General features: G+C 37.1%; 2 protein-coding genes across 2 annotated transcripts; both read left to right on the top strand.

Moving 5' to 3' along the window:
• The first annotated feature begins 44019 nt into the window (after positions 1–44019).
• Positions 44020–46537, top strand: LOC141589737 (protein FAR1-RELATED SEQUENCE 7-like). The gene is made up of 3 exons (XM_074410363.1): positions 44020–44029; positions 45551–45982; positions 46335–46537. The coding sequence occupies exons 1-3, from the start codon at positions 44020–44022 to the stop codon at positions 46535–46537; spliced, it is 645 nt and encodes a 214-aa protein (XP_074266464.1).
• Positions 46538–47008: 471 nt separating this feature from the next.
• On the top strand, positions 47009–48481 carry LOC141589738 (protein FAR1-RELATED SEQUENCE 9-like). The gene is made up of 2 exons (XM_074410364.1): positions 47009–47267; positions 48240–48481. Exons 1-2 carry the CDS (start codon positions 47009–47011, stop codon positions 48479–48481), a joined length of 501 nt encoding a protein of 166 aa, XP_074266465.1.
• The last annotated feature ends 23608 nt before the right edge of the window (positions 48482–72089 follow it).

Raw genomic sequence — 72089 nt, forward strand, 5'->3', positions numbered from 1 at the left:
GAAAAATGATGTGGGTTCAAATTTCCATGTCTGGACCCTAAAGGCTAGGTATAACAACACAAGCGGAATGATTCTCAAAATTCCCGACTATCCCCTTGTAACTGTCTCAGGAAGGACTTAGGGGTAAAGAGGTTACTAATTAAACTTTTGGGCTTCGCCCATTGAACTTCAACTACGGGTACTTGACTTGAATTAAGCCCGTAACTTCGACATTCAACCAAAAAAGCATTCAATAACTTCAACATCTTTTTTTCTTTCATTTTTTTTCATTTTCTTTCATCACTTTTCTTTTTCATTTTTTTCATTTTTCCAATTTTCTCTTTTTCTCATTTTTTTCATTCTTTTTCTCTCTTTGAAAATGACTATTCATTCTCTTAGTCATAAATGGATACACCTTGAAAACTGGGCTTCGCCAACTAATTTGGGTAAGAGCTAACAATTCCTTGTTAGAACGGGTTGATATCTTCTCTCTTCGAGATGGGATGATTTTGTTGGGGAAAAGGCTTGCCTTCCGTCATCGATAAGGGAAACAAGGAGCTAGTCCGGGTTCGTCATAGAATCATCTAAAAGCTTGTCATAAACATTGGTTCTGATGGAGGTTTTCTACCGCTTGGACATGGAATAGGTAAAGGAATCAAACACGAGATCCTAGTATACCTTACATTTTGAAACGGGACATATTTCTACCCTGTGGATTCCTTTGAGTGTGTTGTGCATTTTATCATGTTTCGGAATGATTGAGGATTGGAAACAAGACATATTTGGAAACGAAACTGCAACTTTTTATTGGAAAGACAGATGCTTAACAGACTCGAAGGAACGATTCCTAGGACACACCCTAGGTCATCGCGGAACAAACGACTCAACTTCAGGAAAAGAAAGTCCTAGACTCGACTCGACTAAGATAAGAAAATAGATCCCGACTCATAATTTTTCAAATCTGGTCTTGAGCTTTCTCTTGTTCAGCTGTCAGCTTAGATGCTCGGCTCTTGTCCTTGATCCCTTTGATGGTCGGCCTCCATCCCGAGGTAGTCCTCTGAGGATCTACGCCAGTGATGAAGGTTGGTGAATCGAATTGTCTTTTATTAACTTCGTTAACGAGAGGAGTACATTCTAGAGCAAGACTCCCGACTTGAATTTCATTCTTCGGGTTTGGCAAGAATTCAGAGAAATCCACAAATGTTTTCCCGATAAACACCCCTTTCAAGTGACATGGGCGGATAAGATGGGAATAATCGACATTGTCTTCGACAGAAACAAAGTTGGCGTGATCGCCAAATGGATTGGTGATGTTATTGGGTTTTATGGCTGGGATTGGGAGCGTTCCGTTCTCAATCATGTCTTAATTTCGTGCTTGATCGATAGCACCTTTCAAGTATCATGGCCTTTCCCTTGATGAAAGGCACGATGAGGCATTTGGTTTATACCATTTACCTTGTTGCTCAGCGGGTGGGTCCGGAGTTGGACCAATAGGCTTCAGCTTTCCTTGGGCTATGAGCCTTTGGAGAGCATATGTATAAGTGCATCCGATATCGGTGAATGCCCTTGGTGTCTGGCGCTGCGACTTCTTCGATTGCCCTTCTAAGAGATTGATGGCTTCATCAATATGGGCCGTTGCTGGGGCCTTGCCCTTAGACGATGAGGCCCCTTGGTACCCTTTCGGCCTTTCAGCCTCTGCCCTTATGACATCATCTTCTACCTTTATCCCGATTCTTATCAATTCTTTGAAAGAGCCAAAATTCTGGTATTTCAGAGCATTACGGTAAACAGGTCGTGAATTCTTCACGAACTTATCTACCATTTCAACTTCATCAGGCTTCTTGGCTAATTTCACGCTTTCAGCGCGCCATCTTGCGAGGAATTCAGTAAAGCCCTCTTTTTCCTTCTGTGTCATTGCTTCCAAAGTCCTTATGTTGGTTTGAATCTCAACATTGTCAGCATAGTGCTTACAGAACTCCACCGTAATATCTTCGAAAGTGGGGAAGTTCTTAAGGTCAAGATTATAGAACCACGCCTTCGGGTGTTCATCCAGAGATTGGGCAAAAATTTCAGAGAGCATGTCAGCAGGTACTCCCTTCAGTGCTAAGTACCCTTTATAGGCCTTAACATGGTGGATGGATCTTGGTGCCCTTGAACTTTGGGATGTCGTGAGTACCATGTTCGTGGGCAACTTGTCTGAATCGGGGCATAGGCCCTAGCATTCTCATAGTGAATGTTCTTCCCCGGGGAGAGTTTCAAACGGTCTTCGATGAACTTGAACCGTTTCTCCGGATCGTCGAGGTGGGGTAGATGGAGGGGAATCTTCACCCGGACTTAGATTCGATTGCATCCATTCGGGTCATCATGAGGTTCACGGCCTCGGTGAGCTTGTTGATAGCATCTTCCATTGCTTGGCGTCGGGTTTTTGGCGGCCTTTCTACAAGAAAACCCGTCGAGTCAATATTTAAAGTAAGAGCCCCCGCACACTTAAGGACACGACCCCAACTTGACTCAAACAAAGACTCGACTTGAGATTGACTAACCAGAGGTTCGACTCACGGTTGGATCTAGACCTTGGTTCATTTTAGACTCGACAAAACGACATGACTCAAACTGTCATAAATCGGTTATAAACCGGACTCGGTGTGGCCAAACCCGTGATTGGACTAACATAGCCCATAGGTTCGGGTGAAACGCTCTAAATGGCCTAGCTTGGGCGTTTTTGTGGACTATCCTAGACCAAAAGGTCGACCAACATGACTTAAGGCCCAAGAGGTGAGCTTGGGTGACCCAACAAGGTCGTGTTCTAGACTCTTAGAACGAAACACACCCGGCCTAACACGGCCATGACCTGGACACGACTTGACGCATTTCATGCTTGGTTCGAGAGGCATTTTGGATTGGTTTTGAAAAAAAACGAAAGATTGATTCGAAAATGAGATTTGAAATGGGCAGCATGCCGGCTATAAAAGCTCATTTTGGGCCGAAAATTCTAGTCCTATTTGGGCAAAGCATTCGCGTTTTTAAAACCATGCTATTTTGAAAGTAAGTTGTTCAAAAGTTCGGTTTTGAAAAGGACATGGGAAATTTCGAAAAGACTCGGGAAAACAAATTGCACATTGTCATTCTCATGTTATAAGGATGTATGCTCCTAGACATCTCTAAGTCTCGGCAAGTCTTCTATAAGAAGGTCTATGCCCTCCATCCTTTTGCGGTCTTATAGAGCAAGGTGTCTTAAGGTAAAGTACCTAGAAGATCGTCCCCACCATCAAGAACCACGCGAGGCGAAGTGGAAGCGAGCAATGTGCAGCTTCCTGGCATAGTGGGACGTCGCCCCCCACGCATCACGAAGAAACGCTGGGACGGCCCGGGCAAGTCCTTAAGGGTTTATGCATGAATCGTAGCACTATGAGTAATGTTTTACTTTCCAACACTTTCTTTTCAAGTTTCACCTCGGAGGAAAAGACCCTAGAAACAAAGTGTAACTAGTCCTCTTTTCCCAGTAGTCGGAGTCGCCAAATCGTGGACAAGGCCCTCGGGAAGGCTGCGTCCGCGGGATCCACACAGGCATAATCGACTCGAGGTTCTTTCGAATCGAATTAAGACATATTAGAGTCGCCACCAAGTTTTTTGGGAACTTGGAACCGTTCAAGTCAACTTTACACCTTTCATCGAAAAGCATAAAGCCAATCGACTACGAGTGATTAAAGATAAAGACTTGTACCCTATATCACTCGATTTGAATGACTCTCGTAATCCAATGGTATTTAGACGGATCCACAAACCATAGATCTTGAGTAAGGGGTGAGGGTACGTGTTGGGAAGCCCATAAGGACACCCAACCCCGCCCGTCAATAACGGCCTCTACTAAGTCAAGTGTCGGAGTTCAAACAAGGTCATAGCTACTACGATGTATGATATGCAAACGTTGTTTTAACCCTAACATGTGACAACAATTTCTATGTCGTTTAATGCATGAATACTAACTTTGTCAAAGTTGTTTTAGCATGTTGGTTGATTTGAAATAAAAGATGCGCAAACACGGCTTAGGAGGAATGGGGGAGCCATTGGGATCTATCCTATTACAACCCAGGCATTTCATGCCGACACAACGAGAAATAAATTACAACTCAATCTAATTACAACAACTATCGTAATTACTTTGACTCAGATTACAATACAAACTAACAAAATACAACTTAAACTATTAAGTCTTAATAAACGAAACAAATGTAAACAAATGTAAACAAAAAAAATCTAAAGCTAAGTTAGACTAATTAAAGATGTTAGCCGAATTATTAGTTAATAAACAAATTAGATTAGAATTAAACTAATTAAATTAAAATAAATAAGTACAAAGGCTTGAAATAAATTAGGTACAACTTATTAATTAAATTGAACCCAACTTATTAAAATTATTCACCAATCCATATTTATTAAAATAGGATTAGTAAACAATTAAAGAAACAAAAGAAGAAAAGAAACTAAAACTGGCAGACCCGTGCAGTACACGGATCAGAAGTCAGACAGACCCGTGCAAGGCACGGTTTTTGTAGAAAAGCAAAGTTAATTATGTTTTAATTACGAAATGAGTAAAATAAATTACGAAAAAATTCATTAAATTAAATTTACAGATTTTGAACCATAAAAGATAATTAAAACGACTTTTAAAAAATTAGAAATAAATAAAACAAATTAAAGGTTAATTAATTACAAATTGAATTAAATAAATACGAACTAGGTTAGGTACAATTCTAAATCGTCAACGAGTGCAAATGGAAAGGTGTTAAGCACGCACTTCCATGCTAGCGAGAAAATTAGTGAAAGGGAAGATGAATTCAATTAAGTTACAGAATTGTCGATTGATTTTAAAAGCTATGTCGAAGCATCCTAACATGTCTAATTAGATTATTAAATTAATTTAATGTCATCTAAATACGTCATAGGTTAACAATCAGAGGTTAAACTAACATACAACGGGTCCTAGGGTATGTTGAATTGGCCGAAATAACAAAGGGGTCAAAAGCGAAGAGCGAAGTTAGAAACTCGTTTTATTTATGCCCTACCTTGAACACGAGGATATGTAAATGAGACGGGGGTGTACGACCGACTGAAGTAGCGGTTTATTTTCCCATCTCAAGTCAACGCGGGTGTTCATGGTGGTACTTTAACTCATACTCGGACTAAACTAGTTTCATAATTAATTAGAACAATCGATAAACAAAACGAAAAACAAACAAAAACAAGACAATAAAAGAAAGCATAAAACAAACGAAATAAAAGGGAAAAGAAGAGGATTTTATGCACCCTCAACCTACATGTATCGTTGACACCGTCTTGGGTCGTAATCGATGGTAGATTTTATCTCGAGAGGCCGTCGTCGACGAAGAGCAAAGCAAACACGCGTTTTTGAAACTTTCTGGACAGCGATTTTCAAACGATGATATCTCCCTCGTTTCACGACGAAAATTCGATTTAAAAGATGTTTTGAAAACTAGAAAGAGAGGAGAACAGGGATCTTAAAGCAACCCCTGCTCGTTTTGGGTTATTGGGCACGAAAAACGAGCACAAACAGAACTGGACAGACAAGAATAAACCGCGAAAACACAGTGTATAACACTCTGTTTTTCGAGGGATTTCGTGTACTCTCAAGGGCAATTTGGTTCATAAATCTTTATCTAATGTGTAGATGGATGTTATGTGGTTAATTAGGAACAAGAAAATCGAGTTTTGATGGAGGTTTGATGGAGGAACGAGTTGCTTTTCGAGGAGGACACACAAACAGTTCAGTTTGTGTGTCGGTTTTGTTTAGGGTTTTTGGGAGGCAATTAGGGTTTGTTTCTGAGGTTTTGAGCTTGTGGGTGATGGTTGGATGTATGTAGAACTTAGAGTAATGAATGTATGGTGAAGGGTGGGTATTTATAAGGAGCTAAAGTAGGGTAAAAGGGGAGGAGACGCAGTCGGGCCTGTTTGCACATAGCTGCTGTCCAGCAGCTTTTGGGGGGTTTTCTAGGGTTCGTTTGGGGGTTTTTCTTGGTGATTAAGGTAAGGTAATATGGGTAGGATATTAGGGTATGGGTTAGGGTTAATGGGCACGGGTTTTGGTGGTATTTGGAGCGGGTTTTGGGCTCGGGATTGAGCTGCAAAACAGGGGGGGCTGTTTCGTGTTTTGCGGGCTGGTTGAGGGTGATTTGGGGCATGGTTTGGGCCGTGGTTATGGGGTTCGAACTGGGGTTGGATGGGTAGTGGTCTAGGTTGGTTAGTGTACTCGAGATTCGTGCCAACTCGTAAAGAAAACGGGCTCAAAAACCGAGCTAAAATCGAGCTCAAAAACACATGGTTGAAACGAGTTCTTTTCGATTTTTAAATCGATTTTTCAAATCAATTAACACATTAAAATAAATGATTTTTCAAACCAAATATACTCATAAAATGATTTTTCAAATCAAATATTTATTTTATTTTCAATAAAATAAACTTGGGAAAATAAATTCAAAATAAATTGAATTCACCTAAAAAAAGCCATAATTTAAATATCATTTAAATTAATAAAATGAACTCACTTAAAAAACATTAATTTAAATATCATTTAAATTAATAAAATACTTCATCGACGACGCCCATTCTACATCGTATAACGAGCTCCAAATAATGACAATGACAACTAAAGAATACATGTGTCCTATCATCATCGGGTGTTTGTCGGGTTCTCTATAAATTCCAATATCGACGGATACGGGTATCTATAGTAATGAACAAAAATGAAATCTTAAGCCCTTCCATAACTCGTATGGAGTCTTATAAATGGTGTAACCAATTGGTAAATTAAATTATCCTATATAGAGTTCAATAGCTCATCATAACTTTATAATTGATCTTACATAAGTAAGTTGTCAACTTTGGTAACAATAGCATAAGGAGAATCAAATTCATTGCTTATAGACTTATAATGATCTAATCATTATAATTGTCAATTTGATCAATTTAAGTCGATAATATTACGTTTCTCTATGCAAGTAGTGTATGAAGATAAATTTTAGAACAAACGATATTATAAAGCAAGTGACTTGGGTTGCAAACCAAGTCACCAATATCCAAAATACAACCCTTGTTTAAAATATACAATCAAATTTCCAAGTCGAACAAGGAAATCAAAATAGTTCTAAAATCTCAAAATACAACATGAAAATAAAGACAAAGCAACATAAAGCCAAGCTTCCATAGATCTAGCACCATGGTCGGCTACATCTAGTTTCCCTCAAGATCTTCTAGGCTTGCTTTTCCTTGCCTTTATCCTTGCTAGGATGCCCTAATTACAATAAAAAGGGTAATCATCACACCTTGTATCAAAATACCAAAGTTGAGATCGAAACATAAAAGATAGGGATAGTTATTTACCTACTGGAATAACCTTTCCAGCTTTAATATCGCCAAGATATTTTGAACAATTTCTCTTCCAATGCCCAACACCACTGCAATAGTGGCACTTGTCCCCGGATGGGGCACTGTACTTGGGTTTGGAGGAACTAGCTTCACAAGTCTTTGCTTTGTTCTTGTAGGGAGTTTTCTTCTTTCCCTTATTGCCACTTTTCTTGAAATTCCCTTTGCTCTTATGATTAACATTGAGCACATCCTTGGTGGTGCTAACATTTAGTGTAACACCCTCATACTCCAAGTGCCTTACCAGGACCACTCAGGTATAAAGCTGTTACCATCCCGGTTTCCTGAGGCAATGATAATCAAAAGACAATAAAGAAACAACGTTTAAATAGTATAAGTTTAAAGTGAATACAATGTGGGTTAATATCCGTATACTACCCTTTAATTGTAGGACTATAACGCAAATTTCATATGTAATTTATAGTCATAAAACAAAATAACAAGGAAACGATAAAGATTAGAAATAACCTCGGGTCCTTTATAGTGCGGCGTAAAGAACAGAAATCAACAGAGATTTCCTCCTAATTGTTGCACCCAAGACTTGTCCGAGATATGCCCTTGTGCTAGATGATGTTCTCCGATTGCCTTGCAATATTGGGAGAACTGATGTGAGTTTTCTTGAGATGTGAGATCTCGGTTTCTACAGAGAAGAATGCTCTACGAAACCCTAATTATTTTTCACTAATGATGATTAGGTTAGAAGGGAGGAGAAGCTCTCCCTTTTGTTCTCCTAATCTCGGCCAAACCGAGTCCATGGGGAGGTAATGGGCTTTTCCATTTCCTCTTCATTTTAACTCGTAGTCCGTACCCAAATGACTAAATGTATATGACGCGGTTTTTATAAATCGTCATCGGTTATCGGCTATTAAAACATCAACTAATAACACGGGTTAGTTGAAGTATTAATACATGTCCGACAAAGACGATATTGTATAATTATATTCAATATACATTAATTAAATATAAATCGTTTATATTTAATTTTACGAATTAATCGGTTAATTCGCTTAGCCCATGATATTTAATCCGTATTAAATATAATATCTCAACATCACATATTTGACTAATTACTAGTCAAATGACTCGGACTAACTGGTTAGTCAAAATTGGCATCTACATGATTTGTATTTTCATCGTCACGTCTCTCAAACGTATCCTATAGGTGTGACTTTTAGGGACCAGTTGATCACCGCCATCCGTATGACAATAACGTCAAACTTATCTAGCAAGCCAACCGTTATTGATAAACGTGGATCAACCGATAATAATACCAAAAGTATGCCCTTTGATCCTTTTAGAGGTTTGTAAGTCCTTACACTAACTGTTAAGGACACCAACCCCAACAAGCTCCCACTTGTCCGTACAAGTGCATGTGCAATGACGTTATCCGCACTAACTGGAGGACACAAGCTCCAACAAACTCCCACTTGTCCGTACAAGTGTATGTGCGATAACCGATCCTCATATTCATTTAAAATTTCTCCCACTCAATGTAAAACAATTTGCAGATCCGGATCCACAAAGGTCGTATTTTACAATCGATCTGTATCAAGAGTGGTTTCCCCGACTAGAGAGTAACTTAACTGATAAAACGAATCCGTATCCGAGCATGGCCATGCATTTCGATTCTGACTCCTCGAGTGGCCCTGAGAAATATCGAGTACCGATAAAGGCTGAATATTTCCTTCAACTCGACTCCTTCCGATCTAAGCACAAAGCATGAAATGACCGAGAAAAAATCTACTTGGCCCCTTATTACGGATGACCGTGAGAAAGAAACCAAAGTCACCCAAAATCTACCGTAGTCTCAAGAGACAGTCGATAGTCAAAAGAATCGACTCTTAGGATCACCATGGAGGTCCTATCCACGACCGGGCATCGAATGTTATAAAACATTTAGGACTCCACGTCGATGTCACAATAGTGTCCTACGAAATATCCGTATAAATCGCCCTCGTGATTGGTGGTCAACCGGTTGACTTATGGCTCGTTGAACCCACCATCAACCAACGTCACAAAATAATTGCCAGAGTTATCAGCTCATGTGGGCAATTAAGGACTAAAAAGATATGATGTTTGTTCAGTTCACTTTGTGGTGTTCAAAATTGTCGTACAATTCCACATGAAAAACAAAATATATATAAATATCAAAACGATGATGTCGTATAGAGTACAAAGGAGAATGAATCTAATCCATAAAAGAGTACTACAACTCAGGAACACGTTTGATTCCCATGGAATTTACGTGCCCTTCATGCTTATCTTGTCGTAATGCTTTAGTGAGAGGATCTGCTATGTTATCATCAGTAGCAATCTTTTCTATCACCACTTCCTTTTGCTCCACGTAATCCCGGATTAGATGAGCTTTCCGTTGTACATGTCTAGACTTGTTGCTAGACTTTGGCTCCTTAGCTTGGAAGATGGCACCACTATTGTCGCAATAGATGGTGATCGGGTCATTCGAACTGGGCACTACAGATAGCCCATGTAAGAATTGACGCATCCATATCGCTTCCTTTGTAGCTTCAGACGCGGCATAGTACTCGGACTCGATCGTAGAATCTCATTGTAATAGATTTGTTTGAACTCTTCGATCTGCAGCGCCATTAAGAGTAAAAACGAATCCAGACTGAGATTTCGAGTTATCTCGATCCGTTTGGAAGCTAGCATCTGCGTAACCGGTTGCGCATAGCCTTTGTTTGCCTCCATAAGTCAATGCCCAATCTTTAGTCCTCCGTAGGTACTTAAGAATGTTCTTGACAGACAACCAATGTGGTTCACCCGGATCTTTGTTGGAATCGACTTGTCATACTCAATGCATATGCCACGTCCGGACGTGTGCATATCATGGCATACATGATTGATCCTATAGCCGAAGCATAAGGAATCCGTGTCATGCGCTCTTTCTCTTCCGGTGTCTCGGTGCCGAGACTTGCTCAAATGCACCCCTGGAGCCATGGGAAGGAACCCCTTCTTGGAGTTAGTCATCTTTGAATCTCTCTAGGACTTTGTCTATGTAAGACTCCTGACTGAGAGATAGCATCCGACGTGATCTATCTCGATAGATACGGATGCCTAGAATTCTTTGTGCCTCTCCCAGATCTTTCATCTGGAAATGGTTCTTCAACCATACTTTCACCAAAGTTAAGAGAGGTATGTCATTCCCAATCAGGAGTATGTCGTCAACATACAATATTAGGAAGACAATCTTGCTCCCACTCGACTTGATATATAAACATGGTTCCTCGACCGATCGAGTAAATCCATTTTCTTTAATCACTTGGTCGAAGCGATGATTCCAACTCCGAGATGCTTGCTTAAGTCCATAAATGGAACGCTTAAGTTTGCATACTTTCTTAGGATGTTGTGGATCGATGAAACCTTCGGGTTGTACCATGTACAACTCTTCCTCCAAAAAGCCGTTTAAGAAGGCGGTTTTCACGTCCATTTGCCAAATTTCATAGTCATGAAAAGCGGCAATCGCTAAGATGATCCGAATGGAACGCAACATGACTACGGGTGCAAAAATTTCATCGTAGTGCAAACCTGGCACTTGGGTGAAACCTTTAGCAACTAGTCGTGCTTTGTAGATATCTTGCTGACCTTCCACAGAATGCTTTATCTTGTAAAGCCATTTGCATTGAAGGGGACGAACCTTAGCAGGTAAGTCAACAAGATCCCACACGTTGTTCTCATACATGGAGTCCATCTCGGATTGCATGGCCTCAAGCCATAGCTTTGAGTCGAATCGGTCATGGCACCTTTATAGGTTGCGGGTTCACTACTCGTTAAGAGTAGAATGTCATCTATGTCATGTTCCTCGACCAGACCAATGTATCTGTCTGGAGGAATAGAGACTCTTCCCGACCTCCTAGGTTCCTCAGGAATATTTACCGCAGCCGGGATTGAAGGAATAGGTTCCTCCAATAGTTGCTCGGTATTTGGTTCTGGAATCTCCGACAGGTCGAAGGTTCTATCACTCTTTGCATTCTCGAGAAATTCCTTCTCTAAGAATGTCGCACTAGCCGCAACAAAAACGCGTTGTTCGGTTGGCGAATAGAAGTAATGACCAAGCGTTCCTTTAGGATAACCTATAAAGTATGTCTTGACCGAACGCGGGCCGAGCTTATCCTCGTGTCTCCACTTGACATAAGCCTCGCAGCCCCAAACCCGTATAAAGGACAAGTTAGGGACCGTTCCCTTCCATAGTTCATATGGAGTCTTGTCAACAGCTTTAGACGGACTTGGTTAAGTATTAGAGCGGTGACAAAGAGCATAACCCCATAATGAATCGAGGTAAAACCGTGTGACTCATCATGGATCGAACCATATCAAGTAGTGTTCGATTTCTCCGTTCGGACACACCATTCAATTGAGGTGTTCCGGTGGAGTTAAGCGTAAGGCAATCCCACGAGTCTTTGAGGTGTTGATCAAACTCGTGAGAAAGATACTCGCCACCACGATCCGAACGCAGTGTTTTAATCTTCCTACCTAATAGGTTCTGTACCCTATTCTGGTATTCTTTGAATTTCTCAAAGGATTCACTTTTGTGCTTCATTAAGTAGACATAGCCATATCTACTTAAATCGTCCGTGAAAGTGATGAAATACCTATAGCCTTCTCGTGCGGTGATTGACATAGGTCCACATACATCCGTGTGTATGAGCCCTGATAGGTCAGCAGCGCGCATTCCAACACCTTTGAAGGAAATCCGAGTCATCTTGCCGATGAGACATGATTCACACGTGCCAAATGATTGAAAATCAAAGGCCGAGATCGCTCCATGTTTAATGAGCTGTTTTACGCGTTTCTCATTTATGTGTCCCATACGGCAGTGTCATAGATACGTTTGATCTTTGTCACCAACCTTTAACTTTTTATTCATTACGTGTAATATTTCATTGGTCTGATCTAAAACATAAATTCCGTTCATGGAGATGCGCTTGCCAGTAAATCATATCGTGTAATGAGAAAATGCAAGCATTATTTTCTATTACAAATGAAAAACCAAGTTTATCAAGTGCGTAAACCGAAATAATGTTTTTCGAAAGACTCGGGTACATAATAGCAATCATATAATGATAACTCAAATCCGCTAGGAAGTGGATCACATATGTTCCCCTCGAGACGGCAGCCACTCGTGCTCCATTCCCGACACGCAGTCCACCTCACCCTTTACGAGAGGCTTGAGATTTCGGAGGCCCCGCACATGATTACACAGATGAGAACCACAACCAGTATCAAGTACCCAAGTTCCGTAACTTGCGTGGTTAATCTCAATCATATGAATAAAAGTAGAAGGAGAAGACATACCAACCGGTTTAACGCGACCTGCTTTTATGTCCTCATGATAAACAGGACATGTGCGTCTCCAATGCCCGGTCTTGTGGCAATGATGGCATTCCATGTTTTCACTCTTGCTCTTTGTCACGCCCCGATGAGGTGCTCGACTCACCAGGCCCACTCTTACCCGAACCCGACTTCTTGAACTTCGCCTTACCTCGCTAGGTTTGCCCGAGCTTTGCCCTTACCTTTCCCTTTATTCGACACAACGAGAACATCCTGTTTCATGCTCCCACTGAACTTCATGTCCTTCTCGGTGCATACGAGGAGGGAGGGATTCGTTCATGCGGAGTTTTCTTCAAATCATTCATATAGTAATTCGCTCTAAATTGCGAATAACCATCGTGGAGTGAGTGAAGAATGCGGTCGATAACAATGTTCTCGCTGATGTTACAGTTAAAGGTCTCCAGTTTCTCGACATTCTCAATCATGCTGAGAATGTGTGGGCTAACCGGTTGGCCCTTCTGGAGTCTCGCATCAAAGAAGCGAGTGGTATGCTCATAGGTCACGATTCTCGGTGCTTTCGAGAATTCCTTAGTGAGCGTGGTGAAAATCTTGTTTGCACCATGGGCTATGAAGCGTTTCTGCAAATTGGGTTCCATTGCAAAAATGAGTACGTTTTTAATCGCACCCGCTTCCATACAGAAATCATTAAACTTGGTGATTTCAGCGACTCAGCCGTGGGACTGGGTTTTGCCGGGATGGGCTCTAATAGATATTTGAGCTTCCCGTCGTCGTGACAGACATTCCATAATGCCGCTTCCCGATCCGCGAAGTTGATCCATCATTCTTGATCGAGTAGACGATTCATCCGATTCATGAAGATCCGAAGCCAGGACTCACGGTCCAATGTGGCACTTGGCATTGGGTTTTCAGTAGAACCAACCATTAGTTGTTTAGCAGTTTAAAATCGTGATCTACACTAAAAAAGAAAGAAAAACAAAACGAAATAAGCAACTCATCGAGGTGATTTAAGTCTATTTTAAAATTCATTTTAACATGTAGACTCTCGCACTTGCATAATTGATCTCCCTCAAGAATGATACAAGTGATCCCAAGACTCAATTTCCGTAAATTGATAAGCCAACTGTTTAGCTAATTCTTTCGTAAGAACTCTCGGTCGATAGATTTCTGTAAATCCTATCTATAGTCCACCATGATCACAGGATCGTACGAGTGACCATAGTGTTGAGATAAAATAGGTCAATCGGTTCCAACTTACCCGACGTAGAAGGGGTCATATTATGCCTACCGACGAAGAAGGGACTCATTGGAGTTTGACCTATAAAGACCGTTCTCAATTTTTGTTTGTACGAGGAAGATCCCATCAACTAAATTATAATTCATATTAAGTGAACGAATAACTAGCGTCTGCGTGAATGAATTAATTTGGGTGATGGCTTAAAAACGTGTGACATACGAATGTCAAAGAAACTAACTCGTGACCTCTATATGTGTCAGTTTTCATGCAATTATTAGGTGGTTTGGTTTTTAGGCGGAAAATGATGCATACTATCGTTACGATAAAATAAATAATTGAATGCAATACGTAAATAAAATTTCCTAGTGTGGCCTATCCTAGTAAAATAAAACATGAAACAACTTTGGAATCCACCGTTGGACCCGAGAAGCTTGTCTTGATGTTCCATCTTGATCCAAGTAGCGGGAGTGAGCATCTGGTCTCCGTCTTTGGTCTTCTCAAAAATTACAATTAAAATTACAAAATATAAACCTAATTACATTCTAATAAAAACTGTAATTACAAGTGAAAAATCCAAAACGGAGATACGAAATCTCAAAATACAACCAAGACCGTGTTCCATCATTACGGTAACACGTTCTACTAAGGCCACACTAAGTTACAACTGATTGCAAAATAAATAAATACGTAATAAAAGGCATTCAAGGCATTCATAATTAACGAAAATAAATGCATCAACTAAAAACAAATTCATTCGTGACATAATTCCGTAATTATGTTAAATTTATCCAAACCACCTTTTAATGATTAAAATTCATGTGATAAAACCGCTTCTATCAATTTAATTTTAATCAAATACAGTCCGTTACTTTAAATATGCTTTAAAATAACTTAATGGTACGTGGTGAACCGTTTCACAATCATAGCGAGTGTACAATATCCGTATAAAGTACATATTAAGGCCAAAAGAAAATTTAAAGCAAAAAGAATAAATTTTCAAAGCTGTCGAAATAGAAATCCTTCGATCCAGGGACATAAGTGCTCGATCGAGGGACAAAAGGGCTCGATCGACTGAACTGCAAGTCGATCGAGAGGGTTGCCAAACAGAAAGTGCTCGATCGACTAAACTGGTGGTCGATCGAGTACCTTTATCAGCGAATCTACTCGATCGAGTACGAGGACAACTCGATCGAGCAGAGGGGTTTTGAAAGGGGTCGATCGAGTACAACAGGGACTCGATCGAACAAAAACAAGACAGAAATAGCACTCGATCGAGTAGAAATACGCTCGATCGAATGCAAACATGGCTGAAACTTCAAAACCCTCGTGAAAACAGTTTGTCGAGACAAAATCAATTGCAATTTTGATCAAAACGCATCAAAACAAATTTAACAATTGACAAAAACTTGACATGTTGCTATAATCTCCGTATAAAATAACAACATGTAAAAACAATATGAAAATTGAAACAAAACAGCCGTGTAAAACATGAAACGGCACGGTTTTCAAGACAAAACAACAACAAGAGCAACCGTGTAAACAGGACACGGTTCCCAATGCAACCAAAAACGCAGCAACAACAGAAAAAAAAAAAATTTCTGCCGTGTAAAAATTGGCTGCCGAGACAAAATTTTTAAACAAAAAATCATCGATTCATTTCGTTTAATGAAAATTACATAGAAAAATTACGTGGCCTCGCTCTGATACCACTTGTGGGTTAATATCCGTATACTACCCTTTAATTGTAGGACTATAACGCAAATTTCATATGTAATTTATAGTCATAAAACAAAATAACAAGGAAACGATAAAGATTAGAAATAACCTCGGGTCCTTTATAGTGCGGCGTAAAGAACAGAAATCAACAGAGATTTCCTCCTAATTGTTGCACCCAAGACTTGTCCGAGATATGCCCTTGTGCTAGATGATGTTCTCCGATTGCCTTGCAATATTGGGAGAACTGATGTGAGTTTTCTTGAGATGTGAGATCTCGGTTTCTACAGAGAAGAATGCTCTACGAAACCCTAATTATTTTTCACTAATGATGATTAGGTTAGAAGGGAGGAGAAGCTCTCCCTTTTGTTCTCCTAATCTCGGCCAAACCGAGTCCATGGGGAGGTAATGGGCTTTTCCATTTCCTCTTCATTTTAACTCGTAGTCCGTACCCAAATGACTAAATGTATATGACGCGGTTTTTATAAATCGTCATCGGTTATCGGCTATTAAAACATCAACTAATAACACGGGTTAGTTGAAGTATTAATACATGTCCGACAAAGACGATATTGTATAATTATATTCAATATACATTAATTAAATATAAATCGTTTATATTTAATTTTACGAATTAACTGGTTAATTCGCCTTAGCCCATGATATTTAATCCGTATTAAATATAATATCTCAACATCACATATTTGACTAATTACTAGTCAAATGACTCGGACTAACTGGTTAGTCAAAATTGGCATCTACATGATCGTATTTTCATCTTGTCACGTCTCTCAAACGTATCCTATAGGTGTGACTTTTAGGGACCAGTTGATCACCGCCATCTGTATGACAATAACGTCAAACTTATCTAGCAAGCCAACCGTTATTGATAAACGTGGATCAACTGATAATAATACCAAAGTATGCCCTTTGATCCTTTTAGAGGTTTGTAAGTCCTTGCACTAACTGTTAAAGACACCAACCCCAACATACAATCCAAAAACCAAACCGCCAAAACGGTTTACATGTTCATAAGCCAACTGTCTAAACAACTAAACAAATGTCTGACAAACTACTCAAGCTACAGCGGAAGACTCTATCATCTGAAGGTGACACATCCCAGCTAGCCCATATGTCTCGACTCATACCTGCTCAACAATTGCTCACCATCCCCGAATGGATCACCACAGTTTTTAAAACAATAAAATGGGGTCAGTACTATTCACACAATCATACATGTACAACTACTATAAGACAGAAACCAACATATCTCAATCGTCACATAACCCAAACTCCACAATCAACTCCTCATCACCGACTGCACACTAAAGTGTGTAGTCCTGCCAGAGTACCCGTCACAACAGGTTACTCCACTCCGCCAGTGGGGGACTGTGCAGCCGTTCCCACCTAAGCCCCGCTCATACCATAGAGCGAATAACCCAAATCCATTAATGTGCACATCCCTTCTGTGGTGGGTTCCACAAAAGGCGAATAATAGGCGTGAAGCCACTCCCGCAAGTGACCCCACTCAGCCAGGGACGCACCCCGAATACCACAGACAGATACAATCAATCATAACTACCAGCAGTAAACAATTCCAACAACCGTCACAATACTTGTATGATAATACTCAACAAACAAAGATCACAACCAACACTTATGTGAATAATACTGAGTAGGGAAACCCACCTGGAATGCAAAACAATCAGACGATCTCAACAACTGTTATCAAAAAGCCTCCTCTACGAATTCTCCTCCTAACATATGATCACATAATTACTAACAATTATGAAAACCAACAAAGCCTCCAAATCCCCAAATTAGGGTTTAAACAAACTTAATAAAATACTATAAAATCGGTACTTAGATCTTACCCTCGACGCAAGGATCACAAGGATGTAAAGAACGATAGATTCCGACCTCTCAAGCTCCAGGATTTGTCAATAATGCGAATGATGCGAAGAACGTAGTTTGAAATCTCTTTTGATGTGATTAGGTTTGATAAAAGTGTGTTATGAAAGTGACGGAAAGGTTTATATATTAATTCGCATTATTAACAAAACCCGAAAAAACATTACCCGTAAACCGAGCCACTCGATCGAGTGCCCAAAATACTCGATCGAGTGCCAAGGTTACTCGATCGAGTACCCTACAGACAGAAACTGTTTTAAAATCCAAAATACCCTTACTCGACAGAGTAAGGCCCACTCGATAGAGTACCCAGAGACTCATAAAACCATAGTATTACATTTAGCCCCATGTCCCTTTCGGCTTGCCCAAGCATTTTGTGCAATTCATCAAGGGAAATTTTCAAGTTTTGCATATTAAAATTCGTGAATTGAACATATGCCTTAATCTTGCTTAAGGAGTGAAGAATTCGATCAATGACGAGTTCTACGGGAATCTCTACCTTATGCATTTTTAGAGTCTCAACATGCTTCATCAACTTGAGCACATGAGGCCTTTACCTTGGTTGTTACTCGATCTAGCTGAGGTTACTCGATCGAGTAGCTAGGGAGTTCGATCGAGTAGGGCTCACTCGATCGAGTAAGTTAATTACTCGATTTAGTGGCGGGTTTTCAGTGGGAAATTATATATCGTGTTTTGAGAAACCGCAAATCATTTCCGCCTCTTTCCCTAAACCTAAATGTCGTCTCTCCACCTTCCCTTCACCGTAGGTCCTTCCATGGGAGCCGTTAAGGATGCTTGTGCCATAGAAGTGGATTGCTTGAGTCGGGTAACGGTCTTTTTGCCGGATTGCTATGCGTAGGTATGTCATCATCATCATCATTGTTGTTGTGTTTTCAGTTAGGGCTGGAATAGTAGTGATGGAGGGTTGTATTATATGTATAGGTGTTGCTTGATTGATGAGTGCTGTGTGATAGGACGAGGAATCGCTGCGGTTGCTAAAGGTAGGTTCGCCTACTCAATTTCTGTTGGTTGTTAGTGTGTCAGTTGTTGTGTTGATTGTAGTGTCGGTATGATTGGATTGTCCATGTTGTTGGTTGGTGTTGTGTTGTCTTGATTGGCGTGATTGTGATTGTTTGTCTATGGTTCTCGAGGTGCGTCCTCGGCTGAGTGGAGTCACTTGCGGGAGTGGCTTTACGCCCTAGTTTCGCCCTCCGTGGAACCCGCCACGGGAGGGGATGTGCACATTAATGGGACAGGGTTATCGCTCGATATGATGAGAGAGGCTTAGGTGGGAACGACTGCGGTCCCCAACTGGCAGGGCTGGTCCAGTGGACATTCGGTGACGGTGATTGGCTGGAGTGGTTGTGACTTGTGTGTGTGCTTGGTTGTGTTTGTAGCATGTTGGTAGTTGATGTTGTGTCTTGCCTCAATTACTGACCTTGTGTGGTTGTTTCTTGTTTGTTTCTGTTGTGTCTGCCGTGATCCCTTATGGTGAGCAGTCAGTCTTAGCAGGTGATGTTTTGGATGGTAACTGGAGTCTTGGCGGGATGAGTCTTCACGAGTCATGACAGGAGTAGGTTACATAGTGTTGATGAGCTGTATCGTTTGTATCAGTAGTTTTGGTTTAATCACTTGTAAAGTTATTATAAATGTTCTGTTATCGGCTTTTGATGATTGCTTTCCTCGGGCAACCGAGATGGTAACGCCTTTATATGCTAGGGAAGGTCTTGTTAAGTCTCCTTGGTATATGAGGGTGTTACAAAGTGGTATCAGAGTGACGATTTTGGAACCTGTAACAAATGAGCCTAATGAACGTAGTGAGTCTAATAAAATGAACTTGGTGTATGTGTATTGGGAGCCCCAGCTGATGCTATATTTTTGGTGAGTAGGCGCCCTCATTTCAAAATCATGGCCCCATTATGCTCAAGCCAGTCACCGGGTATGGGGATGTTGAGTCAACAATTATGTGCTTAATGTGTATAATGGTTATGCTAGAATTATTTGTGATGAAGCTTCTGTGGAAGTTAGCTTGTGTGTGATGATAATGAGAAACGTGAAGGTTTGTGCTCGAATAGAAGTGTGTCTAAAAAGAGTAGAAGTGGTGAAATCTTTATACAATGTGGTGATGGTAGCGTTTGCTCCAAATAGTTGGTATTAGTAGTTGATATAAAGAGTTGTAAGTCTTGTAAGTAGTTGTAATAATGATAGTTAGTAAGTTTTGAATTTGTCGTGATGGCTATCAAAGTAGTATTGGAATGGATGTGATAAGTGCATGATTAAACCCTTACGCGATATGACAATTAAATTAAGTTAATTGTTAATTGTTGTAACAATGTTAGATTATTAGTAAGCTTGGCTGATAAAGAGTGGTTGAATGTTAGATGTATGATTAGAGTGATGTGATTAGAAGTCATTTTGTTGAAATTACAATTGTATGGTTTAAAGTAAAGGAAACATATTGAATGAAAGTATACGTGAGAAAGCTAAAAGTATAGTCTCTTGGTTGCATAATTATGGTTATAGGATGAAATGGGAAGTTAAATGAGGTAATATAATTGTGAGATGACCCGTTGTATTTGCGTAATAGTAATACAATGTGAACGGGTGTGTTAATCTGTGCCGATGTCCGAAATCGCCTTTGGAGTCGACACGCGTTGCTATTTTGCAGGGATCTTTAGTTAATCTTGTATTTTCGACCATGTACCTAGCATTACTTGACCGAGTACGAGTGCCTACTAGACCGAGTAGACCCCATTCGATCTAGTTAGAAAGCTATTATGTCGAGAAAGTTGAAATTTACTGCGAAAACTCGACCGAGTGGCTCCAACTCGATCAAGTAACATACTTACTTGATCGAGTAAGCTGCTACAGTGCCGCTGAAACACGGGTTGATAAACCCTTTTCCTAACTCATTCTTCTTATTTTTGTCTTCTTTTTCGCAACCCTAATCCCTCATCTCTCTCAAAACGTTTGATTCTTGTTGTTTGTGGTGCTTCAACTTGTGAATTTCTTGCTTGAATTCGTTCTTTTTACTTCCTAATCGATCAAGGTATGATTGCTCACCCTATTTTGATGTTTTCAATTAGTTAGAATCATATAGGATGATGGAAAGTGTTGAAAAATCGACTTACATGTGTTAAAACTTGTTTCTAATTGTTGTAATATGATCTAGATGCTTTCCTTTGATGATTATTGTCGTTTATGCAAAAATCGAATCAAATTGGATGTTAATATGAACCAAATATTTTAGGGTTTGGGAAATTGAATTGATTTTTGGTTGTCTATTGTATGTAAAAAGATGAAATTGAGTAATATATGTCATATATATCATGTTTGGGGTTGATTTTTGCGATTTTCACTTAAAAAGTTGTCTAAAAACTCCGTCTTAAAAGTGCCCCAAACTGAAATTCGTCTCATGTTATCATGAAATTGGGTTGTATGTGAAGATGTTTTGAAAAATGGAGTCCTAAAAGCAGTAGTGGTTAAGTTAATTCATGCTAAATATGTCAAAATCTTTACAGCTGTAGAAACCGTCTGATTTCAAAGAATTGAGAATTTTTCTTGTAATTTTGGGATTGTTGGTGATAGTGCGTACGTAGATTGTTCTTTTATGATCAAACATGTATACTTTGTATGTTTTAGTGTATATGTGGTGGTATATTTAAATTGTATGTTGAAACAGATGCCGAGACCGATAGTAGGGGGACCGGAGTAAGAGGGGTAGGGCTTCGAGCCCGAAATTGGGGAGGGGAGTGGACCGGTAGTCCCGGCTGTGTGCCCGAATACCCGTCTGTGGTATTTGTGGATTTCACACAAAGAAAGAAGTTTGTGGCTTTGGACTTGTAAGATGAGACCGACCAGCATTTGCATTGACACGACCTTTTTGGATGATGCAGGTATTGAGACCGATGTCAGACACATATTCGAGACCTTAGGGTTGACCGGACTATATCGCCTACGAAAGCATTCGTATGCCTTTCTGACCCTCGAGTTCATGAGCTCGTTTAAATACGAGCCGGTGGAATAGACGGTGGAGTTCCATCTCATGAATACCAGTTTTGTCTTGACCATGGACTTGTTTGCTTCTCACCTTGGCTTGGCTAAGCCTGTCGAGGGAGCCCTTCGTGATATACCGACCGAGTGTGGGGTTTGCAGTCTTATGCCTTATATCACCGGGAAATCAGCTCCCACTGCTAGTAACATGTTGATCAATGATGTGCAACATGTCACTTTGAAGATCTTTCTTCGTGCTTTGTCGTGTCTCCTCTACGAGAGATCGGATGTGAGTAAGTTGAACTCACATGAGTTGATGCTTCTGATGGCGTACCTTAACCCCGAGCGGACTGAGAGAGTGACCTTTAGTGCTCCCACCATAGTGTGTGCCAGTCTATCTTTGATGGCCTCGTCTGGCACTAGGATCCTGAGTTGTGGTGCCATTGCCACACGTTTAGATGAGAAGCTAACTTCCTTTGAGGCTTCTCCGGGCTACACCCCTTTAGCCACCCCGGTACCTACCTTAGACAAAGCTTACTTCCTCGACCTGAAATGGTTGAGAACCTTGGAGGATGGCAGCTTAGCATGGAGGGTGTGGGGCATGAGTTGGATGAAGATACCAGCTCCTGAGCACCTCCCACCGACAGAGCCTTTACCTGTGGCAGTTATATCTTCCGATTCTGACGAAGAGGAGGAGGAGGATGCGCGTCCTGCGAGGCAGACGTATTTCATCGACCCGGAGATCCTCCGAGTCATGTCTGAGTAGAGGAAGGGGGAGAACGTAGGAGCTGAGGAGGATCGACCTAGGATGGGGAGAGGACCACACCGAATGCGAGAGAGAGTGGCCGAGACTCAGCCACAGCAGCCGGTACCACCACAGTATCCGTTTCTTGGTTACCCTTCTTTTTATACCCCGGAGATGCGTGAGAGCTACCTGGCCGAGAGAGTGTCCTCTACCTTGACACTCCGGAACATGAATGAGATGGCATATGTTCAGGGTATTGGGACCTCGGGACCACATCCGATTTGGTGGAGGGGAGTCGAGGACAGCAGCGGGGTTTTCCACTCCTACGGGGTGTATATGTCTACATGGGGAGCACCTCAGTCGTACCCTTACGGTGGTTTGACCCCTTGGTATGTGAGACCAGATGCTGGAGCCGGTGGTGATGCGGGTTTTGGTGCGTCAGGAGCAGGCACTTTGGGTGGTGGTGGAGATGAGGATGTCGTGATGGACGAGCAGCAGCAGCAGGAGTGATACTCCGTTTCTTTCTGTTATGTTTGTAGTTTGAGTTGGATATTAGTTTGTTTCAATTGGTACTTTTTCGTACTTGGTATGTATCGGTGCCATAAGGCCGTACTTGTTTCCTTCTAGACTTGTTTTAAAGGATTTCTGGTCGGGTTATCATCCCGACTCGTAGTTATGTGATTATATATATCGTGTTTGGATTTCGGGGCAATTCTTGACCTGTAGCAACTCGATCGAGTGCCCCTCACTCGATCGAGTAGCTGCAGGTGTGACTATTGGAGGAGTATTCTAATCTCGGGCTACTTGATCGAGTAGCTAAGATACTCGATCGAGTAGGGCCAGCTCGATCGAGTGCCTGACCAACTCGATCGAGTGTCACTGTTACAGGCACTTTTCCAGATATATTGTTTGAATGCTCATATTTTTGGATGTTTCGATATTAGTCAAGGTTGTTGATGGTTAGTAACATGTTTTAGCCTCATTGTTAGTCATGGTTTGACTTGTGTTGAGTTATAAGTAAAGTTTGTGAGACGTAGGTGTGACGGAACAATGACACATATTGTTGCGGGAACTTGGCATGCAAGTGATGTTGTTTAAGTTCATTTTTGTATATGTACATATCTTTACCTCGTGAGTAATAAGTATTTGGAGTCAGGTGTTATGGGTGGACATGGATTTTGAGTAATTCACGCCGTTTTAGTAGTATTTGTGTTACCTTGTAATCTTTATGCGCGTACCATCTGTGATGGTTAATCGAGTAATATGTTTTTAATATTCTCACTTCTTCAGGGTGGTTGTATAATATCAAGTTGTTGAGATGCTGCTAGGTTATTACAGATATATATATATATATATATGTGTGTGTGTGTGTGTGTGTGTGTGTGTGTGTGTGTGTGTGTGTGTGTGTGTGTGTGTGTGTGTGTGTGTGTGTGTGTGTGTGTGTGTGTGTGTATGTGTGTCCGGGAGCTCGTATGTAATTTCAACGTATGGGTTCTGATCACGTAATGTCCGTTAGTAAAGGTGGCGTGTGTATATGAATTTATATTAGTGGAGGTTAACGAGTAATGTCGACAAAATGCAATAGGTGTCGGGTTAAGAGACAGGGAAGTCGTTTGATGGTGAACTTCGGGGACGAAGTTCCTTTTAGAGGGGAAGAGTAATGTCGCAAAGGGAAAATGCCGAAATTATCACAATTTTGCAGTATCTTTGTGATGTTTTATAGTACCTCTATTACATTTAAAGTATGCGTTTATAATTGTTTTAATAGTTTGGATGTGGGAATTGTATAATTGAGTGAGAGTGAATAATTGTCGAACAATATGACATGTCGTTATATCTTATTTTCGGAATATGATGTCACGAGCAGTAGCGGGGTTGTCATCAGTGGTTTTGCGTTGTGCGGTTATGAATCATACATTGCTGTGAATCTGGGATAGGACCGTTATGTTGCAGGTTTTGTGTTGGTAATTGTTGGTCAGTGATAGCATAGTCCGGTAATTGCGTTCATGTATGTCTGCATAATTCAGTGTAGTAGTATAAGCAATAGTCGAGTTGGTGCATGTTGTGTGTTCAGTAATTCAAGTAGGGGTTTTGCGAGACTTGAGTGTGTGGTGTGTGTTGGACAATTGACAATGATGATGTTTGATGGACATACGTAGTGGGATAATACTTCTAGAGAGTTGTTGACCTGTGTCGGGTAAACGGTGGTGTCGACCTTGGTTTATTGTCGCATAGTTTGGAGGAGGATGAGTCGAACTGCGGGGGCGAAGTTCTTTTTAAGGGGGGGAGACTGTAATACCCGTCCTTTTAGGGACCCTTTACCAACGTTGACTGACCTTAGACGCCTTGTTGGACCTTCGGAAACCTTATGAGTGGTGTTTAGTGGCGATATAGCCTTTACCTTGGTTGTTACTCGATCTAGCCGAGGTTACTCGATCGAGTAGCTAGGGAGCTCGATCGAGTAGGGCTCACTCGATCGAGTAAGTTGGTTACTCGATCGAGTGGCGGGTTTTCAGCGGGGAATTATATATCGTGTTTTGAGAAACCGCAAATCATTTCCGACTCTTTCCCTAAACCTAAATGTCGTCTCTCCACCTTCCCTTCACCATAGGTCCTTCCATGGGAGCCGTTAAGGATGCTTGTGCCATATGAGTGGATTGCTTGAGTAGGGTAGCGGTCTTTTTACCGGATTGTTATGCGTAGGTATGTCATCATCATCATCATTGTTGTTGTGTTTTCAGTTAGGGCTGGAATAGTAGTGATGGAGGGTTGTATTGTATGTATAGGTGTTGCTTGATTGATGAGTGCTGCGTGATAGGACGAGGAATCGCTGCGGTTGCTAAAGGTAGGTTCGCCTACTCAGTTTTTGTTGGTTGTTAGTGTGTCAGTTTTTGTGTTGATTGTAGTGTCGGTATGAATGGATTGTCCGTGTTGTTGGTTGGTGTTGTGTTGTCTCGATTGGCGTGATTGTGATTTTTTGTCTATGGTTCTCGAGGTGCGTCCTCGGCTGAGTGGAGTCACTTGCGGGAGTGGCTTCACGCCATTTTTATCACATAAAAATCATAAATCATGAAATATTAATCACATTAATTTAAAATTTTACATACAATATATAAAATATTCATGTGAGGTTATACTAAAAAATCACGGCCAGTAGTGAAGGTTAACTTATTTTAGTGAATAAAAGTCATAAAAATGTAATTATTTCACTAAAAATCATTAAAATGAGCAATAAATTACCATAAATCATAAAAGTGACCTAAAAACATTTTAAGACCAGAATATATAATATGCTGAAGGAAATGTAGATCTATATACATAAACATACTCATATATGTTATAAATTAATTTATCATAAAATTAAATAAAGGTCTTATGCATGCAAACAAGGTAGAAAAATAAAGAAGTCACCCTTACATTGTAATTTCGGTTCAATATGGGCACAAAAGAAATCTCCTTTTCTTTTGTTCTTGAGCTTTCCTTTATGGATGAACCAAGATCCAAGTGTAGGATCTCTCCCTAAGCTTTATACCCAAGGCTTTCTCTTAATTCAAATTAATATTATAAGTACTAGTATAATATTAATCTAGTAGAAAAATGACCCAAAATTATTATGAACACTTAATAATTTCGGTATTATGGAGAAGAATAAGAGAGCTTTTTATCTCTCTAGAAATCTTATTTTTGGATAAGTAAAGAATGAATAATGCTTGAATAATAATCTTAAGCATATAGTAAAAAGGAGAGGAAAAACCAAATGTTTTTCCTCTTCTAAAAACCGGTTGGTGGGTTGGATAGGAGGGAGCCAATGCATGCAATTGTTGCTCTTAACAATAACCATAGGGTTGCATGGCTACTAAAGTAAACAATCATCATGTTTACCACTAATTTAAACAAACACAATCTTTGTTTAATCCACCTCCAATTTCGGCACTAATTGTAATATGGATTCCATATTATTTTTGTCAATTGTCAATATGTCACATGTCACATGTAACATAAAATTGTCATGTATAAAATTGTCATGTATTTTTAACATATTAAAAATCAACGTATTAATAAAAATACGTCATATACAAAAATCGACTTAGTAATTCATAATTACTTGTACCAAAATATTTTACCAATTTATAAATCATATTTATAATAATTCATTCAATTCCGATTGTTTCTTTAAACAATAATTTCATCCGAGTAATGATACAATTCGATTACTCAGACCGTATCTCATTTAATCACATTTCAATTTGATACGTAAATTTTTACTTCCAAAACCGTCCGTCAATTTTTCAAGTAATTTAATTAACTCGTAACGTTATACGATTAATTAAATAGTCAATTAATAGTGTTGCCCTATAGGTATGACCTAGGGGTCAATCGATCACCAAATCACACGACGGTAATGTCAAACTCTAGTCACCAATCATTACCGATATATGTTGACCGGTTGACAAGATAACAAAATTACTTCCCAATTGTATTCTTTATAATGAGATTTAAACATGTGATCATCATGATCAATAGTCGTGATCGCATTATTGTCGGAGGACACATATTCCAACAATCTCCCACTTGTCCTCGACAAGTGTGCGTCACCAATTCTCTTGTCCTATTACTATCTCCCACTCAATGCAAGGTGTCTTTCAGGTCGTACTTGCAAGTGATCATATCGAGAGTGGTTTCCTCGATCTGGAGAATAACTGATTGACCGGACTTATCTATCATAGATACTTTCCGAGCGTGGCCACGCATTTCGATTCATTACTCCTCGAGTGGCCCCGAGATATTGTTTTAACACGACAAGGAGGTGGACAATTCCTATCGCACTCATTCCCTTCGACTAGCCACAGCCATCATAACCCAAAATATGCCCATTTGACCCCATTTACGAAGGTCGTAGTAACACAAATTAAAGTTAATCAAATCGTGCCATCTTAGGCGAATAGTCTTTAGTCAAAAGAATCGACTCATTTGAATACTATAGTAGCTCTCGCCACGACCAGGCTATATAAATTGCCAGAACTCTATAAGCGGTCATAGGGCCCGACAAAATGTTCCTAACAGTCTGCCTATGTGATCGACTAGTCATCTCACATGACTCTATGGCACTTGAACTTGCCATCAATCGCATCACACTCTAGTCACTTCGAGACGTCACCTCATACAAGTAACTATGGGCAAATACAATGTTAATCCGTGTTCACTTTAACGGGGTTCAATTGTCTCCACAACCCATTTGGATGTAACAAAGTATAATAAAAGAGTTTTAAAATAAAACTCGAACGACAAATGCGATTATCACACATGAATAGTCAATGCCTGATTACTATTTCATGTTCTATAATCTAATTTGATCTTGTACGTAGTTGTTCATTTCAATTCAATTGAAATGACATGACTCATCATGTTTAGCCTTTGACAAGGCTTTGGTTAGTAGGTTTTATCAATTTCTTGTACCTTACTCAACCTTACTACATACTCGTTTTCCTTTGTAATGTATACATTTGCATTACAAAACTTTCTGAGTACGTGTCGAAATCCAATCAAGACATAGGCCCTCTAGCCTAAGAATAGCTCCCACTGTTTTCACAGTGTGCGGGACTCATCCTTCTTGCACATCTCATGATTGCAAGTGTACTCAATTTCCGTTATAAATATCTCTCATTGTTCTTTATTTTGCCTAGAACGATTCTAGAAAATCTACTTCTTAATTAACATAGCCACAATGGTATCTTAACCATCTTAATGTGTTTTGATTATGGTTTTGTCGGAAACCATGCGCAATATCAATTGTCAATTGTCACTTGTGTAACACCCTTACACAAAATTGCATCATAAACACTTTGCTTTACTTCTTTAATGCTTCTGCAAGCACTTAAGGGTAATCTTTACAGCTTACTTGGTAAAGATTACTTAAATTCGATTTTTGAAAACAATTCATCATACTCAAAGCATATGAAGTGTTATACATCATTACTTTTTAATTGATTCGGCAGCGGAAGCAAATGAAATCAATCAAATATGTTCAATTTAATTGAACTAGTCATGAATCTTATCAACATAAGACTCCTTACTGGCGCTAATATCATGTGGATTTATCTTCATAAATCCGGATATTCAAGATGTATTATAATACTCCAAAAGTCTTAAATCATTCTCAATGATCAATATGTCATCCACATATCGGACTAATTAAAAATTCCGTAACTCCCACTAAACTCCATGTATAAACACAACTTCTCGACTTATCGAGAAATGTTTTATCACATGATCAAAATGTTGATTCTAACTCATTGATGTCCTACTTAAGATCCTCTCTTAAGTTTCACATTATCTTAGGATTGCAAGAATCTATAAAACTTATGACATGTATTGAATACATTGCTTCTATTGAAGAAGTGGGTTTTAGATTCACTTCTTTGTGTATTTCATAACCTTATAATGAAACACAATCCCTAAGAAGATCCAAATAGACTTAAGCATTTCAATTAGTGCAAAACCCTTTGCAACTAATCTTGCTATGAAATATCTCTTTATTAGTGCAAAACCCTTTGTCACTAATCAAGCCTTTTATTTCGGATTTTCATGGCTCTAAGCCTTGTATTGAGTTATGACTTAAACACTCTTATGTAAGTCCTTTTTCGATTACTTTCCAGAAGTAATCAACTTGAATCAAACAATTTCTTTTGTAAGTTATAAGCTCTTTACTTTCTTAAAAGTAGCATGAATTCATCATTTTTAACAAGTGACGAATTTAACCTCCTAGGTTTTGAAGAAACAACGTTTTACACAAAACGTCTCATGTAGCCAAGAAAGACCAGTTTCTTGCGACATAACATTCTTTGTGGCTCTTGAATAATTTCTCCCACTCTGTCTTCTAGAAATAAACTTGTATTTTAGAAAGACAGCTTCATGAGCCGCAAACCCGTCGTGCTCGTGATAATTGAAGAGGGAAAAATGAGCATTTGTTTCTTGTGAAAACTTACAAACATGGTACCCTTACCATTTCATATCTCTTATGATTCGATTTAGTGGAAAAATAATTTAGACAAAATGATAAAATCCCCAAAAGGATCAAGTAACTCAAAATAACTTGATTGAAGTCCAAACCTTATCGAATAGCGTTTGAATTCTTATCCAATCATACATTATCCCATAATGCGTGTTAAGAGAGATTAATTTGTGATACTATATCACAATTCATTCGGCTTATATCAAAGTCTTCACTTTGATAATCCCATCACGACTAAATCGTGATTCCTTGAACTCTTTGAAATTCTTCAAAGATTTCTCTATTTACCTTATTAAGTGAACATATTAGTGTCAACTTAAATCGGTTGTAAAAGATAATGATCAACCTATTTTGGATAGATGATTTACAACCTCGATCTCCTTTTCAACCAAAAGGCATGAGACATCTTGCTTTGAATACAAGATACGCATATACCATTAACAATCTAATGGTTTCAAGAGTACTCGATAACTCTTTGCGTTCATCATTCCAAAATTTAAGGTTTAATCTTGGGTTACCAATTTGAGTCTTACATCATCTTCATGATATATCATTCTAGTTTGGTTTAGAATATAATCACCTTGATGATGGGCTAGCCATACATCAAATCATGGTGTAAAGGGTCACAAAGGTGAAAACCTCTTTTGTATCTTAACAAGTTTATATTCTTATTTAGAGTTTATGCACTTAATAGTCATAATTAAGTACAACTTTAAATCCAAAAACTAGATTGAGTACACAATTACTCTATCTCTCGACATTATTGTTGCTAGTCGTCATATTCAAATCATCCTATGTATCAAGTACAATGATGAAAACCTCCACTGGTTTCTAATATTGACGAAGTGGTACTAGCAAAATTTATGTTTAATCAAATAAACATTTAAAGAAGAAGGTCCCATTAGATGTCCCACAACTAACTTGTTGATTCTTCAATAATTTGGGGCAGTTTCCTTTCTTGTGTCCAACATTTAAGACAATGGAAACTTTATTGGTCGGGATTGATAGGTTTAGTATCGTCATTCCTCAATGACTTTACTTTCAACATTACCTTGTATCAATTCCATTATTATCTTTACTTCTTGAACCTCGTCCTCATCTTAACGGTTTAAGAGAATGCTCCCACTCATTTCAATGAGTCTTTGCTTTGAGAAGCAAAATTGAATTCATGAAGATTACTCTTCATTTGTTCGTTTTAGTCTTAAAACTTTCATTGAAGTGGTTGCGTTATTTTGGTCAATTACGAATTCTGAAAATCTAATCACCAAAACAATTTATCGCTTCAAGGTACTTAATTCAATTAAGCATATGAAACATAGTCCATTGTAAGTAGAAGTGTTAGTCAAGAATCAAAAACCTGTTTGATAATGAATAACTTTAATCTATACTCTTTACAAGAGATCCTTAGCAATGGTTCGTTTGAGGTTTTAGAAGCAAATTCAAATTTTGTCTTTAGTTACGATGTTTTAATGGAGATTCGTTATCAAAATCGAAATGATATCGTATATGAATTGTGGTAAAGAAATAGAACAATATAACAACGGAATAGTGGAAAACTTAACATTTATCGTTTTATTAATACTTGTAAACAACAAGTAAAACATTTACATAGTGACCTCTACCCAACTATGATAAATGATTCCAAGACCCAAATTCATATTGACTTAGGCACGGTGGGGCCGATACATCCTTTATCAATATAACTCGGTGGATTAACGTTTAATCGATTCTACTTTTAGAACTCTTGGTCGATAATATTACATTAACATTTATCTTTAGCCCAAAACACATTCGACAAGGGCACGGTGGGGCCGATACATCTCTTATCAAAAACTTTTGTTGAGTTCAATCCAAATTTCGAATAAATGTGTCCATGATCCAAACCCACATTAACTTGGGCACGGTGTGGCCGATACATCCCTTATCAACATGAATTCGGTGGATAGACATTTATCACCCACTTCCCCTACGTAACAAGGTTTGTACCCCGGTGGGGCCGAGCGCACTCCCTCGCGAAATAGGTTTTCATGGTTTCTACTATTTGGTAAGGCTATGTCTCAATTAATTGTTTTAGCGAGAGGTCATGTCAATTTATTATCTATCACGTTTTAAGTGAACTAAAGCGGTGAACTACGATAATTTTAATTGACACGGTCGATGAACTCGATAAAATAGGATGCATGTTTTAGTTATGGCGATTTAGCGATGCATGCGACATAAAATAAAATGCAAGCATAAAGATAAATAAATCCTAGTATGGCCTTTCTTAAAATAGAAAAACTATTTAACTATTACATATTCGGAAACCAACTCCATTGGTCCCTTGAACTTCGGTTGTGGCACGCATCTCGAGGTAACACCGTCTTTATGTATCGCCATTCTTGAAGAAATCCGTCTTTGGGAACTCCGGAATGAATAAAATTACATAATAAATTACATAATTTCCTATTATACATTTGTAACTAAAATAAAATAAATCTATTAAATTACAAAACGGTGATACGAGATCACAATAAAATTACAACCGAATCGATATTCCCATACATTTCGGGCAATATCAATTAAAATCTAAGGCCATACTAAGTAAAAATTACATAATTCAAAATTACATAAATTAAAATTATGACAATCATAAAGAAGAATGCAGCATTATAATATGTATGAACATGCTCAATTTTATGCTAAATCGCCTTTAATTAGCCAATATCGTATATTACTCGGTTTTTACGGATTTGCGTGATTTCAACATTTTTATAATCACAAAAATACATAAACTCATATTTATGCATAAGTTAATTACCCTAACCTCTTAGGACTCAAAATTTAGTCTTCACTAATAATTTGACCATAATTAACCTATATTTTATAAAATTGTTCATAAATGGTCCAAAAATTAACAAAATAAGCCATAAACTTCAAATAAATCACAAAATTTCAAATAAATTTGAAATTGAAATTTAAAATCATGAACATTCTGGAAAAATACCATGACACTCATAACGTTCAAAAACTTAGGTTAAAAATTTCGAAATTTTTCCGGAAAAACAATGTTGCGGTTTATCGATTTTTAATAAAATAATCATAAAAACATGGAAAAATTATTTTCATTAAATTTTCAATTTTAGATCTGAAAAAGATAATAAAATGCAACATTAGACGTTTTTTCTAAGTCATAGATTATGTTTTATTAATTTTTCACTAATAATGTCACTATTTATGCTATTTTTCTTCAAAAATCCATAAATCATGCAAAAAGACTTCTTTATAGCCAATTATTTTACACACATCTTGTAAAATTGCATGTGACAACATATTAATTTTCTATGACCAGATTCGAAATTTAACTCATATTAACCTATTTTTCACTTAAATCCGAATTTAATAATGAAAAATTCATTTTTCGAGCATAACAAGTCCAAAAATTATGAAAATTTACAAGTTATCTCAAAATAATATATGTGACAACATATCCAAAAATCAAGGAAAAATTCGAAGTATAGCTAATTTTAGACCGAAAATGACATTTTTACTCACAAAATCATATTTAAATGCCATTAATGTATAATATGAACAATAAAAATCCGTAAAATTAACCAAAATATCCTAAAACATTTTAGGACCAGAAATATTAACATGCATGGATTAATTTCGTGATATCTCATAATAACACAAATTTTACAAGTTTTATATGTTATTCTTATAACTCGGAAAAACTTTTAACCGATTTGCATGCAAACAACCGTGGCTCTTGATACCGATTGAAGGAAATAAAGATCTATATACATAAACATACTCATATATGTTATAAATTAATTTGTCATAAAATTAAATAAAGGTCTTATGCATGCAAACAAGGTAGCAAAATAAAGAAGTCACCCTTACATTGTAATTTCGGTTCAATATGGGCACAAAAGAAATCTCCTTTTCTTTTGTTCTTGAGCTTTCCTTTATGGATGAACCAAGATCCAAGTGTAGGATCTCTCCCTAAGCTTTATACCCAAGGCTTTCTCTTAATTCAAATTAATATTATAAGTACTAGTATAATATTAATCTAGTAGAAAAATGACCCAAAATTATTATGAACACTTAATAATTTCGGTATTATGGAGAAGAATAAGAGAGCTTTTTATCTCTCTAGAAATCTTATTTTTGGATAAGTAAAGAATGAATAATGCTTGAATAATAATCTTAAGCATATAGTAAAAAGGAGAGGAAAAACCAAATGTTTTTCCTCTTCTAAAAACCGGTTGGTGGGTTGGATAGGAGGGAGCCAATGCATGCAATTGTTGCTCTTAACAATAACCATAGGGTTGCATGGCTACTAAAGTAAACAATCATCATGTTTACCACTAATTTAAACAAACACAATCTTTGTTTAATCCACCTCCAATTTTCGGCACTAATTGTAATATGGATTCCATATTATTTTTGTCAATTGTCAATATGTCACATGTCACATGTAACATAAAATTGTCATGTAGTTTTAACATATTAAAAATCAACGTATTAATAAAAATACGTCATATACAAAAATCGACTTAGTAATTCATAATTACTTGTACCAAAATATTTTACCAATTTATAAATCATATTTATAATAATTCATTCAATTCCGATTGTTTCTTTAAACAATAATTTCATCCGAGTAATGATACAATTCGATTACTCAGACCGTATCTCATTTAATCACATTTCAATTTGATACGTAAATTTTTACTTCCAAAACCGTCCGTCAATTTTTCAAGTAATTTAATTAACTCGTAACGTTATACGATTAATTAAATAGTCAATTAAGAGTGTTGCCCTATAGGTATGACCTAAGGGGTCAACTGATCACCACCGTCACACGACAGTAATGTCAAACTCTAGTCAGCCAATCATTACCGATATATGTTGACAGTTGTGATAACAAAATTACTTCCCAATTGTATTCTTTATAATGAGATTTAAACATGTGATCATCATGATCAATAGTCGTGATCGCATTATTGTCGGAGGACACATATTCCAACAATCTCCCACTTGTCCTCGACAAGTGTGCGTCACCAATTCTCTTGTCCTATTATATGCATCATGATTTCGTGACTTGCTCTTATAAATCACAAATTTTTAGTTTTAATTAAGTTACATTTAACTCGGAAAAACCAAACCGATTATGCATGCAACATCCTATGCTCTGATACCACTTGTTAGGTTCATATACCTATTATTAGACTCTTCTAATAGTGAACTAATTAACTTATTAATATGTGTTCTTTAGATCTAGTGCATGCATAACAAAATAAGAGATTAATAAGGAAAAACATTGTCCCTTACATTGTTATATGGTTCGAAATAATGGGCACAAATAAGGTCACCTTCCTTATTTGTTCTTGAGCTCAAAATGGTGGATGATCCTCCAAAAATCTCAATGTAGAGATTCTCCTTTGATTGCACCCAAGACAAATCCCTCAAAAATAATATACTAATTAACTAGATTAGTGTATTATTGTTCCTTAAAATTTATTCTAATATTATTATTATTACTACACTAAGTAACCTTATTTGATATTAGAATTTATGAACAATCTCTTGTTTTCTAAAAACTTGTTTAGAGAGATGTGGGAGATAAGACGTATTTTGCATGTAGAATCAAAATGAATGAATGAATGAATAAGTGTAAAAAAGGAGGAAGTGGCCGGGTAGGGTAGTGCCAAAAGAGGGCATCTTCTCTTTTTCTTTTACTCTTATCCAAGTCTAGGTGTGTAATAAAGTAGTGTAGGTTTGTAAGGCTATTAAGGAGTAGCCATGATTATTCATCTTTTATCACATAAAATAAAATAACCACAACCCACTAATACTCCCTCCATTTCGGTCCACTTAACATAAAATGGACTACCATTTTATTTTGTCAATTTGTCATTTGTCACATAATATGTCACATGTAGTATGTTACATGTTATTAATTAAATTAATGCATATTTATCAAATAAATATCATTTTATAAATTAATTAAATCACATACAACAAATTGACTAGTGATATTTGATCACATAAATAAAATGGGTCATATAATTATAATTAACAACATCTTGTAATTATAATTAATCATTCATTCTTACCTCTATTGTTTCTCAAACAATAAATAATTTTAGTTACAAAGCATTTTAATTACTAAAATAAATCTTATTTAATCCCATTACAACAAGATATAAATATTCTCTCTCACAAACGAATTGTTCAATTTTAAGGAATTGATTAACTTGTATCATCATACAATTAATCAATTTGTCTATTAAGGGAATTGTCCTTTAGGTGTGACCTTAAGGGATCAACTGATCACCACCGTCAAACGACAGTAATGTCAAACTCTAGTTAGCCAATCATTACCGATTAATGATGATCAGTTGACTATATATGATGAATCATCCCTTACGTATTCTTAATATGAGATTTAATTGTAATATTAAATCATGTGATCGCACTATTGTTGAGGACACATATTCCAACAAATATATTGTCTATGGCGACTTGTGATAGTGCCGCCTTACTTGGGGAATAACATACAGTGTTCCGTGTGGACGTTTAGACGAGATAGTTCTAAAAGCTGAGGTCCTCAAGAAAATATGTCCACCAAATACTCCCCCAATCTCGATAGCTTCTTTAGATTTCCAAACACCAAATCAACTAGATAACTAATATATTATATAAATGTCCAAACACATTAAGATGTCTTTAGATCTGACCAGGCCTTATTGGATAGCCCAATCACACAAAGGCTGGTGAATAATTTCAGCGACGTTAATATGATATTGATTATCATATTAAAGTGATTGGGCTATTCAGTAGGGCCTTGTCGCGAAGTTATTGACCAGCCTTTTTCGGATTGGGCTATTCAATAGGACCTGGTTTCTAAGATCTAAAGACACCTTTATGTATTTCGACGTTAACTATAATATAATATTAATTATCTAGTTGATTTGGTGTTTGAAAACCTAAAGAATCTGTTGGGATTTCGGGAGTATTTGGTGGGCATATTTTCTTGAGTACCTTAGCTAAATGAGTATCCATTAATAGGTCATGGGGGTGGCTTGCGTTAAACGCATATAACCTATTCCGAGACGATATGCAATGAGCCACTCCGAGGGAATGTGCCCGTGATAGGATGACTACATCATCCATTGTAAGCCCTTGTTTCATGAACTTACTCTCAAGTTCTTCTAGTGGTGAGTAAGGTCCCGAGAGTGTTTGGAGAGGTTCTACTTTTAGAGTAACCATCCCGTCTAAACTTCCACACGGGACACTGTATGTTATTCCCCAAGTAAGGCGACACTATCACGTCCCGCCATAGACAATATATCTGCATACAAAACTACCCTTGAACATAAGGCTTCAAACGCTTTTTTAGCTGCAGCTACAACCTCAAATCCCCGGAGGCCGATATTGGTTGGGCTCATTCTCTCCGCCTCTTTTCCAGGTACTGAGTCAAGAATAACTGAACAATTGCAACCCTGATCCAAACAAATTAAACTCAATGTTATCTAACATAATCAAATAATTATGCATGGGAGAATAATAACAGTGGGAATACCCTAATTATTAAATTAACGAAGTTGAACATTTAGTTCTTATAATGAAGAATTATTATTACGCTAGCTAAATTTACATACTTTCTTATATGATTAAACAAAGCCAAAACTTATAAGTTCACATATATCAGTATATCAGACACGAATTAAAAAGAATGAAAATACATGCATCATCAAATTCATATACATATACCCGGACCAAGCAATCATGGAAGTGAAATCTTATCAGGCCAGCGCCTAACCCGGGAGTAGCAGCCTAAGACTTAAATACTATTCGCTTCACCACATCTTCACCTCCAAGGCATGACTCGTTGTAGTATCCAACCCTTAACATGTTTGAATTTTCGAATAAATTTAAACTAACTACTAACAACAACATAATACTTAGACTCTTCATTATACGAAGTTGAGTGATAAAGAAGGAGATCAAATTAATTTGTCTGTGAAGTAGTGATCGTAAACTTCACCAAAATACTCAACAAAAAATGTGTGTATGTGAGATGTGGAGTTAGAACCTGTGAGATATGGATATATATATATATATAGGTAAGGGTAGGGGAAGAAGTCATCTATTATTGTGTTGCATGGGCTGCAGCCTAACTAATTTGAAGTGTTAAAGATAAATTCATTTCTACATTTTCAATAGTCTAACTAGGTTTGTGATCCATGAAACTCACGGAATGTTTAGTGTTTCTTTTGTGTGTTTTCCTTGTTTTGAGGGTTGTATAAAAAAGGCAGTTCTTCTGTAAAACAGTTTTATATAAAATCATAAATGAAATTAATATATAGTATATAGTATATAGTATATAGTATATAGTATATAGTATATAATATATACCATATACTAAAATTATGGTCGTTATTCTAACAAATTGATAAGGCATCTTAATTGATTTTGCTTTATTATTGACACTAATTTTATTTTTTTAAGCGTTGGAAAACTATATTATGGATTCTTTATTTTTCTAAGTGTTGAAAAACTATTTTATTGAAAATAAAGTATGATTCTTTAAATTTTAAGTATTGGAAAACTATATTAGGAACTCAACTAATTTTGCTTAATTATTGACATTACTTTTATTTTATTTTATTTTCTCAATGTAGAATAACTCTTTACGCTTCAATAAGTATGCGTTTTTGGCGACGCATAACTCTTTTGCCATCGACTCCCCGTAGCAGTTTATTCGACTCTTCACGACATATCAAGAAGACAACAACACTCAGCAATTGCAAGTATATCATTCTAATTAATAAATATGATCAAATGGTATGATGAAAAGAAAAAAACGTACCAAAATCCAAATAATAAATAAAAGTACTAGGAGTAACTATTTGTAAATATTTTGGTAAAAATAAAATCAAATTCATATTTGGGAAGATATTGAGTAAGATAAATATTTAATTTTAAATATGATTTCCAAATTTTTGGCTTCCAAATATAATAAAATCTTTTAAAATGACCAATTAAGTCCACGTAGACAATGCCACGTAGGGTAAAAAAAAGTTACGCAGACATTTGACGCTCACGTCAGCCGCATAACCCAAATGTCACACATACATTCATATCCAATTACCTCGTCTCTCATCATTAATTTAATTCATTTATCTATTAATTAATTTAATTCACTTATCTAAAATATTAAAAGATATTATCTATATCCTTAAATGATTTTTGCATATTAAATATATTATTGTTTTCCAAACTTTATGTAACCCTTAGAAATTTACATCAAAATTTCATAATTTATAATTAATATTGACATTTTAATTGAAATTTTTGTGATAAAACATGTTAATAAAATTTATAATTTATAATTAAAAATGAAATTTTAATTGAAATTTTTGTACTAAAACATGTTAATAAATTAATTTAAACTCTTCATATTACTTAACATCCACCATTTTTATTAACATTTTTTCCTATTTAATTTAGTTATTTTAATTAAACATGGTAATAAATTGATTAAAACTCTTCATAATACTTAACCCCCACCAAATTAATTAAAAGTTTTCCTATTTAATTAATTTTTATATAATATGTTAATAAATTGATTAAAACTCTTTATATTACTTAACAGTTAACAACCATAATTTTCATTAACATTTTTTCCTATTTAATTCAACTCTTAAATTTCTCGGCAATCAATTATTTAATTAAATAATGCCATAAAATAAATTAAAAATAAAATTAAAATATTGGAATTTATGGATGTATAATGGCTATAAAACCTATAATAGTTTCTATTCACTTTATTTATTTAAAATCTATCGCTCATTTGCTCTTGATTTTCTAAGTTGTGGATTAATTATATTTTATAGTTTAATTTATTTATTTGATTATAGTGAGTATATTAAGTATTGTTGTTGTTGTTGTTGTTGTTGTTGTTGTTGTTGTTGTTGTTGTTATTTTTGCCAATAAAGTATATTTTAATTTGATATGTAGTTGTTGTTTTTTTTTAATTATTTGCTTTATATTTGAATTCATGTTTTCCATTTGATTTAATTTAAATAATTTACATGTGACAATGTTTTGATTCATTTGTCAATTTTTTGCCATGTTGATGTTTGACCTTTTTGTCAATATATTTTTTATATACACTTTAAAGCATAATGAAACGTATGTGAATGCAGATAACGCAAAGTATCACATGGTTAATCTGAAGAGGGGATGAAATATAAAAGGCACGGAATTGAGGTAAAATTAAAGGTAAAAAAAACGTAAGTTAGAAACTGAAAAGTTATGGATGTATTGTTTTATTAAAAGATAGATTCAAATAAAAGAGCACATATTTTATGTCAATGGGTTGGAAAGTTTCCCGTGCAAATTTTGGATAACTATTTTTTTCATATATAATTGTTTTCGTAATTGAAACAATAAAAAGTATTTGTACTATTTATATTTTAAAAAACATTATGTAATTATCTTGTACTATATATCGTAATTTGTACAAGAATTTGTTATGCATTTATATTTAAACATTGACCTTCAATTTTATAAATAAAAATAAAAGTCAAAATCCTAAGAAAACATGGAACTATCTCGTGCATTGCACGGGTGACAAAACTAGTTAATGTTTAAAAAGATTCTATCTTACACTCACCATTGTCACGGGTCATTAAAATACTCGTAATTTATATAAGATTCAATACACTCACTGTAACCGTAGCCTTTTTTGTAGGACTTAGGAGATTGATTTAAAACTAATATAAACCCGTGCAATTTATGCACGGTATATATAGTATTTTACTTTTTTTTAGTGTATTATTTATTTATTTATATTCTAAATTGATAATTCATTTATTTTTTATGTTTCTTATCATTATATTTTGATTTGAAAAAATTTAAATTATATTTAATCAAATTAAAATCGTAAGAAATCATGAATTTAGTATTTTTAATGGAAGTTTTTCGTTTGCTGAGCAAGTAATAATATTATTTTATATAATTTTTTTTGCTAATAAAATTTTTTTAGCCGCAATTTCTTTTCATAAAATTTCAATGGATTTTTATCGTAAAATTATTTAAACAAAACCAAAAAAAATTCTGTATCGTAAAAAGTCTGGAGATAAATTTGTAGGGAATGTAATATATTAAATCTTATAAATATTTATATTTAAAAAATATGCCCTTTTATAACTCATTATACATATACTATATGCTAAAAATACTAAACCCAATTTTAGGAACATTTTTTAGGCGGGAAAAATGATAATTTCTCTTATTCTTTTAGTAGATAATAAAGGAAGTATTCACTATTCAGAATGAAGAGCGTAGTGGGTGAGGAAGGGAGTAGAAGAAAGGGGATTACATTAGTGCAAATACAATGAACCAATAATGAAACGGATTATCGTAGATTGAATACAATGAACCTATAATGAACGGAATACCGTAAATTAACTAAGAATGGCCTATACGGTCCTAATCCCCCCCCCCCCCCTCACCCACCCAAACTGGAGCATGTAGATCAAGAATGCCCAATTTGCGAAGTAGCAAATCAAATTAAGCCGAGCCCAAAGCTTTTGTTAAGATATCCGCAAGTTGTTCATGAGTAAAGACATGAGACGGAAGAATTAAGCCAGCAGAGATGGCGTCGCGAATAAAATGACAAGCGATTTCAATATGTTTAGTACGCTCATGAAAAACGGGATTCTGGGCAATATGTAAAACCGGCTGGCTATCACAAAATAGGTGCATGGGACGAGGCGGAGAGACACCCAAGCTGTCAAGTAAACCGAGGAGCCATTTGAGCTCACAAAGAACAGAAGTCATAGACTGGTATTCAGCCTCAGCAGAAGACAGGGAAACAGTCTATTGCTTTTTCGTCTTCCACGAAATAGGAGAATTTCCGAGAAAAAGGAGCCAACCCGAAACAGAACGGCGAGTTAAAGGACAATCACCCCAATCTGAATCACACCAACTAGAAATAGAAAAATCATTATCGGGTCGTAACAAGATCCCTTGACCTGGCTTACCCTTCAAATAACGGACAACGCGAAGGGCAGCCTCCATGTGTTCTTGACGCGGTTGCTGTAAAAATTGGGAGAGTACATGAACCGCATAACAGAGATCAGGACGAGTGACAGAGAGGTAAACCGGACGACCAACTAAGCGACAGTAGGCTTCAACGTCGTCAAGAATAGCTCCCTTAGCAAGGTCAAGGGTGTGATGTTGAACCATGGGAGTAATAGCGGGCTTAGCACCCAAGAGACCAGTCTCGGAAATAATATCGAGAGTACACTTCCGCTGATTTAAAAAAATACCTTCCGAACTACGAGCAACTTCAATACCCAACAAATATTTCAAAATGCCCATGTAATACTGTGGTTTTAAGTGTCTAAGGGTACTCTATCGAGTAAGTAGTTTTTGACGCAAAACAGTAGACTGCCTGTAGGGTACTCGATCGAGTAAGCTTGGCACTCGATCGAATAAGGGTCACTCGATCGAGTAAGTGACTTACTCGATCGAGTAAGTAAGTTTACGGGCTGAGTTTGACGGGTTTTGTTAATGATGCGAGATTAGTATAAAAGGATGTCCGTCATTTTTCTTAATCTCTTTTAACAATTCTAAAACCTAATTGAGAAGAAGAGGAGTTACGTAGCTTGATTGTCATCGCATTGTTAACAAATCCCAAGGCTAGGAGTGTCGGATTGCATTTTTCTTTACGCCGTTGTGATCCTTGTGTCGAGGGTAAGCTTTTTATATAAATTTTATAATGTTTTGTTAAAGTTGGTTAAACCGTAATTGGGTGATTTGGAGGTTTTGGGTGATTTATGTGAATATGGTTGTGATTGTATGTATGTGTGTATAGGAGGAGGATTCGTTGAGGAGAGATTCTGACTTAGCTGCTTGATCGTCTGTTGGTGTTTGCTTTCCAGGTAGGGTTTCCCTACTCAGTATTGGGTACATAAGTTATTGGTGATTGTTGTTGCGATTGTTGAGTAATTATAATGTTGGATTGGTTTTCGTGTTGTTGATAGTATATTGTTGATTGATTGTGTAATTGTCTGTGATCTTCGGGGCGTGTCCTTGGCTGAGTGGAGTCACTTGAAGGAGTGGCTTCACGCCATTGATTCGCCCTCTATTGAACCCGCCACAGAGGGGATGTGCACATTAATGAACTTGGGTTTATTGCTCGATGGAGATGAGCGGGGATTTTGTGGGTACGGCTGCGGTCCCCCACTGGCGGCGTGAGTACTTGTTGCGATGGGTACTCTGGCAGGGCTACACACTTTTGGTGTATAGTCAGTTGTGTGGAGATTGGAGATGGAGAGTGGAGATTTACTTGAGCTGTTTGAGCTGTTTGTGTTTCTGTCTCATTGTGGCTGTTGTTCTTTTTATGTAATCAGTACGAACCCCGTTAATTGTTTTATAAACTGTGGTGATCCATTTGGGGGATGGTGAGCAGTTATTGAGCAGGTATGATGGCGTTTGCGAGGGATAGCTGGGAAGGAGTCACCACCTGTTTTAGAGTCTTCCGCTGTGTCTGGATTAGTTGTTTTAGTACTTTTGGTTTTTGAGAACAGTTGTACTTTACTTTCATCAATTTTGGAGTTTGTCATGTAAAACCTAAACTTATTACTATTTAAGTATGTTTCCTTATTGTCATTTGATTATCATTGTCTTGGGTAACCGAGATGGTGACGTTCTCATACCTTAAGTGGTCCTGGTAAGACACTTGGAGTATGGGGTGTCACAAAGTGGTATTAGAGCGACGATCTTGAAACCTGTAACCAATGAACCTAATGAACATAGGGTGTCAAATTAAAATGAACTCGGGTAGGAGTTGTAGGAGCTAATGCAAAGACTTGAGAAACGTCCTAAAGTCGCGAACTCGCCCTACAATTTTGAACCGGTCACTATGGGGTGTGTGCGTCGGGATCCTTATGTGCTTGTTTTGTGCTTTGTGTATCTATATAGTAATGTGTGGTATGAATCGGTGGATGCATGCATGTGGAGGATAAGAGGTATGAATTGAAAAAATGGTGATGATGTGGTTGTATGTTGATTGATTGAAAGCAAGAAAGCATGATGTTTGATTTATAATGTGGCATGTTAGAAATACGAAAGAAAAAGTGTTTTGTTTGTATATATATATATATATATATATATATATATATATAGAGAGAGAGAGAGAGAGAGAGAGAGAGAGAGAGAGAGAGAGAGAGAGAGAGAAAGAGAGATCTAATGAGTCCCTTACCTCATTTGAGTCCTTAAGTCCTTATAAGGACCCTTAGATAGACAACATCTAAGGTGGAGATTTTTTTACAAAATATAGGCCAAAAATAAAAAGGGAAAAGCTTGGGTAGGGAAGAGGACAACATTTCCTGCAAATTGTCCTTACCAATGATCAAAACTGGCGGACAAAAGGATATATCCTTTGTACTATGTTTACACTCCCACATTCTTTATTCCTTAACACACTTATTTTCAACTTTATTCTTTCTTTCTTCTCTCTAAAACTGGGTTCTTCCATCCGAAAACGAAGTTTTCAGCTAAAGTTCTCTCTAAATCCTGCAAATCAGCGTAAACATGCAAATAATAGATGGCATCAATGGTATTTCTTCATTTTATTCATTGTTTTCAGTCACGTTTTAATATTTTTAGTTGAATAGGATGGATGAAGGTAATGATAAAATTTGCATGTCATCGAATTTGTTCATTCTTGTTATTATTATTTGTTACTGCGTTTGAAATGAAGATTGTTAGAAGTAAATCTTCATGCTGGGTTTTCATTAATTTGAGTTTTGAGTAGCATTAACGCATTCTGACAACATTTACATGAACACTTTTGCTATAGTTTTACATTTACACTTTTTAATATTGTTATTATAGGTTTAATTTGAGTTAGTATTCTGACAACATTTACACTTTTGCTGACATTTACACTTTTAAACCATCACATTTACAATGCTTTTTTGCTGACATTTACACTTACACATTTGGATGTTTACTTTTGCTATAGTTTTACATTTACACTTTTTAATTGTTATAGTCACTTTTTAATTGTTATTATTATAGCTTTAATTTGAGTTAGCATTCTGACAACATTTACACTTTTGCTGACATTTACACTTTTAAACCATCACATTTACACTGCATTTCTGTTGACATTTACACTTACACATTTGGATGTTTACTTTTGCTATAGTTTTACATTTACACTTTTTAATTGTTATAGTCACTTTTTAATTGTTATTATTATAGCTTTAATTTGAGTTAGCATTCTGACAACATTTACACTTTTTGCCGACATTTACACTTTTAAACCATCACATTTACACTGCATTTCTGTTGACATTTACACTTACACATTTGGATGTTTACTTTTGCTATAATTTTACATTTACACTTTTTAATTGTTATAGTCACCTTTTAATTGTTATTATTATAGTTTTAATTTGAGTTAGCATTCTGACAACATTTACACTTTTGTTGACATTTACACTTTTAAAGCATCACATTTACACTGCATTTCTGCTGACATTTACACTTTTGGTGTACTTTTACATTTACACTTTTTAATTGTTATAGTGTAAATGGTACATTTACACTTTTCTGCTGACATTTACACTTTTGCTGACATTTACACTTTTGCTGACATTTACACTTTCAGACCATCACATTTACACTTCGTTTCTGCTGACATTTACACTTACACATTTGGATGTTTATTTTTGTTATAGTTTTACATTTACACTTTTTAATTGTTATAGTCACCTTTTAATTGTTATTATTATAGTTTTAATTTGAGTTCGCATTCTGACAACATTTACACTTTTGTTGACATTTACACTTTTAAAGCATCACATTTACACTGCATTTCTGCTGACATTTACACTTTTGCTGACATTTACACTTTCAAAACAGCACATTTACACTTCGTTTCTGCTGACATTTACACTTACACTTTTGGATGTTTACATTTACATTTACACTTTTGGGACATCATAATTTGGACATTTACACTTTTGTAATATTTACATTTATGGAACATTCCCTTTACATTTACACTTTACTTCGACTTACGTTTACACTTACACTTCATATCTGATGACATTTACACTTAAACTCTATGGATATTTACACTTACACTTCATATCTTATGACATTTACATTTACACTTACACTCTGTGCACATTTACAGACTTGCTAAAACAGAATGAAGTTCAACCTGACAGGCAGGAGCTGTGTAGGGAGGTCGAGAAAAGGTTTACACCGTACATCGGCCAGGAGTTTGGGGGGGTTGAGGACGCGGTGACTTTTTATAAGATATACGCCATTGCTTGTGGGTTTGATGTGCGTAGGTACACAACAAAAAAATGGCGTGGCGGTGAGATCAAGTCAAAGCTCGTCGTCTGCAATCGAGAAGGTTTCGCTCACAAGACGCCCAGTAAAGATCGGGATGACGGACTGGTTGGGGAGAAGTCACAGAGGATATTCAGGGTCACTAGCGTGGGGTGTAAAGCAAGGATACGACTATATATGAAGAATGGTCTTTTATTAATTGACCGGTTCCACGAGGGTCACAATCACGAGCTTATCTCACTTAAGGACAGAGAGTTCCAGAAATTGTCGCGTAACATAACAGATTATCACAAGATGATAATCGTTTCGAACTCAAGGGTTTGTAATATATAATCACTCTCTATACTAAATAAATAATTCCATTCATGTTATATTTATATGATGTATCTATTAATGATTGATTGGCGGTGAAGATAGGAGCAACAAAGACATACGTAACCGAAAGAACAAGTGAATGGATTCGAAAACATTGGAGCAAGCTTAAATGATTTTAAGAACTTCCATAGGGATGTTAAATGTTTCATTCACGAACGGGATGGTCAGTTGTTTGTTGACCATTTCAAGGAAATGACTGAAACAAGAATAGGTTTCTACTTTGACTATGACCTTGACGATGATGGCAGCCTACGTAGGGCCATATGGGCGGACGGCATGCTGCCGAGATAATTACAAAATTTTTGGTGATGCGGTGTCATTCGACCCAACTGACTCCACCAATAAGTATTCTATGGTATTCACACCATTCACAGGTGTTGACCACCATAAACGATCTGTGACGTTCTGTGGGGCTCTAATTGCAAGGGAAGATTATGAGTTGTTTAATTAGGTTTTCAGCCGGTTTTTACAAGCAATGGGGGGTAAGGAACCCGAGTACATAATTACAGATCAGGACCCAGGTATTATCAAATCTGTCCCTCTTGTTTTCAAGACAGCGCGCCATCGGTTCTGTATGTGGCATATAATGAACAAAATGCCCAGTATGTTTGGCGTCTCTAGGAGTGATTATAATGACTTCATGTGTAAAATTAATGACATTATATGGGACGATGAGCTTGAGGCAGCAGAATTTGATGGTATCTGGGAGCAAATAATTGAAGATCATGGTGTTGGCGTAAATGATTGGTTTGCAGATACGTATGTTATAAGGGGACAGTGGGTGATGGCGCGTTGCAGAGACTTGAGGATGGCGTCGATTATGTGGACGACTCAAAGATCAGAGAGCGAAAATAGCTTTTTCAAGAGGTTTGAGCATAAGTCAGGAACATTGGTTGAGTTTTGGATGCATTTTGAGAGCGCTATGGACCAACAAAGACATACACAGAAGCAGCTTGACAACATGGATAAGCACTCGTCCGCAGCGGCGTCAACACATCTGGCATTAGAGATTCATGCTGCAAAGGTGTACACCTATTCAGCTTTCCAGAAATTCAAACAAGAAGCCATCTTCTCAATTGATACATGTAGAACAGGAGGTTTCACTGAGAGAGGCGAGCTAGAGGTAACTACTGTCAAAGATTCATCCATAAAGAAGAATTTTGAAGTTGCATACAGTCCAGGTAGTTTACACTTCCTATAACATTTACACTTTTTGTTTTTATCTCATTTAAATTCCTATAACTTAACATTTACACTTCTAATAACTTAACATTTACACTTTACAGTTCATGACATTTACACTTCCTATTAGTTTATATTTACACTTCTAATAACTTAACATTTACACTTTACAATTCATGACATTTACACTTTACATCATATGACATTTACACTTCCTATACCTTAACATTTACACTTTTCCACTTAATGACATTTACACTTTACAGTTCATGACATTTACACTCTACTTCATATGACATTTACACTTTCTATTTTTATCTCATTTAAATCCCTATAACTTAACATTTACACTTCTAATAACTTAACATTTACACTTTACAGTTCATGACATTTACACTTCCTATTAGTTTACATTTACACTTCTAATAACTTAACATTTACACTTTACAATCAATGACATTTACACTTTACATCATATGACATTTACACTTCCTATACCTTAACATTTACACTTTTCCACTTAATGACATTTACACTTTTCAGTTCATGACATTACACTTTACATCATATGACATTTACACTTTCTGTTTTTATCTCATTTAAATCCCTATAACTTAACATTTACACTTCTAATAACTTAACATTTACACTTTACAGTTCATGACATTTACACTTCCTATTAGTTTACATTTACACTTCTAATAACTTAGCATTTACACTTTACAATTCATGACATTTACACTTTACATCATATGACATTTACACTTTCTGTTTTTATCTCATTTAAATTCCTATAACTTAACATTTACACTTCTAATAACTTAACATTTACACTTTTCAGTTCATGACATTTACACTTCCTATTAGTTTACATTTACACTTCTAATAACTTAACATTTACACTTTACAATTCATGACATTTACACTTTACATCAGTGACACTATTTTTAACGTTCACACTTACATGCTAGCTTTAACTGATGACACAGGTACACATAAAGCAAGCTGCAGTTGTACGATGTTTGAAAGAACCGGAATCCTATGCCGCCATATAATATGGATTTTTTCAGCAAGTGGGATAAAGACTATACCAGAAGATTATGTTGTAAATAGATGGATGAAAGAGTATCTCCGATTAAGGATTTTCAATACTAATGGTGAAGGGACAGAAAACATGCAAGTCATCGATGAAAACAAATTGCAATGTCAATAATGTGGTCAGAAGTTCATGAAGTTGTAGGGCTCCTTCGAGACAAAGGAGTAGCTGATGTTGACAGCTTTTCCGCTGTAATTAGGGCATTTTAAACAGTCCTTGTCACCATTAGGGGAAGTGTTGAATAAAAATCAACAAATGGAGAAATTTCTGAATTGTACGGCATGTGAGGTAGTGACGATATTGCCACCAAAGAATTCGAAAAACAAGGGTACCGGAAAAAGATTATTGTCAGCCAAAACCAAAGCAATGGTGTTGGCTAGGAAACCCAAACGTAAGTGTAAGAATTGCAAGAGAATGACAAATCACGACAAGAGGAACTGCCATAACCCCTTCTCAGCACACACGCCATTGTGCGAAGGGTCGTCTGAACCAGAAGAGGATGAAGGAGAGGAGGAGGAAGAGCTGGAATCAGAACAAGAATAGATGTCAGATCAGTGACAAATGTTGCTCTATATATTTTGAGTGTGTAACTTAAAACTTTGATGTGCTATAATTGGAGCGGGCGATTAGGAATTGGTCTCATGGCAGCGTAACTTTGAACTGCAGTTGGTGTAACTTTTAGTAACACCAACGTTAGAGTTACACTGTCATAAGACCAAAATCTCTCTGTTTTATTAGATAGCCAAACATTGTGTTACTTGAACTTATTTTGGATTACTTATGTTATTTCAAGTAACAGTTACACTTATTTTCAAATAACTGGTGTTAACATTTACACTTGCCATGTCAGCACATTTACACTTCCAGTATCTTCACATTTACACTTCCAATTTAGTCAGATTTACAATTTGTGTTCACATTTACACTTACTCTATCCTTACATTTACACTTTGAATATCTTCACATTTACACTTCCAATTTAGTCAGATTTACACTTTATTTGTTCACATTTACACTTCTCCTATATTCACATTTACACTTTCTATTTGTTCACATTTACACTTTTTTTTTGTTCACATTTACCACTTGGGCTGTCCTCACATTCACAGTCCCAATTACATTTACACTTGCCATGTCACCACATTTACACTTGCCATGTCACCACATTTACACTGAAATTCAATTTCAGTGTGTTTACATTCACACTTTCAGTATGATAAAGTTGACACTGACAGTGTTAACATTTACACTTTAAGTGTGTTAACAGTTACACTTAAAGTGTAAATGTGACTAAATTGCAACTGTGTTAACAGTTACACTTGCAATTTAGTCACATTTACACTTTGAAGAAATTCTTCAATTTCAGTATTAACATTTACACTTTAAGTGTGTTAACAGTTACACTTAAAGTGTAAATGTGACTAAATTACAAGTGTGTTAATAGTTACACTTGCAATTTAGTCACATTTACCCTTTGAAAAAACTATGATTATAACTGCCAAAAAATAGTCAACCATTACACTTCAGTAGTGTAATTTACCATTACACTTCATTACTGTAATGATTACACTTACAATTTAAAAATTACACATTTGTGTAAACATTGCCAACCAAAATACAAAACATTCTTTTCTAACTTCAACATTGCCAAACAAAATACATTTCAATCAAAAATATGTCCACAAATTGTTTACTTTTTCGATAACACGGCCTTAATTTTGCGCTTCTTTTGTAACTTGGCCCATAAATCTTTTCCAGCGATAAACCCATTCAACTTTGCTTCAAAAATGTCTCTGTTGATATTTATGTTAGCTAGAACAAGCGTCGCCACCAACTCGACTACCAAGTACCGTCGATTCCTCTTCCTCTCCAAGTCTGGATGCTCAAAAGGTTGACCCTCGTACATCAAAGATATACATCATACGAGAAAATCCCAGATTCTGTTAGGTTAGGAAGGGGTGTTTGGCGCCTGAACGGGATTTGTCGATGCTCAAAGCTAGTAATCTCGTATCCCCTGTCCGTTCTGACATCCAAATAATCGCTAACAGCTGATGCCTGCCATTAAAGCACTAACAATTAAATAAACCATCTATTGTTCATCTCTTCGAAAATGATTTATTAGCATCAGACTTACCACTTGGCGAGTAACATTGCACATTTTGATCGATCCCGAGTTGGCATGATGTTGGTAGTCAAGGAGATCAACAGTTTGTTGTCCAAAATTTATACATACGCATGCAAAGTGCCCACCAATGTTGACAGGTACGAAGATAAACTCGGCATTCAGGTTGAAAGTTTTATCACAGTCTTGGATGAAGGTATCCCAAATGTGATACAGCCGATCAGTGATGTCATTAGACTGTGAGCCTGCTTCACATATATCCAAAAGCCGCATGATACATTCCTGTTCAGAGAAGTGAGTGAGCCTACATAATAAAAGTAAAAATAATGTATAACTGCAATGAAACACACGTATAGTAGTAAGAAATCCTAGGAAGTAAGTATTCAGCATATGACGTATCCCAAAGAAGGCAATCCTAGGAAGTAAGTATTCAGCAGACTCCAAATGGTTCAGCAAAACAACCCAGGACTCAATGACAACAGGCGACATTACAACCTCAGGAAGCATGGACATGATGTAGGACCGGCGTAGCGCGGCATGCCTACTGTACCAAGAGATTGATTCGCTGCAATGAAACACACGTATAGTAGTAAGAAATTGAGAAGTAGTTACAAATTAAATATCGTAACTAATTGGCCCTCTTATAAGAGTCTGGCAGATACTAACGAATTTTCAAAGTTGTAGTCGTCTACAAGCAATAGTCCACCGCATGCTTTCGACGTGATCGAACACCCCTGACCAAAGTTTGATTGTTCCGTAAGAAGGTCGAGACAACAAGAGTCTACGTACCAGTAGCCCCACAGTAGATTGAGCATCCCAAGCCATCCCCCCCGCCCCGGGGACGGCTCCTTACGGCTGACAAAGGTTGGCTACTCAAGCTCGCGGCGACGCTTGGAAACAACGGGGTTGCTTTCCGCCGGTATGGCTACAGGATTGACCACAGGGCTTCCTTCTACGCGTTTAGAGGGTGGGTCTGCAACACGGGGACGTTTACTGTACATAATCTCTTCCTCATCGTCCAGACTCCGCTTCTGTGTAGCATTGGAGACCTAATTCAGACCTTGACCATACTTTGTTATGGTCACTCGGGATAAGGATCGACACCACTTCAGCCCGGATGAGGTTGATAACGTCCATCTCACCTAAGGCGCAGTCAAAAAGCTTCCCATTGAAAAGCAGCATGTGTATCATCATGTACACCCCGCCATCAAACGTAGAATACCTCCTACCTTGCCATTTAAATTCGACATTGACAAATTTAAACCCGACGACCTTTGAACCTCTAACAAACCTTTTAGACTCCAGATACTCGCCCATTAAATCACACTGTAAAAGGAATTTCAAAAAAATAGTCAATTTAAAAACAGTGTTTACAATTCCAGAATACATATACACTAAAGAACAAATTAAGGTATGCTATTTATAATTATTACCGCGATACGCGAAATTCCAAAATATGGAAGCTTCTCAAAATCATCGTCGTAGCGACGATTGTCTAAATACTCTATCTGCTCAGATACGAAGTTTATGCATGCACAGTTGTATGATCATTATTGCCAGATAAGACCAGGATGAAGACCTAGCGGATGTGACAACAAAGACATAAAAGATACACTCAGTAAAATTTCGCATTTACACTTTCAATAATTCGTCACATTTACAGTCCCTGTGTCATGACATTTACACTTTCCATATATTCACATTTACACTTTATATGTCATGACATTTACACTTCCTATTTAGTCACCTTTACACTCCCTATGTCATGACATTTACACTTTCTATATAATCACATTTACACTTTATATGTCATGACATTTAAACTTCCTATTTAGTCACCTTTACACTCCCTATGTCATTATCTTACACTTTCTGTAACACCCGCAAATTTTTCATTTTGACATTTATAATTTATTTAACCATTCTAACACTCTACCTTATATTTCTAAATTATTTAATTTAATTAACTTCATTTTAAACGTGATTTATGTATAAGTAATGTTGTAAAGCTTAATTTATATAAAAATACGTATTATAGTCGGATATTAATAATAGGTGAAAATAATAATAATATTTTCGTCTTATGTTACCGTTTAGCAAAGATCGTCGCATTTCTCTTATAAAGCCACTTCTTTTCGAACCAAACCGATTCCGACAACACAGCTAACTTAAATATTATTATTATTATTATTATTATTATTATTATTATTATTATTATTATTATTATTATTATTATTATTATTATTATTATTATTATTATTATTATTATTATTATTATTATTATTATTATTATTGTTGTTGTTGTTGTTGATGTACCCGTCCCCACCCCGTCACTTTCCCCTTTCATTTTGTCCTTTCCTCTTTCGATCTATCAGCAACAACAACAGCCAACAACCAGTGAACCACAACACCCACCATTTTCGTCACCTCCAACCTCAGATCCCGCCTCCATTCTCAACCAAATTTGATAAGTTTTACACCAATAGCTTCCTTTCCTCGTCCTCCTTCTTTATATGTAATAAAAAAGCCAAGCTTTCGTCCTATTTCAATTCGGCCGCCTTACAAAGGATTCGGATTTTGGGTTAATTTCTTCTGTTTTTGGGTTTCGTGTCATCCTTGGGCGACTCCTGTGGCGTTTAGGAGAGCAAAAAAAGGTAACGGTGATAGGTTACTCGACATTATGTCAAGATTACGTGTTTATGTGAATTGTTTATTTCATATGTATGTTTGTATGTTGTTTATCTTTCTCCCTGATTGTGTTTACTTGAAGAAAAATCGAGTCTTTAGCTCCATGGTTATTTACTTGTATAAGATGGTGGTGGTTGTGGTAAAATGGTCGGAAATTGATAGTTTCGTATTGCGTTTTCGGAGCTGATTTTAGTCATAAAGATGGTGATTTATGGACTGTTTTGGAGTACCATTTTTGGTCCGGTTTGTGTAGCGTTATGGGCAGTCGAATTGGAGGGATTAAAAGCTGAAACTAAGATGGATACATGTTGAATTTTGGGGATGGGTTGTATGCATTTTTAGGATGGAAATTGTAATTGGTTTTGAGTCAATTTTGCTTAACTCAGTTATGGAACATTATAGATGTAATGACATGGTGTACTTCTTTTGTAAATTGTCAATTTTGACTATGTTCACTTAGCTCGTTAATGTGATCATGTCGTGCTTTGGTCGGAAGACTCGGAATTGAATGTTGTAACTTTTGTAACTACGAGTGTTGGGCGTTTTGGTGCGGTTTGTGTAGGATGTTTCGAGATTAGTTTTGCGGTACTTCGGGGCATTTTGGGACGGATAAAATGGAGTCTTTTGGGATTCCGTTTGGGGCATAAGAGTGATCAGTGGTGTGGGACGGGTTTACTTTGTTTTTTGGGATTGTTGTAATGAGTCGAGCGGTATTTTTGTGGGTGATGAGGGATCATTTGTTTAGGACATTTTTAGGACGGTCGAGTAAGGTTTTGGTGGCATTTTGGACAAGAGTAAGGATTTGTTGTGGGGAGTGCGGGGAACGTGGTAGGCCACCACTGTCTGGCTGGGCGATGGCATGGTGGGCATAGTTGTGGCTTTGGCGGCGGGGCCAAAGGCGGGCTGGATGTTGGTCACGGCTAGTCGTGAGTCGTGTTTAGGGCTGTCCAAATGACACCCTTGAGTCGTGTTTGGGTGCTGTCCAAAGGGAACTTTAAGTCGTGTTTAATCTTTGTCCCGGCATTAGAGTTGCAGGTCTTGAGGAGGGGTGCTGGTGGCTTAGGCAGGGATGGGATGTGGCTGTGCAGGGGCGGCGGCTTGTGGCCTGGTTAGGGGCGCCTGTGGCTTAAATTTGGCCGGTTATGGCCCTAGTCACGAGTAGAGGCATGGCCATGATTGAGCCGTGGCCTAGCCTCGGGTTGTGTACCTTGATTGAGTCGATTTAAATTTGTGTTTGGTTTATTTAAATATCGTCTCATGCTTTATATAACTTAATTTGTTAAATGCCGTTCATTTATATATTTTTCTCACATGAATCATAATTGTGGAATTCGTTATTTGATTATCTCATTTATATATAACGTGCTTTCCTTATAATACGCATCCAATTCGATTATTTACACTTTGTAAGTAGTAAATGGTCTATCTTACATTCAAGTCATTTATAATTAAATTCTTGTCCTTATTATAAATTGTTCATTTTCGTTTATTTACATTTTTATTCAAGTGACAAGTATTTGAGAAATGAGTCACTAATCCATGTTTACGAGTATAACTGGACTTGGATTGTCTTACTTGAATTATCATTCGCTCATTATATGTAGTAGTCTCTTTCCAAGTTGATTCGTATCGCTTGGTTGAGTCGTATTCGTTTGATAATGCCTTTATAATATACCGTATTGCTTGACTTATCTTTACGCCTCTTTCGGACTGTCCTGCCGATTGTGGGTTTAGCTCATATTTTTCGCCTCTTTCGGACTGTTCTGCCGATTGTGGGTTCTCGATTTCCGATCTGTCTTCGAGTCTTGGATGCGGACTGTTCTGCCGCATGTCGAATTGGGGACCGTTCTGCCCCGAGAGTCTGGCCAGATTTAGACTAGGACTGAGTCTTGGGAGTACCACTGTCGTCCTACCAAGGGAATTATATATTTATATATGAGTAGTAAAGGTCTTGCTTGGTTATGGATATTGGTATTAGTCTTTTAAGGTAAGAGTTATGCCTTGTGTTGTTTGTTTTGGTCCTATCGGGTACTAGGGGTGAGCTATAAGCCCTCTAGTTACGATATGATCGTCGGGATTGATGATCCCATCCGTTCTTATGGTGAGATGCAAGCCGTAAGTATGAATGTGACATTAGTAGCCACGTCCCGTACAATGTTTGCTAAGAGGTTTTCCAAATAATGGCTACAGTTTCCATCCTTGTAATTTGCATTGGTTGATCCCTACTCAACTGTTTTACATGATTCGGATTCTAATCTCACAACTATATTGTATTTCTTTGAAATGCGTGCTTTGGTGTAGATTACCGTATTCTTGTCTTTCATATTATTTAATTGTCTCACATGAATAGTTTATCGTTATCATGCTAATGTTGATCTATCTCGTCCCATTTCCTTTAATTGCCATGTTTAAATATAAATTCGATATTCTTATCTCTTGTGAGTATCTTATATGACTTACCTGTTTTAGTTATTGGTTATGTTCATTTTGACATTTTGTGGCTGGGAGAACCTTGAGTTACTCCCCCCATTTCGTGTGGCGTTCATGTTTACATGAATGACAGGTATTAGTGGTGCATTCATGGGGTGAAGACATGTGTGAGCTAGTGAGCACTTCGGCCTAGTAGTTGGTTTATTAGGATTGTTTAGACCTACCTTTTATTGTATTGTCATTCAAGGGATATATTTTCCCTCACCTTGACTATCACGTTTGTATAATTTAAAATCTTTATTTCCGCACTCTTTATTTATGTTTTAGTTTTTGGTGAACCCGCGCTTTCAATTTTTTAAAAGTTTTAAGAAATTTCCTAAAACTCCGCATTTTATTAGTTATATTTTCCGCTTTATCGCGGGGTGTCATAGTTGGTATCAGAGCCTATGTTGCTCCCGACGCACACACGTGTACCCCAAATTTAAACTTGAACTTGACCTTGAATAATGAATGAGAGATGGGTAGAAATAAGGACCTAAGTTGGTAGTCTCTTTGCGTATGCTTCGTGGTAGGTTCTAACATGTTTGTTGATTGTCAATAATTTTTGTACCCTTGGATCAATGACCGCGAGCTTACCTATGTGGAGATCAAGTCCTGGTGCCTATTGCCGGGAATTGAAGATTTGTTGAACTTTTGAAGAATTTTTCTTCTTCCTCAAAGATATTCCTTATTCTTTGTGTATCTTGCCTTATTCTTTACCTCTTGATGCCTATCCTTCTTTTAAACTCTCTTTTCTTTTACCTTGAAAGCTACTCTTGTACCCTAACTTGTCCTTTGTTCTCTGCTTATCCCCTCTTAACGCCTTTTTGATAGTTCTCTTTGTTTTGTGGGATGTTAACCTTGGGTGGATAATTTGGCTTTGTGGAGTTTGATTGTGGTTGACCTATAACCCTATCTTTAAAAGGTTGTGATGTTAGAAAGATTTAGCTAGTGTGGTAGGACATACCTGGATGTTTCTTATGCTTAGTTACTTAACATGAGGTGAGTGTGCTTGATTAATGGAATTATTAGTGTTGTAAAGTGTAAGTAGCACATGTTACTAACGTTACAGAACTTGGCCTTGTTGTTTATACTTGGAAGTTTGAGTTGAACTCGAGGTTAGCATCGTCGGTATATTTTTGTGAGTGTTGTGATGGTTACATAGGAACCATGTTAAGTGAGAGTTGTTGCTAGTTTTGGAATCTCATTTGGATATCCACTTTGCGGTAATGAGGATTAGTAGCTAGAGTTCTTGATATGTAATTATAAGTTGGGATCAATAGATGTTGAGCAGAGATAACTTAGATGTTTTGGATGGCTGTCTCGTAATTTGGAAAATGTCACCATCTATGCTTTAGGATTCAAGAGTATAACAAGACCTCTTTGGGATAATATAATGTGCAAAAGAACTTTTGAAGTTGGATTTTTGATTGAGGGTTTTACCATTTTGAGAAACTCATAGTTGACACTAGTTGGATATGAGTGTAACCTTGTTAGTAGCTTTGATCTTGTTTTGTGAAGGTCGTTGGATGGATATTTAATAATTGGGAACTGTCGAATCACAAGTGTAGTGAAGTACGTTGTTTCATGGAATGACTTAGGATGAAGTAACATGAGTGCTTTGAGGAAGTCCTGGGGAGTGATGTGGTTATGAATTTTGTTGTTAGGAAGTTTTCGGAACTGCCTGGATGATGTTGTTGTTTGAGATTTGAGTACCTGTCGTTTTCTTGTTGTCTAATTTCCTTTTTTGACCATAAACATTACCGTTCATACCTCTCTTCCTCGCTTCATCACGCTCCCCTTTGAGTTTGACACTCGTAACCTGTGAAACTCTATCTTTGACATCCTTGTTGATTTGACTTTAATTCTTACCCCTAGAAAGTTCATCATAGCTCTTTTGACTAGTTAGGTTTGAATCCTCTTAGGATATCTAAGTTCTTTTCATTTCGTACCATTTCTAAACATTTCAAACTAGCATTTTGGTTCATTGTTAAAAATTTTATGTTACTCTTACAAAACATTACCTATTTTAAAGGTTCGAAAATGAAAATTTGATTTAGTTCCCTATTTGTTCTTTGAGTGTAAAATTATTTATCATGATTTTAATTGCTAAACCCAAGATTTCTTCAAATTTTATCAAATTTCTATTAACTTTGATCTTTCTTCTTCAAAGCTTAATATTATATTTTCAGGAATTTGACACTCTTTTGAGTTTAAAAGTGAAACCTTTATTTCCATTTTGGCTTTTGCAAACGAAAATTTGAGTGGATTACTTTTTCTTTTGGTATTAACGTTGATGGGATGTTAGGACTCGTTATTAAAGGCGTCTAATAACCTGTCCTACGCTTGTCGGTGAATGATTTTGTTTTAAATTTATCTTTGACTTGGAAAGTTAGCGTTCTTGTGTGCACGACAAGAGCAATTTCGTTCCATGAATGAGACTTGTACTTTTGAAAACTCTTCATTAATGTTTTGAAAGTATTTTGATTTTCGATTTATACAAATGATCCGCTTTTTGACCTTATCTTTGATTTGGAATGTGATGTTCTTGAATGCGCAACGAGAGCACTTTCGTTCCTTTGATGAGAATCTGGTTGTGTCAGAAAATTTTATTTGAAACTTTGAAAGAATTTAAATTCTTACTATTTGTAACCTTTTAATGTTTTGGGTTACCAATTTCAAAAGTCTAGTTTTACCTTTATAACCTTTAATTTTCTACTTTCAAGTTTCGAGGACGAAACTTTTTAAAAGATGGGGTGATTGTAACACCCGCAAATTTTTCATTTTGACATTTATAATTTATTTAACCATTCTAACACTCTACCTTATATTTCTAAATTATTTAATTTAATTAACTTCATTTTAAACGTGATTTATGTATAAGTAATGTTGTAAAGCTTAATTTATATAAAAATACGTATTATAGTCGGATATTAATAATAGGTGAAAATAATAATAATATTTCCGTCTTATGTTACCGTTTAGCAAAGATCGTCGCATTTCTCTTATAAAGCCACTTCTTTTCGAACCAAACCGATTCCGACAACACAGCTAACTTAAATATTATTATTATTATTATTATTATTATTATTATTATTATTATTATTATTATTATTATTATTATTATTATTATTATTATTATTATTATTATTATTGTTGTTGTTGTTGTTGTTGATGTACCCGTCCCCACCCCGTCACTTTCCCCTTTCATTTTGTCCTTTCCTCTTTCGATCTATCAGCAACAACAACAGCCAACAACCAGTGAACCACAACACCCACCATTTTCGTCACCTCCAACCTCAGATCCCGCCTCCATTCTCAACCAAATTTGATAAGTTTTACACCAATAGCTTCCTTTCCTCGTCCTCCTTCTTTATATGTAATAAAAAAGCCAAACTTTCGTCCTATTTCAATTCGGCCGCCTTACAAAGGATTCGGATTTTGGGTTAATTTCTTCTGTTTTTGGGTTTCGTGTCATCCTTGGGCGACTCCTGTGGCGTTTAGGAGAGCAAAAAAAGGTAACGGTGATAGGTTACTCGACATTATGTCAAGATTACGTGTTTATGTGAATTGTTTATTTCATATGTATGTTTGTATGTTGTTTATCTTTCTCCTGATTGTGTTTACTTGAAGAAAAATCGAGTCTTTAGCTCCATGGTTATTTACTTGTATAAGATGGTGGTGGTTGTGGTAAAATGGTCGGAAATTGATAGTTTCGTATTGCGTTTTCGGAGCTGATTTTAGTCATAAAGATGGTGATTTATGGACTGTTTTGGAGTACCATTTTTGGTCCGGTTTGTGTAGCGTTATGGGCAGTCGAATTGGAGGGATTAAAAGCTGAAACTAAGATGGATACATGTTGAATTTTGGGGATGGGTTGTATGCATTTTTAGGACGGAAATTGTAACTGGTTTTGAGTCAATTTTGCTTAACTCAGTTATGGAACATTATAGATGTAATGACATGGTGTACTTCTTTTGTAAATTGTCAATTTTGACTATGTTCACTTAGCTCGTTAATGTGATCATGCCGTGCTTTGGTCGGAAGACTCGGAATTGAATGTTGTAACTTTTGTAACTCGAGTGTTGGGCGTTTTGGTGCGGTTTGTAGGACTGTTTCGAGATTAGTTTTGCGGTACTTCGGGGCATTTTGGGACGGATAAAATGGAGTCTTTTGGGACTCCGTTTGGGGCATAAGAGTGGATTTGGTGTGGGACGGGTTTACTTTGTTTTTTGGGACTGTTGTAATGAGTCGAGCGGATTGTTTGTGGGTGATGATGAGGGATGTTTAGGATTTGCCCATTTTTAGGACGGTCGAGTAAGGTTTTGGTGGCATTTTGGACAAGAGTAAAATTTGTTGTGGGGAGTGCGGGGAACGTGGTAGGCCACCCCACTGTCGGCACAGGCGTGGCATGGTGGGCATAGTTGTGGCACTGGCGGCGGGGCCAAATTTGGTGGATGTTGGTCACGGCTAGTCGTGAGTCGTGTTTAGGGCTGTCTAAATGACACCCTTGAGTCGTGTTTGGAGTCTTTGTCAAAGGGAACTTTAAGTCGTGTTTAATCTTTGTCCGGCATTAGAGTTGCGAGGTCTTGAGGAGGAGTCTTTGGTGGCTTAGGCAGGGACGGGATGTGGCCTGTGCAGGGGCGGCTTGTGGCCTGGTTAGGGGCTGCCTGTGGCTTGGGTTGGCCGGTTATGGCCCTAGTCACGAGTAGAGGCATGGCCATGATTGAGCCGTGGCCTAGCCTCGGGTTGTGTACCTTGATTGAGTCGATTTAAATTTGTGTTTGGTTTATTTAAATCTCGTCTCATGCTTTATATAACTTAATTTGTTAAATGCCGTTCATTTATATATTTTTCTCACATGAATCATAATTGTGGAATTCGTTATTTGATTATCTCATTTATATATAACGTGCTTTCCTTATAATACGCATCCAATTCGATTATTTACACTTTGTAAGTAGTAAATGGTCTATCTTACATTCAAGTCATTTATAATTAAATTCTTGTCCTTATTATAAATTGTTCATTTTCGTTTATTTACATTTTTATTCAAGTGACAAGTATTTGAGAAATGAGTCACTAATCCATGTTTACGAGTATAACTGGACTTGGATTGTCTTACTTGAATTATCATTCGCTCATTATATGTAGTAGTCTCTTTCCAAGTTGATTCGTATCGCTTGGTTGAGTCGTATTCGTTTGATAATGCCTTTATACTATACCATATTGCTTGACTTATCTTTACGCCTCTTTCGGACTGTCCTGCCGATTGTGGGTTTAGCTCATATTTTCCGCCTCTTTCGGACTGTTCTGCCGATTGTGGGTTCTCGATTTCCGATCTGTCTTCGAGTCTTGGATGCGGACTGTTCTGCCGCATGTCGAATCGGGGACCGTTCTGCCCCGAGAGTCTGGCCAGATTTAGACTAGGACTGAGTCTTGGGAGTACCACTGTCGTCCTACCAAGGGAATTATATATTTATATATGAGTAGTAAAGGTCTTGCTTGGTTATGGATATTGGTATTAGTCTTTTAAGGTAAGAGTTATGCCTTGTGTTGTTTGTTTTGGTCCTATCGGGTACTAGGGGTGAGCTATAAGCCCTCTAGTTGCGATATGATCGTCGGGATTGATGATCCCATCCGTTCTTATGGTGAGATGCAAGCCGTAAGTATGAATGTGACATTAGTAGCCACGTCCCGTACAATGTTTGCTAAGAGGTTTTCCAAAAATAATGGCTACAGATTTCCATCCTTGTAATTTGCATTGGTTGATCCTACTCAAATTTGTTTCACATGATTCGGATTCTAATCTCACAACTATATTGTATTTCTTTGAAATGTGTGCTTTGGTGTAGATTACCGTATTCTTGTCTTTCATATTATTTAATTGTCTCACATGAATAGTTTATCGTTATCATGCTAATGTTGATCTATCTCGTCCCATTTCCTTTAATTGCCATGTTTAAATATAAATTCGATATTCTTATCTCTTGTGAGTATCTTATATGACTTACCTGTTTTAGTTATTGGTTATGTTCATTTTGACATTTTGTGGCTGGGAGAACCTTGAGTTACTCCCCCCGATCGTATGGCGTTCATGTTTACATGAATGACGGTATTAGTGGTGCATTCATGGGGTGAAGACATGTGTGAGCTAGCGAGCACTTCGGCCTAGTAGTTGGTTTATTAGGATTGTTTAGACCTACCTTTTATTGTATTGTCATTCAAGGGATATATTTTCCCTCACCTTGACTATCACGTTTGTATAATTTAAAATCTTTATTTCCGCACTCTTTATTTATGTTTTAGTTTTTGGTGAACCCGCGCTTTCAATTTTTTAAAAGTTTTAAGAAATTTCCTAAAACTCCGCATTTTATTAGTTATATTTTCCGCTTTATCGCGGGGTGTCATACTTTCTATATAATCACATTTACACTATACATCATGACATTTATATTTCACTATACATCATGACATTTGCACTCCCTATGTCATGATATTTACACTTTCCATATATTCACATTTACACTTTATATGTGCTGACATTTACACTTCATATTTAGTCACCTTTACACTCCCTATGTCATCACGTTTACACTTTCTATATAATCACATTTACACTATACATCATGACATTTACACTTCACTATGTCTCACATTTACACTTCATATGTCATGACATTTACACTTCACAATATCTCACGACATTTACAGTTCACTATGTCTCACGTTTACACTTCATATGTCATGACATTTACACTTTCTTCTTAATCACATCCAGGCATTTACACTTTCTGTGAAAATCACATATACCCTTTCTGTGTGATGACATTAACACTTTCTGTGTGATTACATTTACACTTCACAATAGGTCACATTTACACTTACCATATCAGATCCAAGTTGAAATGGAGACAAACAGGATTGAATCCAAGCATCTCACTCAGCCCAGATTTCGTCCTTTTTGTCAAGAACAATTCCTTTCTTCTTGGCTTTCAAAATATCCAGCGCAGCACTCTGTTCAAACGAATGGCAGCGCTATTAAATTTAGACACTTACGTTACAATTAAATTGGAACTATACAAATTGCATTGAGTGAGGATAGGACAAGTATGGTGTGACTAAGCCCAAAGAAACAACGAGAAGATGCAACTGGTGCAGTTTGGTCATACATCATCTTATTGATTAGTAGGCACCAACAATCGAGAACAGAAGACATAACTTCCTGTCCAGGTTCAAGGGTTAACATGTCTTCTCGTGACACGAAGAAAAAGTCTGAAAAAACTGCCAATTCTTCCCTACAAAAAAAGAAAAAATTATATAAGGCGAACATGATTACGACAACATATAAGTATTAATATGTTTGACATAGAAATTAATCGACTCACCCTTTCAACCAAGCTTCTGATTTGTTAAATACGTAGTCCATCACGTATTTCCTTTCCTTAAAAACATTCCAAATAATTTCTTATTCAGCTGTAGGTCTACAGTAACAAAGCCCTGCTCGGGCATAGGTTCCTCACAATCCATGGTGCAAGTCAGATTCTCAGGGACCACTTCTATGCACTGTAAGGGCTCAGTTGAATGAAATAGGAAAGGGTGGTGATCCAGGTTACTCCGGGGGACATAAATTTCCCGACCATCCGCAGGAGCGGCTGGTTCAGAAGGGCCTGCCGCATCAGTCGTTCCAAAATCCTCACCTGGAACCCCCTTAAATGCCTTGGCTAGCTCTGCAGTAGATATAAATGTACACTGAAATTCCGGCAACTTAAACTCGGAGGAGAGTGCTTCAACAACCACCTTATCTGCTCCCTCTACAACATCCATGGGCTTGTCATCATTCTGAAATGAACCAGGACAAGCGGGTTGTGCAGTAGGGCGTTCACCTTGCTCGTTGACCATGCCACTACCACTCTCTAACCCTTCTTGCGATGCATCTTCACAGACTGTGGTCGAAACAACGCCAGGCTCACCATCCGGTACTTTCGTACCACTAAATTGGGGTCGGTCAACGGGCTGTTCCACTCCCGGTGCACCGCTAACATCCACAGCCTCACCAGGCACTAGTCTAACCACCAGTGGTTCGGGCCCACGGCAGGGCCCCTGATCTTGAGGCGGCTCCATGTCCATGCCCTGCACAGCCTCGTCCTGGTCTGTCGGTGCACCGCTAACATCCACATCCTCGCCAGGCACTAGTCCAACCACCAGTGATTCAGGCCCACGACAGGGCCCCTGATCTTGAGGCGGCTCCATATCCATTCCCTGCACAGCCTCGTCCTGTTCTCTAGGTGCACCACCTTGTTCCACTTCGCTGTCACCGTTGTCTGACAACTTATTCAGCACGTTATCAATATCAGCTGTCACTATAAATTTCAACTGAAATGAAGATGAACCATCTTCAATTGACGGGACTACCACATCCGCATCCACTTTGTTCGCTACTTTTGAATAAGACACTTCCCCTTCACCAGTAACAGGCCCCTGTTCTTGAGCCAGCTCCATATCCATACCCTGCACAAACTCATCCTCACCCCTCTGTACGCAGCCCTTTGCCGCTTCACCACCACCATCACCAATATCTATCAAACCTTGCAGTGCGTTCTCAATATCAGCAGTCGAAATAAATTTTAGTTGAACTGAAGATGAACCATCTTCAATTGACTGACCTACCACATCCGCATCAACCTTATTCGTTGCTTCTGAATTACACTTCTCAACAACATGTTCAGCTTTCGCAGGGGCACCACTAGTGTCAGGCACTTCCCCTCCCAAACTTTCCCGCTCCTCGTTCAATGAGGGCTTTGTGTAAGCTTCTTCAACTTCATCCGGGCTATAAATTTTCTCTAGAATCTGCCGATCTGTTAATTGAGTCAAGTCGTCGGTTAAATCTAGCCCGCATTCCTCTTCCTCTCGTCGACAGGCTTCGTTAAGTTCAGCGGTGTTGTAGAAATCAGCGGTCTCCATTACCTGTGATATCGCCGCATCACCTGCTTTATCACCCAAATCAGAATCTTCTGCAAGTGATATGGGCTCTACAGTAGGCGTAAACTCGAACTTTGGAACCTTGGTCTTTTTTTTCTTGCTTGCCTTTGTTTTTTCTTGGCCACCTTCCCAACATCTGACAATGAGGGAGCGTTATCATTATATTTCTTCATTTAGGAAGCTAAATTTCCAACTTCTTCAACATATTCCTTCACCTTTGCACCTTCAAAAAAAGCTTGCGTCGCTTGTGATGGAACAAGATCAGTTGAAGAAGTAGCACCTGTTGTTAAATTCTTAAGCATTGCATTTGCATCCGCATACCAGGAATAGAAGGCCAAACATTCCTTTGAATCTTCAAGTACGGCTCGTGTACACCCTACAGTTGGTAACAAAAAAATATTTAAGAGTCTAGATACAAAAAATATACACTCAATATATATATATATATATATATATATATATATATATATATATATATATATATATATATATATATATATATATATATATATATATATATATATATATATATATATTAAAAAAATATGCCATTAATTAAACATTCATAACATAAAACTTACATCTACAGCCCTAGCTTTCAACTCATCGTTATCTTCAACACCGGGGGGAGTTCAATCTGAATGGTGTTGTACTCGACGTTGAAATCAGAAGAGGCTTAGGGCTTGCCAATGGCGCTTTGGCGCGCCGACTATGGCCAACATCGTATTACCAGTGTCCTTCTCATCAGGGGTCTTGTTTTGACATCGGGGGTACTTCACCTTCGACAACCTTAGTCGACCCAATGGACCCACATCCAGCTCATCCTTTAACCTCTTCGATAGAGTTTTCAGATCCCAATGCTGAATAAGTGGAAGGCCATCTGGGCAACTCATACCACGGTAATCAAACCGCTGAAAATAAGTAATCATAAGGAAAGGGATACAACCAAGCAGATGTGACTGCACGCTGCGAGCCTCAGCTGCAGCATTAGCTAAACATTCTAATACATACGAGCACCACTCATACTCCGGTATGGCACTCACATCTTCAACCACTTTTAAAAGTTTGATTTCAATGCCGTTGTTCAATGTCGGCGCAAGGAATGATGAAATGCTAAGAAGCACAAACAGGCGGCAGAATTCATCCCCTCCATCTTTGAATTGCTCTGACTCAATATAATTGAAGACGTCTCCTAAAGGAATAGAATCAGAATTTGATTTCACTTTGAACTTTTGCGCCACAGTTGTTTTATGCGCACATATTTTTCATCTTTAGCACCAGGCATATATCCAGTAGGTACTATTTCCATCTCTCTCTCACCAACAAGTAACATGAAACAGTCATAGACATCATACTTAGTAACCATAAACTCCTTCAACTCCGACGCCCTAAAAACATAAGAACCATCGCTGAAAGCCTCGAGAAATTCAGGAACATGTGAAAGCGGGAAAGTTCTGAGTTTTAGATGAAGCAGCCCCCCAAATCCAATCCTTTGTACAGCGGCTCGTTGAGCAATGTTAAGCTTACTAATAAGCTTGTGAAGCCTGTTGGGGCGACACTTAACGGAAACAGTAGGGGTAACTTGGGGTTGTTCTTCGCTTTCAGGTAGTTTTCCATCAGATACCATCTGAATCAGGAAAAAAAGTACATAAGAAATGCACAATATCAGTCAACCTATAACAGTCTACACATTTACATTTACACTTACTCTATCCTCACATTTACACTTCCAGTATCTTCACATTTACACATCCAATTTAGTCAGATTTACACTTTATTTGTTCACATTTACACTTCTCCTATCCTCACATTTACACTTCCAGTATCTTCACATTTACACATCCAATTTAGTCAGATTTACACTTTATTTATTCACATTTACACTTCTCCTATACTCACATTTACACTTCCAATATCTTCACATTTACACTTCCAATTTAGTCAAATTTACCCTTTATTTGTTCACATTTACAATTCTCCTACCCTCACATTTACATTTCCATTATCTTCACATTTACACTTCCAATTTAGTCAGATTTACAGTTTTAGTGTTCACATTTACACTTAGGCCCTGTTCTTTCTGGCTTTTTAGAGCTGAATCGAATCGAATCGAATGGAATGAGAGAATCGAATCAATGAAATGAATCGAATGAATGGAGTGAATCGAATCGAATGAATGAATGGAGTGATTTGGACTGAATGAATGAATAGAGTTGAATCAATGAATAAAGCTCTATTGAGCTGAACTGAACTGAAATAATCATATTAATATTAATAATAATAATATTTAATATTATTGTTATTATCAACTATAATAATAATAATATTCATAGTATAATACTATTTATACTAAAATTAATATTTTTAAGAAAAAAATTATAATATTATACTCCCTCTGTCCCGGTAATTTGTTGTCCCATTTAATTTTGGGGTGTCTATTTAATTATTGTCCTTTCTATTTTAAGAATGAACTTGATGAGCAATTTGATCATTCACACTCAATTTGGTCCGCTTGTCATTTTATAATTGGCCCCTCCTCTTTCCTTGGTCTTTGTGCCAAAACCAAAGGAAAACAATTGACCGGGATAGAGGGAGGAGTATATGAATAATCATAAATTATAATAATGAAAAAATAGTAATTTTTTACTAATAATATTCTTAATAACAATAATAAATAATAATGTCAATATTAATAATGATATTAGTAAAAATAATTGTTTCGAATAAAAACACTCAAGTAAGCGTTGCTCGAATACGGATCGGGTCAACGCGCTCCTCTCAGACGATAGCACCTCGAACCTATGCTTGCTCTCTCCGGATGGATCTTTCACGCGTAACAAATAGGGCCTCGGAGGGGTCGCAATAGGTCCTTCTCTGATGCCTTACGGTACTGGTGGATAGTTGGGACCTTGCTTGAAGCTAAGGTTTTCGAGCCCTCTCATAGTAGCTCGAGTAGTCTTACTTCTAGAGAGAGGAAGTTGTTGGTGAGAAGTATTTTACCATTGATGGGTGAATAATGAGGTATTTATAGATTTCTATGTGTACCTCAAATGATGGCTGACAAGCATGGTTACCATATTCGCTATGAATACGCCTTATCGATTCGCGATTCGCTTATAGAAAATGTGTTATATGTATTTTCAGTAATCAGTTGATAGAATTCGCTTTTAACAATTCGTGATTCGTAGAGTATCAAGCGAATCCGTAACCATGTTGGCAAGCGTGTTGATTTGTATGACCTCGTATTGGCTACTGGGTCAAGTCGGTTGGGCGTGCCCCATCAATAATATTAATAATAAATGTTATTAATTTTAATAATAATACCAATAATTATAACAACAATACTAATAATAATAATAATAACAATACTACTAATAATAATAATAAATAATATTATTATTAACATTAATAACATTATTATTCATTTTAATAATAATATTCATGATAATAATAATAATAATAATAATAATAATAATAATAATAATAATAATAAATAACATTATTAATAACATTATTATTAACACTATTATTAAATATAATAATAATAATAATAATAATAATAATAATAATAATAATAATGATAAAGAATAATATTAAAAAAATAGTATTATTGATAACAAAATTAATAATTAATAATAACTATTAAATTTAAGATGAGTAATTTGAAATGAGTGAACTTAATGAAGTGAATCAATCAATCAATCAATCAATGGAGTTGAGTGAGGTGAATCGAACTAAATGGAGTCAATCGAATCAATCAATCGAATGAATGGAGTGAATCAATCGAATCGAATAATCAAAATCGAAAGTGAATCAATCAAGTAGGTGAAAATAAGTCAGAAAGAACAGGGCCTTACTCTATCCTCATATTTACACTTCCAGTATCTTCACATTTACACTTCCAATTTAGTCAGATTTACACTTTATTTGTTCACATTTACACTTCTCCTATCCTCACATTTACACTTCCAGTATCTTCACATTTACACTTCCAACTTAGTCAGATTTACCCTTTATTTGTTCACATTTACAATTCTCCTACCCTCACATTTACACTTCCATTATCTTCACATTTACACTTCCAATTTAGTCAGATTTACAGTTTTAGTGTTCACATTTACACTTACTCTATCCTCACATTTACACTTCCAGTATCTTCACATTTACACTTCCAATTTAGTCAGATTTACACTTTGTGTTCACATTTACACTTACTCTATCCTCACATTTACACTTTTAATATCTTCACATTTACATTTCCAATTTAGTCAGATTTACACTTTATTTGTTCACATTTGCACTTTCTATTTGTTCACATTTACACTTTTTTTGGGTTTACATTTACACTTGGGTTCTCCTCACATTCACAGTCCCAATTACATCACATTTACAATCCCCAAAAACTGGCTCGATTGAAACCCTAACAAATACATTCACACTACCCATCAGTTCAGATTTACACTATCAATTTAATTAGCAATTCAAAGACTATAATATTTACACTACCCACTTAAAATTAAATTCAAACACGCTAATGAATCAAAATGTTTATGGATAATCAAATATAATAAAAATCACATAAATTTAAACATGCAATAAAATCATAAACTCATAAATAACAAAATACAAAAATGAAATAACCCCAATATAGCAACTACGACTCAAGGATAATTTGCAAATTTAAAAAATTACAACAAAGAAAAGAATAAAGGATGATCATTGAATTACCTTCAAAGTGAGGTAAAGAAACAAAGATAGGAACTGCGAGCGTTTGAATGGAATAAAATATAGAGAAGAAAATGGATTTGTTGTATTTGGTAAGGAAGAGGATATGTAGAAAATAAAATAGAAGAAATGTGAGATGAAACACAGGAATTAGTAAGGACGTTTTTTTGAAATTATTAGAGGAGTTGTATGAGATAGTGGAGAGAAGTTGAATAACATGCGTATGTATGACTGATGGAGGAACAAACATGCAGAATTTGAACAGTGAGTCTATCACCCTAAGGAGAGAGGTAAATAGTCTACATATTATTATAATGTTATAAGTTGCTTTTTGGTGTAATCTTAGCCATTCATCCTCACAATCTAAGGGCTCTAAATGGGACTTATGGACTTAATGACTTAAGGTGGACTCACTTGATCCTTCTTCTATATATATATGTAACACCCCCATATTCAGAGGAGCCTTAACTAGGCCTTCCTTAGCATATAAGGGCGTTACCATCTCGGTTGCCCGAGGATAGTAATAATCAAATGTCGATAAAAGAACTATTATATTGTATTACAAGCGATTAAACCAACAAATAATATGAAAGATACAACTCAAAGACTACTCGCTATGACTATCGAATCTCGTGAAGACTCATCCCTGCCCGGACTCCTGCTATCAACAACATCAACACCTACTAAGACCGACTGCTCACCATAAGGGATCACGGCAGACACATAACAAACAAACAACCACACAAGGTCAGTACTGAGATAAGATACGACGACAGCAACTACAATTATCAACACAAAACAATGCTATCAATCTCAAACACTGTCACGATAACCAACCCAACTCTATCACTGACTGTCCACTGGACCAGCCCTGCCAGTGGGGGACCGCAGCCGTTCCCACCCAATCCCCGCTCATCGTATCGAGCGACAACCCTGTCCATTAATGTGCACATCCCCTTCCGTGGCGGGTTCCACGAAGGGCGAAACTAGGGCGTGAAGCCACTCCCGCAAGTGACTCCACTCAGCCGAGAACGCATCTCGAGAATCAGAGACCACAACCACAATCACCATCACAATCGTCACCATACAATTACGATACTAAGCAATCACAAAACAATCACAACGACCGACACGCTAGACCATCTACAGAAACTGAGTAGGCGAACCTACCTTTAAGCAACTGCAACCAATCCATGCCAACATATGACATATCCAGCAATCAACCAAAGCCTATAAGCACAACACAATCATCTATTACTACCAAGCAAACCCTAACTGTAAAGAACAAGGACACGGGTGATGATTATGACATACCTACAGGGAGAAACTCAGCAAAAGACCGCTACCCGACTCAAGTGACGCCCTCCTAAGGCTCAAGGATCTTCAAAAAGGCTTCCATGGAGGTTTTGAGGTGAAGGGAAGGGAAAGAGGCGACTGAAGGATAGGAGGAAAGTGGCGGAAGTGATTTGCGGATTTAACAAAACGCGATATAAAACCCTCGCTGAAAACTCGGTACTCGATCGAGTACCCAACATACTCGATCGAGTGCCCCCCTACTCGATCGAGTAACCTAGCTACTCGATCGAGTAGCCTCTACTCTATCGAGTACCACTCATAACATGCAACCCAAGATGGTTTTGGCACGCAATTCTAAGACTAATCCCGCTCCCAAGGTCAGTCAACGCTGGTCAAAGGGTCTCTAAAAAGGGCGGGTATTACAGTCTTCCCCCCTTAAAAAGAACTTCGTCCCCGAAGTTCAACTCACCTATCTCCCGCTCAAGACACGGAAACAACACGACCTCACCAATCTTCCCGCTCAAACGATTACTCCTTGGAAATACCATCCCCCCCCCTGTCATCATCATCACCGTCTACACTTTATACCTATCGACTCTTACCACTATCATGCAAGCATTATCACCGTTAATTGTCACTCTACATGTATGCATCAATTCTTACTAATGATTATGTATCAAACATCGACTTTGCCATATGAGCCAACACAAACAACCATCGCTCATCATGTGACAACAATTTATCAACCCAAAACGTATCTCATATCAACCTCATACTGCACAACTAACACCACTGTGTTACTCACCAATTCGTTCTATTACGACACATCGCACCACAACTAGCTCTTTATGGCGGTCCTTTAAAACACATTATCACATTATTTTCAACGAACTAAAGTAACTACTTACACTTCATATAAGCAATGTGACCAACATACTAGATACTAGAAAAAAAAATTTGGTAATTAAACAACAAGACCTTATAAACGAATAACCGCATAACTTCAAAATCAGCTTTTTATTTTGCGACATTACTCTTCCCCCTAAAAGGAACTTCGTCCCCGAAGTTCACCAGCGAAATTACAACACACATTACATATTACTTGATTCCTAACATGTAATGGGTACACATTATTTACCATGGACATTACTCGCTAAGCATACACTTGTTAAATTAGAAATCATACACAAACCTCCGGAATATCTAGTCACCGTCGACAACATATGTTAATATGGTATGCCCAAGTGTACAAGAAGTTACAACTCCGATAAATAGATCGTAATAGGGCGTATGCAACATTAAAGTAGCAAGAAACTATTACCGCTTCACTAATTGTGACAAATACGCTTATAAAACTTCAAACACGACTTCCAACATATGAAATTAACGGTTCAAAGGTGTTACTATGCACTAATAACCACATTAAACATCAAACTTGCAATT

Source organism: Silene latifolia, chromosome 7 (assembly GCF_048544455.1).
Source record: "Silene latifolia isolate original U9 population chromosome 7, ASM4854445v1, whole genome shotgun sequence".
Lineage (NCBI taxonomy): Eukaryota > Viridiplantae > Streptophyta > Magnoliopsida > Caryophyllales > Caryophyllaceae > Silene > Silene latifolia.

Excerpts from the sequence above, each read along its gene's own strand:
- LOC141589738 (XM_074410364.1), top strand. The coding sequence starts at position 47,009 with ATGGACCAACAAAGACATACACAGAAGCAGCTTGACAACATGGATAAG. Across the intron at positions 47,268-48,239 it reads TGAAGTTGCATACAGTCCAG|CTTTAACTGATGACACAGGT; the intron begins GTAGTTTACACT and ends CTTACATGCTAG.
- LOC141589737 (XM_074410363.1), top strand. Across the intron at positions 45,983-46,334 it reads AGAGTTCCAGAAATTGTCGC|CCTACGTAGGGCCATATGGG; the intron begins GTAACATAACAG and ends CGATGATGGCAG.